Raw genomic sequence first — 71,029 nt, 5'->3', positions numbered from 1 at the left:
CTCCCCACATCCTTGCCAGATTTTACTGTTTTCTGGTTTGTTTGTTTGTTTCTTGTTTGTTTTATCAGTGCCATTTTTGCAGGGGCAAAAGAGTACCTTGTTTTAGTTTTAATTTGCATGTCTCTAATGGCCAATGATTGTGAGCATCTTTTCATGTGTTTGTTGGCTGCTTCAATGTCCTCTTTGTTGAAGTGTCTGTTCATGTCCTTTGCCCATTTTTTAATTTAATTTGTCTTTTTGTTGTTGAGTTGTTGAAGTTTTCTGTGTATTTTAGAGGTTATACCCTTATCAGATATGTCATTCCCAAAGATTTTTTCACAGTCCGTAGGTTGTCTTTTTGCTCTTTTGATAAAGTCTTTTGATGAGGGAAAGTATTTAATTTTTAGGACGTCCCAGCGATCTAATTTGTCTTCTGTTGTTTGTGCATTTGTAGTTGTGAGGTAGTTTGTTTTTATAGCAAGTTTGAAATGAACTATATTCTCTTTTTTCTTGAAGCTTATTATTTCTGGAATATAAGAAAAATACTGATGAACGGCTATAAATACAGATCTTATATATAGTCACATTTACTAAATCCTTATTTTATTGGAAGGAATTTACAATGCACATTCTACTGTGTCACAAGTAGATTAAGGATTTAGAAATAATAATAATATTGTACCCTTGGTGCAATCGTTAAGTGCTCGGATGCTAAACGAAAGGTTGGTGGTCCTAATCCACGCAGCAGCTCTGCAGGAGAAAAGCCTGGCAGTCTGCTCCCGTAAAGATTACAGCCAGGAAAACCTTATGGAGTTCAGTTCTACTCTGTCACGTGGGGTCACTAGGAGTCAAAGTTGACTCGATGGTACCTAACAACACTCTTCTTTTACAACCCACACGAGCGATTCTTTTTCTGCCCCCTGTTTTAGGGCTTGACCTTAACAGTGGAGAGAACAGCCTTCTTGGTTTCTTGCTGACACCTCTCAGGCAAAGGTACTGGTGTTGTTGAGGAAGTTATTACTGATCAGGCTAGTACAGCAGCCCTGACTTACTTCTTACATGGATTAGAAATGCCAGCTACCCGGTGTGCTCTCAAGACGGTGGTTTCAGGGCCTGTGAAATGAGGGAGTTGGATTAAAGGAATGCTGAAGTTCTTTCTGGAGCCAGTAACCAATTCGGCAGACCTCAGAGAGCCACAGGCTAAAATCTCTTCTTCTCACTCTGTGCTTCCGAGCTGTGCATGGCAACTTTTCCTTCAAATTGCTTTTTTCAAGGAAAGTAAACCTTCTCCTGACCACATGGTCTCTGCAGGATCTCCAGGGCTTGGCTCCAAGGCCCCGCTCCTGAGGGAAATGCTTGCCGCTGCAGCTGTTAGGCGGAGAGAGACTTTTCGGAGCAGCTGGACAGCGGGCTAGTGCAGGAAGGACGGCAGATCTGCAATTAGCTGAGACGCAGAGCTCCACAGGTGTGCAGCATTGCTCGGGAGCCACGCTGAGCTGCTCTGGATGGCTCAGTCGGCATGCACGTGCCTGTCCTGCAGTCTCCAGAGTCCCCCGTCTGTCCCCACCTCACGCGGCTGCAGCCTCGGCACGTGAGTGGGGGACGAGGTGGAGCCACAGGTTTGTAGAAGTACAGGGTGCTTCTGGGTTACACACACATTCACAGTACTCACACACACGCACTACTCACACTCACACACACTGAAACACTCTCACACTACTCACACGCTCATACATACAGACACACCCTCACACTACTCACACACATACGCTCACACATTCACACACATACACACGCACTCACACGATCTCACACACACATTCACACATACACACTTTCACATTCATACAAATACCCACACATACTGAGTCTCACACGCTCACATTCTCTCACACAGTCACACTCACACACACTCTCTTACAGTCTCATAAACACTCACACACACACTGCCTCATACACACATTCACACGCTGTCACACACACACACACTTATAGAAGAGACATGGAGGGTGTTTCTGGGAACCACACACTCTCTCACACACACTGTCACACACAGGCTAACGGGTTGGAGAAACGACTCCCTTCTCCCACCCCACACTCTTCCGGGTGCAGGGCCTGCTGCCCACGGGGCAGAGTTCCAAGCCAGGGGACACAGGTTCTCAGGACAGTCACGCACGTGCACATCCGGCTGCCCTTGCCTCTGGTCACGTCACGAGCAGCTGGGGAGCTAATCCTAGGCATCTTCCCCATTTGGAAACATACCAAGAGCCTGATTCTCCCAGGCCCCCCACCCGTAAACTTGCTCCACACCCAGGACCTGACAAAGATATTCCTGCGCCCGAGCAGAGGGCTTCAGTGGAGCCCTTTCCTGAAAACCATGAAAAAAAAGTCTATTGCGTTACAGGGTCAGTCCTGAAAAAGGACATCACACTTGGTAGAGGGTCAGTGAAAAAGGGAAAGACCCTCAGTGAGATTGTCTTAGCCATCTAGTGATGCTATAACAGAAATACCACAAGTGGATGGCTTTAACAAAGAAAAGTTTATTCTCTCACAGTCCAGTAGGCTAGAAGTCCAAAGTCAGGGCACCAGCTCCAGGGGACGGTTTCTTTCTCTGTCAGGTCTGGGGGAAGGTCCTCGTCATCAGTCTTCCCTTGGTCTGGGAGCATCTCAGCACAGGAACCTCAGGTCCCAAAGATATGCTCTGCTCCCGGCACTGCTTTCTTGATGGTATGAGGTCCCCATGTCTCTCTGTTCACCTCTCTCTTATGTCTCGAAAGAGATTGGCTTAAGACACTATCTAATCTTGTAGACCTCATCAATAGAACCGCCGCTAATCGGGGTGGATTACCATCTTATTACGTCACAGTGCTAGGATTTACAACACACAGGGAAATCACATCAGAAAATAAAATGGTAGGCAACCATACAAGGGAATCAGGACCTCGCCACGCTGACAGATTTGGGGGACACAACTTGATCCATGACAGAGATGGATTAACACAGCAGCTGCAACAACGGGATCAAGCACAGCAATGATTGTGAGGATGGCACAGGACCGGGCAGTGTTTCATTCTGTTGTACACAGGGTCGCTATGAGTCGGAACCGACTCAACGGCACCTAGCAACAACATTCCTTTACTTTATTTCAAACAGCAAATTGACACAACGAGGAAAAAAATATGATAAAAACACACACGACCTTTGTCTTTTGATGCTTCCTGAGGGCTCCCACCGCGGGGACCCGCTCTCTTCCTTCCAAGTTGCTGCCACTTGGGATGCAGCCTCCTGAGGTGTCTGGAGTGGTCTGGGCACAGTGGTGAGCTTTTCTTTACAGATTAAAACAGTCAATAGTTTGTCAAACACGAGAGTGCTTTCTACGGCAGGCTTTCGCGCCCCCTACTTACGCCACGACGCAGTGTGGTAATGTCTGAATAATTATGTTAACTACTCGATATTTAGTTTGTTTTGATAATACTTCAGTCAAATCAAGTTTTTGGCACATGTGGAATTTGGCACCCCACCAAGCCTATTGCCCAGCAGCCGGCCAGATACCCCTCATCCGCACCGTCCTTGCTGTCTTCCCATCACAGTCAACGGCTGTCCACGCTGCCAGGGTCCAAGCCACGTACCTGGACTCCTCCTCCCACCCATCAACCCCCTGTCCAGCCCACCAGCGCATCCTGCTGGCTCTGCATCCAGAATCCCCCTGGGGTCCCCCACGTCTTGTGAACCACACAGTAGTGTCCTGAACACCCCTTCGCCTCGTCCCCTCCCCCTGCTGGCTATTCTCCACCAGTAGCCAGAGGGGCCTGTGAAAAGAGAAGCAATTCCCCAACCGTGGGGTAAAGCACTTGTCTCCCCAGCAGCCAGCGAGGCAGTCTGACGCCCTGGACCACTCCGACCCTCCAGCCTCTCCTCCTCACTCCTGGTGCAGCTGCACCAGCCACCTCTCCCGTCAGGACTCTGCACTGGCCTTCCTGCTGTTCCCTTGGATGCTCTTCCCCGTGGCATCCTCGAGGCTGCCCTGCACTTCCTTCCAGCTTCAGGTGAAGCATCACTCTGCAGGGCTTTCGTGACCACCTGTCTCAGGTGAGACCCGCCAGCAGGCCATGCTCTAGGACGAGGCTGGTGCGTGTGCTGCCACATCACTAGGAGCAGGAACTCGGGGACAGAAGGACAGGCAGCCTGGGCCTGTCCCTGAGCTGGTCCCGTCTGGCTTGTCTCATGTGGAAGTCTTCCAAGAGGCCAGGGGAGTGCTTGCCTCCAAGGACAGCCCATCAGGAAGAGGAGTCCCACTGGTCCAGTGCCCCCCATGGCACGTCGAGTCCCCATCACGTCCAGGTCATGTATTCAGGGGGCCTGGCCAGTGTGCAGGGCTGTGCAGATCTGGGGGCTGCAGCTGCTGCTGAGGCTGGACCGAGAGGCCAAAGGCCCCCAAGAGAGGCAAGGTGAGAGCAGGGCTTGCAAACAGGGCCAGGTAGTAAATATTCTCAGCTTTGCAGGCCATACGGCCTCTGTCAGAGCTCCACGATCCTGGTCAAAACACAAATGGGCACGGCTATGTTCCAGTGACCCTTTATTTACAACAGGCCATGGGCCGCATTTGCCTGCGGACGGTAGTTTGCCACTCCGTGGTCTGGAAGGCCCACAGCACGAGGTATCTGAGCCGTTGTCCATGTGAAATAGCAGCCCTGCCAGCAGCCAGGTCTGACCCCTTCCCCCCACCTGAGCACGTCTCCCTGCGATCCTGGCCGGAGGAGAGGGAGGCTGTGGAGCCACCTGAGAAGGAGGAGAGGCCACGTCAGCTCAGGGAACCCGGGAAATATGCTACGCGCTAGCTTACTAGTGCTTGTTGACTGCTCTGTAGTGCACAATTTCACACGGGTTTCACCACACAGCAGGTGAAATTTTTACTACAGTAAACACAAGTAAGGCCGTGGATTTCCTGCTTATTGGGTATGGCCCTGACCGGAGGGCTGCCTGGAAGCAGAGGCATGGGGCTGGGCGTTGGCAGCTGGCAGGGTTGATGTAGCTGTTGTCAAGGAAAGCACATTCCTGCTTCCCCTGTGGCCTCCCTGTGACATTTCCTCTGAGAACGTCCCCCCCAGGCCCAGTCCCTGGCACCTCCCCAGACCCTCCCTGTGGCTTCCCCCTGCTCCTGAGGGAGGCTGCCCAGCCCCTCTGCCCAGCTGCACTCCCCTGCATGTCTGCTGCCCCAGACCTCCGCACGCAGTTTCGCTGACCTCCTGGAAGGACGGCAGGTGTGTGTTTACAGAGCCCGGTGGGAGCAGCCTTCAGTGTTCAGAGGGGTTCCACCTGTGGCTCAGCGACTGTCCAGGATGGCTGCAAACAGGGGGCGTAGGAAGCCGCAGGGCTGGTGAGGGCCGGTGGCAGGGGCCCCAGTGGCCAGCCCTCGCCCCTGTCCCTCCACTCCACCATCTGCAGGAGGAGGTTAATCCTCACGGCCCTGCTGCTGCCTAGAGGAGCCTGGGAGGACACCAACAGCCCTGTAGTGGCCCTGTCTGCATGGTGTGGAGGGGGACAGCCCCACAGTGGCCCTGTCTGCATGGTATGGAGGGGGACAGTCCTGCAGTGGTGCTGTCTGCGTGGTGTGGAGGGGGACAGCCCTGTGGTGGCCCCGTCTGTGTGGTGTGGTGGGGAACACCCTGTGGTGGCCCTGTCTGTGTGGTATGGAGAGGGACAGCCCTGTGGTGGCCCTGTCTGTGTGAGGTGTGGACGGTGACAGCCCCGCGGTGAGCCTGTCTGTGTGGTGTGGAGCGGGACAGCCCCGTGGTGACCCTGTCTGCATGGTGTGGACAGGCCCTGGCAAGATGACTACCCCACTTGGAGAGTCTAAGGAGCCTGGGGCCAGTCTCTTCAGACCCTCTGTCCTTTCAAAATAGTAGAGACACTCTTGGCAGCTGCCCCAGGCAAGACTCCATGGGCCTTTTAAAAGCCCGACAGTCCCCAGTGGGAAAGTCTGGGCTCTGTGCCCATGGGGTGGGCCCAGCCACCCTGGAAACGCCCCTCACACAAGGAGAAGTTCTTCAGGGATGCTGCTGGGTGGGGGCATGCTGGTGAGGAGGTGGGGGCTGCAGTCTGGCTGCTGCCTGGACAGGGGCCAAACCCACAGGCTGTGAGAAGACCAAAAGCTTCTGCAGGGGCGTGGCCTCCTGCTATCCTGGCTCCTTCCACTGGGCCAGTCTACCAGCCAGGGGCAAGGGGCTTCCAGGCAGAGCTCCAGGGCCCAGGGCCAGGAGGAGCCCCAGGGCCAGGAGGAACCCCAGGGCCAAGAGGAACCCCAGGGCCAGGAGGAATGTCAGGGCCAGAAGGAGCCCCAGGGCCAGGAGGAGCACCGGGGCCAGGAGGAGCCTAGGGCCTGGAGGAGCATCAGGGCCAAGAGGAGCACGAGGGCCAGGGGCTCTGCCCTCCCTCTGGGTCTTCATGACCTCCTCACCATGGTGCCAAAGAAAGCCAGCCTCAGAGGGGGCACACAGGTGGGCTAACCCAGGGCCTGCTCCCTAACTTCCAACCCCCAAATCTTGCCAGATCTCCGAGGCCTCCCCAGTCAGTCTCCGACCACCCAGCTGGATCCAGCTGGCCTGGCTGTGACCGTGCTCTTTCTGGCTTCCTCATGCGCCTCTCAGGAGACAACAGACCAGAAGGGACCTCTGCTTGCTCCCCATCTCCCCAGCTGCTGTTCCTGACACCTTCCTTGATGTGCTGGCACGGCTTTTCACCATCCCCCTCCAGGGGCCTGAAGTTGCACAGAAAGTTCCAGCAGCAGCCCAGATGTGACCAGTGTCTCACTGGACCACTCTCTTAGCCAGTCAGGCTCCCTGGAAAGAAAAGGCACACAGCTCTTTCTACCCTCTGTGCTCCAAAGGGCTGCCACGGAACAGGCTGGAGGTCTGGCCAGCACAAGGTGTCCTGAGGAGCTGAGGACCCCGGTCCAGCCACGCTGCCATAAAGGAAGCCACACTTCACCTCTGGGTGGTGACACACTAACTCTCAGCTGCTTGGCCCAGGCTGTGACTCAGGCTCAGCTGTCCCGAGGTTACCATCTGAGTCACAAGCTATGGTCTCGAAGCCCTTTGTCCCCCACACGTGTGTGACCCCACTGCCTCACAGAGTGGCCCCAGAGGCCATCCTCACAGCCCTCCCATCTCACACAGAAGGCAACTCAGGCATCAATAGGGTATTGCTGTCATCTCACTTCATGGGGCCCTGGAACCGCCAGCCTGCTGCCTGGTACATCCAGGTGGGGGTGGCTGGTCACAGAAGGCCAGGCTGTGTTCTACTGGGCCTGACTCACCAGCCTCACAAGTGAGCCCCATCTGTTGGGTAGGGGCGGCTGTGCCCACCCGCCTGGCCTTGGGGCTGGAAGGGGACGAGGTGACTCTGCGAAGTGCACCTTGTAAACTGTGAAGTCCCGCAATCCCCCAGGCTGCAGTGGCAGCACTTCTGTACTGGCAGGGACCAGGACAAGTGTGGTGAGATCAGCCACCAGGTCCCTGTGAAGACCCCTCAGAGGTGGGGACATCTTCCACGCTGACACCCCTCCCAGAGCATCCTAGGTGCTTACACACTCCTGTCTGATGTGAAGGAGGTGAGGAGCTTAGCCTGGTGTCAAGATGGAGGTTTGCTGCAGAATGACTGAGCGAACTTCAGACAGGAAGCAGCGACTGTCCTGGCCTGCCCCCTTCCCACTCCCTGCTCCTATCCCCCAGGATGGTGGGCTGGCTCTAGGGGGCCCCCAAGTGCCCAATGACTGCCCAGGCTGGCCCTCCTGCATGTTCCATGAGGCCTATCAGAGGTCAAGTCCCTTCATCATAATTATTTTAATGAAGAAGATAAGAAACACAGCTTATCGAAGATGCCATTATAATTAGCAGCTAAAGACAACCTGGATGAGTGGATGCCAGTTCACACTTCTCTATACAGAGTGCCTGAGAAATTAGAACGGTCCAGAAAAACTGGGTGGATCGTGGGTTGGTGTGATGAGGAGAGGGGAAAGCATAGCTCTCTGGAACCAGAGAAGGGGGAGTGGTTCCCAAGGTCTCCTTGGACCCTTAGATGGTGCAGTCAGGCCCCTGGCCATCTTCCCCTGAGCACGGAGGGATCTGAGGAGGGATTTGTCCAACCAAGCGTCACCCTGTGCCCACCACACTCACACTCAGGGTGAGGTGTGCTTGTCCAGTTTGGGGCTTTGTGGCCTGCTGGGGTCACAGAGACTCAGGGGCTTAGAGCTCATGACAGTGCCAGGCTCCAAGGGGGCACCCACAATCGGGGTGTGCAGTAGGCCATGCCTGGGGGGCCCAGGGATTGGCCCCATGAGCCATGACTGCAGGGTCACGGGGGTGTCCACCAGGAGCAGCTCTGTGCTGCAGGTAGAAGGCAGACCTTCCACCCGTAGGCCTCCTTTTCCCTCCTTGGATGACACCAGCTGGCGTTTAGGCGGGATGGCCTCACAGTGCCTAGGAGATGGGCACTGAGATGCACACAGAGCTCAAGGGCCTCAGAGATAGGTCTTGAGTCAAATGCACAGCCATGCGATGGGTGACCGGTGGCCAGCTGAGCCCCAGTACACTCATCATGAACCACCACAGAGGGATGCCCAAAGGGTCAGACGAGCCACACGCTCATGTGGGGCCTGTCTGTAGCCCTGAAAACCCATTGCTGTCAAACCGACCCAGACTCATAGCGACCCTTTAGGACAGAGTAGAACTGCCCCGTAGGGTTTCCAAAGACTGGCTGGTGGATTTGAACTGCCGACCTTTTGGTTAGCAGCCTGAGCTCTTACCCACTATGCCACCAGGGCCCCCTAAGTGTAGATAAGAGGGGCTTGCTGGATTCTGGGGTCCCAGGAGAATTATGACTAAGAGTTAGGATAAGCTGGAAGAAGTACACCCAGAATGCTCCTTAGAAGGAAGGATGGCAAGACTTCATCTCACATATTTTGGACACGTTATCAGGAGGGACCAGTCCCTGGAGAAAGACATCATGCTTGGTAAAGTAGAGGGTCAGCGAAAAAGAGGAAGTTCCTCAACGAGGTGTATTGACAGAGTGGCTGCAACAATGGTCTCAAGCACAACAATTGTGAAGACGGCATGGGACCGGGCAGTGTTTTGTCCTGTTGTACATACAGAAGCTATGAGTCGGAACTGACTCGATGGCACCTAACAACGACAGCAGACGGGGGCATCGGTAGTTCAATGGTAGGTTCCTTACCTCCCAGTTTTCAATTCCCAGCCAGTGCACCTCATATGCAGCCACCACCCAACTGTCAGTGCAGGCTTGGGTGTTGCCATGATGCTGAATGGGTTTCAGTGGAGCTCCCAGACCTAGACAGACTAGGAAGAAATGCCTGGTGATCTATTTCAGAAAATCAGCCAATGAAAACCCCATGGATCACAACGGTTCAATCCACCATCAATCGTGGCTATCACGCAGGACTAGGCAGTGTTTCCTTCCATTATACATGGGGTCCCCATGAGTCAGGGGCTGACTCAATGGCAGTTAACAACAACAGATGAGGACGGATTTTGTCTCAATTTAACCAGGGACATTTTAAAGCACAAAGGCCCTCAAGGGGCTGCCCGGGCAGAGAGAGATTGTATGCCTTTGGACCACAGCAGAGGCTACCCCATGCTCTCTGGGTGGGAAGCAGGGCAGGTTCATGTCCAAGGGCCCTTCTGGGTCTCAAATAAAGATGCTCTTGCTTGCCTTCACAGCCATCCAAGCTGAAAGGAGATCAAGAACCTCATGAGCCAAAGACTGAACAGGAATTGACCTTAATTCAAAGCCCTTTGAGTGCTCACTCCTCCAAATGAAAGGAGAGGAGGATGGGCCCTGTCTCCTGATTGCTGGAGAACTAGTCTAATTTTCTGCCACAGGGTACCGCCTCCTGATGAAGTCAAATGTTCCTATTGTCTCAGTGATGGCTGAACTTAACCTCCAAAGGAAACCTAACTTATTCTTCCCTTCAAACCTGTATCTTCTCACACTCTAAAAAATGCCCTCTGAACTGGTAGATGAAGGGTGAACACAAACTCTTAAATCTAGACCAATTCACAGCAAGTTCTGGAATAGACAAAGTGTACCGATCAGGCTGGGTTCTCTAGAGAAGCAAAACCAGTAAAGCGTCTAAATAGATACGGAGATTTGCGTAAAGGAAATGGCTCACACAGTTGTAAAGGCTGGAATGTGCCAAGTCCGTGGGTCAGGCTGAGGCTTCTCCTGATTCACGTAGCTGCAGGGGCTGGCAAACCCGAGACTGGCAGGTCAGACAGCAGGGCTCTTGTTCATAGGCTAAGGCCAACACATCCCAAGATCAACAGGCAAGCCTGCAGGAAAGCCGCTAGCTCATGTCCCAAGGACTAGAGGTTAAATGAACAGGAGCCAGCTGCGGGATCCAGCGTGAGCAAAAGCCCACAGGGCTTGCCAGCAAGTCCACCTATATTGGATGCAGGTCACATCCCTAAGGAAACTCCCTTTCAGTTGATTGGCTACTCACAGCAGATCCCATCACGGAGGTGATCACGTTATATCAAATCTCATCATGGAGGTGATCGCAACTGTCAAACCACTAAGAATCATGGCCCAGCCAAGCTGACACACAACCTTAATGGTCACATGTTATCATTACCCCCTTCTAGCAAGTATGACCCCTGGCTTTCCCCAGCTTCAGGCATCTGGATATCCTATTGGTCCTTTTTCTCTGGAGAACACTGACTGAGACAGATCTTGGAACTAGGAAGTGGGGAGCTGCTGTAACTAAACTGTGGAAGTGGTTTGGAATTGTGTGATGGGTAGGGGCTGGAATACTGTCGAGGCACTTGATAGAAAAATGTTGTACTGCCTTGAAGAGACTGTTGGTAAAATTATGGAAGTCAAAGGCAATTCTAGCGAAGACTCAGAAAGAAGTGAAGAGAGCTGTAGAGAAAGCTTCTATTTATTTAGAGAACACATAAATAGTCATGAACAGAATGTTTTTAGAAACATGAACATGAAAGGTGCTTCTGGTGGGCACAGATATGAGGAACATATTATTGGACCCTGGAGGAAAGGTAATCCTTGTTATAAAGTGGGAGAAAACTTGGCTGAATTGTATTCTGTTTTTGGTGGGAGTCTCTGGGTGGTGCAAATGATTAACACGCTCACTGCTAACGAAAAGGTTGGAAGTTCAAAGCCACTCAGAGGTGCCTGGTGATCTACTTCTGAAAGACCAACCATTGAAAACCCCATGGAGTGCTGCTCTACTCCGATACATGTGGGTTGCCATGCCTGAGAGTCGACTCTATGGCAGGTAGTTTTCGGTTTTGTGGAAGTGAAACCTGAAAGGAGATTTCCAAACAAAACATTGAAGGTGTGGCCTGGTTTCTCCTTGCTGCTTATAGTAAAATGCAAGAGGAAAGAGGTAGATTCAGGAAGAACTAGTAAGAAAAAGTAAACTGAGGAAGGAACCAGTAAGAAAAAGTAAACTGAGGAAGGAACTAGTAAGCAAAAAGTAACCAGAACTTGAAGATTTGGAAACTCCTCAGGCTATCCACATTGCAAAAAGTGAGGAAGGAAGCTGTGGAGAGGACACCAAGGGAGTGGCCCGACGACTGTTGGCTAAAGAGATTAGGTGTGTGGCTTACGCCCCCAGCCAACCGTCTCAGCAGAAATGCCGCCAGCCTGGATTAAAGGAGACAGAGACAGGACAGAACGACGGCAGGGGTCAGACTTCTGGGGTTTTATTTACCAGCAAGAAATGGGCCACTAGACAACTTGAGTGCAGACCCAGGGGGGTGAGGCCAACCCCCCAGGGGCACAGAGGGCAGAGCATCAGGCCACAGAGGGTTATTCTCAAGTGTTGGAATCTAACGGCTGTTGCCTTGCCAGGGTTTTGGGCTTGCATGAAGCCGTGAGCCCTTTTTTCCTTCCAGCTCCTCCCTGTTGGAATGGGAACATCCGTGCTATGTCTGCCCCACCATTGTACTTTGGAAGCAGATAACTTATTTTCTACATGTCCACTGATGGAAGGAGTTTTGCCCAGGATGGATTTCACTCAGACTTCCACCCAGACTGATGCAGATGAGTTAGAAGATGAGAGCTGATCACATTATGCTATTTTTGGACTTAGAGCTGACGGCGGAATGCGCTAAGGCTTTCAGGGATGCAGGGTTAGGGTGACTGCACTTTGCACATGAGAAGGAAGGACATGAATTTGGGGGGCCAGAGGGTGGATTGTTATGGGTTGAATTGTGTTCCCCAAAAAGATATGTTGAAGTCTTAACTCTTGTACCTGTGAATGCGGCCTTATTTGGAAACAGGGCTTTTGCAGATGTAATGAAGTGACCCAGTATGACTGACACCCTTATAAGCAGAGCAGAGACACGGGCAGACACACTCAGAGGGGAGGCGCCACGTGAAGGTGGAGCCAGAGTTTGGAGTGAGGTGTCCACAAGCCAAGGAGAACCACGGGTTGCCAGGAATCCCCAGAAGCTGGAAGAGGCGAGGAAGAATCTTCCCCCAGAGCCTCCAGAGGGAACACAGCCCTGCCGACACCTTGACATCAGGCTTCTGGCCTCCAAAACCCAGAGACAACATATTTCTGTTGCTTTACGCCCCCGGTCTACGGTAACCTGCTGCAGCAGCCCTAGGAGCACGCCTCACGGGGTCAGGGAAGGGGAACAGCGAACAGAGCCACTGGTCCTGTTTTCACCAGGTAACACTCATTCACAGTCCTTTGGTCTGGGCTTGCAGACTCCGTTAAATCACATTCCAGTCAGTATCACCTTTCTTTTAAGTAAGGGGAGCCTGGGGTTGATCGGATTAGCTCAGCTTTTAGAAATGATTATAAAGCGTGTATTCCATTTGATCCAAGAGTTTCAACTGGGCACCTTGTGTCTGGAGCTTTGAACCACGCAGTGTTGTGAGGCCTTCAGGGATGGCCCACACTCTGTGCAATACGAGGGGGCACCGTGGTTGTTATCATAAAAGTCAAACTGGGCCCCGAGGGCTGACAACTTGCCCAAAGACACGGAAGGCTTAGTTGCTGAGCAGGGACTGGGCAGCAGTGCCCCGATCCCCTGGCCCAGCGCTGCCCTGAGACGGTTCTTGTGTCCCCGAATCACAGCCTGGCTCCACGCGGCGCTCCACTTTCTCGTCTTTACAGCGTCCGGATAAGCAAGACAGGTGCAGTGATTGTTGCTGAGTCTCAGACACGACACAAAGAGAAGTGCTTTCGAGAGCATTTGAGTCTCTTCATCGTTGCCTTCTGCAGCCCTGATGAAAGGGCCGATTTCCTCCCGGAGTCGGGGCCTGTACATACCTGGAAGGGCACACATTCCTTTTGATCGTGTTTCTCAGCCAGATCCCGTCTGCGATCAAAGCGGCGAGGTGGCAGGCTGCCTTTTGAAGCCTCGCACAGGCTTTCTGAGGGGCAGGTCCTGGCACAACAGCGTTCTTGCTCCAATTGAGCAGGTTGGTAAGTGAGTCTAATGTCTCGAGCAGGGCTTTTTCATCTTTATAAATACTTTTCCTTCATGGGAGCACTTGCTGGCCCCCTGAAATGGCCAAATATGGTGGACACCGCCTGTTCTGCCCACCCACCGTTCTTTGCCCTCTTTAGTAATGCCCTTTCCTCTGAAAATGACCCTCTCCCGGGGCAGTGACCCTGGAGGGACATAAATGTGGCAGTGGACATGTGACCCAGATTGGTCATCAGCACTGCCCACCCCCTTCAGACAGTGACTGATGAAGGGATAATCACATGACCCAGGATGCCCAATCAGCACTGCCCACCCCCTGTGGACAATGACTTACCCAGGAATGATCACATGACCCAGGCTGGCCAATCAGAGTCCTGTGAGAGGTTTATTTGTTTGCCAAAAGAGAGGGTTGCTGTATGCCTAGAGCTTCTTGTGGTCACCTTTGTCCACCTGGAGACAGCCTACCTGAGGAAAGCTCCAGAGGGAAGTAGCAGAACACAAGAGGGAGAGATGGTTCTGATAACCTCACCTTGCCTCCTGGATCCAGCCATGCCTGAAGCTCCATATACCACTTCCATTTTCCAATTCTATAAACCAATCCTCTAACTTCTTTGAGCAGGGTTTGAGGCAAGTGTCTGTCCCTTGAAGATGAGTGATTACTGACCGCTAGACAATGGCTTCTCCATAGAGTTTGGAGCTGGAGTAGGGGTGCTGGCTTGCTGGTCTGCTGGTGGGGGAGAAGTCCATCGGAAGGGACTATTTCTCTGGGTGGCCAGGAGCTTCCTCTACCACCAGGTGCCTGGGGCTTAGAGGGCTGTACTGTGCCTTCACGTCCACAGGTGGGATCCTGGAGGGGTCCTGGGGCTGCAGGGAGAAGTCATAGCTCAGTTCACAAGAGGCAGGGGCACCCTCCAGGATGGAGCCCCCACTGAAGAGGCCACCTCCCTCAGCATCCATGTTGGCCATAGCCCTGAGTAGCCTCGCTGCAGCCTGCATTGCAAGCCAGGTCTGTGCATGTCGAACCTATAAACAGGTCATGGTGTTCATTGGTATTGTCATCAGGAGCCTCCTTGGGGCCACGGGAGTGCCATTGTATTCAAGGCACAGCTCAGCCACACCAGGGCATGCTGCAGGTGATGGCTGCAGTGGGTGGCCAGCTGGGGACAGGCACAGAGGCCCCCTACAATGCTGGCCAGGCTTTCAGTAACACCCACGTGGGCAAGTGCCAGAAGGCCAACCCATTTCCTTTCACTCACACTGAACACAGGTAATGAGGCCAGTCCCCTCTCTACCCTGCCTTCTCACATACATCTCTCCCACCTCCACACAGTCCTGCACACACCTGGGCCACAGACAGTGCATGTGGCCCTCAGGCCTGAGAGCACCTAGACACAGTGTGTGGTTCACAGGCACGGCGTCCCAGGGCTAGGCAGCAGGGCACCAGGGCCGTGTCCAGAAATACCCGAGGCTCACGCAAGCTGGCCTGTTTTAAAAGCAAATACTCGGTGAACTCATCAGTCCTCCCCTACCCCTGGTGAAATCTATTTTAAAGATCAGCCTTTCCTTTACATCCACCTCCTAGACACACCACAGGAGGTAAGTGGGACATAACAGGCACGGGAGGGGCAGTGAGCGCGAGCGGGGAGGAGCTGGGCTGGTCAAAACCCCAGGTGGAATTGGTCTCTGAATCTCCAATCTCACAGCAGCCACACCCCAGGGGTGAGAGGTACAGACCCAGGGCTCCAGCAGGGCCCCCAGCCCTCTCTCCACCATCACTTCCATGTCCCAGCAGCTTGAGTCAGGGACTGGGCAGGGCTGCAGGGGAGTGACCAGTCCCCTAGACAATGGGAGAAGCTGAGCGTAGTGTTTTTCTGGGGTGCTATTAGGCCCCTGCCAGCACCCCCCCCCCACTCCGCAGAGCACCTGGAGCCTGTCGGGGCGACGAGCATCCTCTCAGCTTTCTGCCCAGCCTGGGGTCCCACCACCTTGTCTGGGACCCTGACTGGTGTGCCTGGACCCCGCCTAGCCACAGCCCCTTGGCCAAGGGGTTCCAGCTCATCACACCTGGGCTTGCAGGGTCCACAGGAGGACACGCCTTGGCAGCTTTGAGCCTGGAGTTAGGAAGGAACTTGTCTGTCCCCCCATCCCTCCAGCTGATGCCCAGGACCAGCCCAGCAAGAAGAGCACCCTGATGTAGCCCTGGACCCGTGGCTAAGACACAGTGCCCGGAATGGGGTATGGGGCCACATGGAGGGGCCATGGGCTGAGCCTGCCACACACCTGGTGCTGGTCACCCCAGCTAATTAGGCTGAGGTCCTTTCCAGGTCAGGGAACCAACCCTGGCCTGAGGCCTCCTCAGAGTCCAGGGGCCACTGGGAAGCCCTTTTAGAGACCCTGTTGCTCCCTTAAAGGAGTCCCGTCTTCCAGGCTAAAGTCATCTGTCCCTGCAGCCTCAGCCATGGAATCCCTGAGCCAGCCCTGTGGGAGGTGAAAGTGCACTAGCAGTTCTGACTTGGGGTGGGGGGGGAGTGGGGGGTGGTGGCGGACGACACTGTTGGAGGGGTGGTGCTGGGGCTGGGAATGTCCCCTGCTGTGTCGCATTCTGGACTCCTGGGGGTCGGAGCCTCAGCACTCCCCCCCGCCCACCACCACATGGCTCAGGCCGCAGACGGTGCCCACTTTCCTGGTTTGCATTTGTGTTTCCCACTGGGAGGGGAGCCTGCCTTGGCCCAGGCTGCTGGCCAGGGCCCCACGGCAGTGTGCCTAAACCCCAGGCTCTGGCTAGGGTCCTGCGAATGGGGGGGGGTCTTCTGCACCGGGGGACCCCATGCCATCCCTGTCACGGCTGCCGCCTCTCAAGGTCAGACCCTCAAGGTCCCTGCTCCTTCTCGCTGTGCCCACCTCTTCCAGGAAGTCCTCCAGGACAATCCACGACTCTATGTCCTCTCTTTTTGAACTCTGAATCCACCACTTGGACTCTCCTTGCAAACTGCACACCACACCCACAACTGTGTAAAGTCTCACAATCACTGTGTGACTCCTCCCTCTCCAGGAGCCACAGACCCAGTGTCAGCCACTCACAGACGCCACAGGGCTCCAGCCAGCCTCTCAGGGCCCCATGCCCCCACCCCTCGAGCTGCCTCCCCTGCCTTCCACAGCACCGCCGGCTGTGTGGGTGCCCTGCATTCCTGGCTGCCGACCCCTCCCAGGTGTCCACCCCTCGGTCCGGGTGAGTCTGGCACAGGCAGGACACCATTACCATTTGGTGAGTGAGCATTATGGTCAGGGCCTCGGAGGAGAACGTGGACACTGGAGGGGGTGCACCGTGAGTGGCACAGAGGCAATGTCTGTGCTGGGGACATGCCCCACAGCCAGGCTGGGGCCACAGCCCAGAGGTGGACAGTGAGCGCCCCTGCTCCCAGGCGCTGCTGCCAGCCCCACTGCTCTGCTTCACTCAGGGAATCCTAGAACATCCTGGGTGCCCCTCCAAGGCCTGCTGGGCTGACAGGGCCGTACGGGAGCAGAGTAGGGGTATCCCCTGTGCTTCAGTCTCAGCCTAGGAGATTCTCCCAGCTTTGGTAAGCAAAGAGCAAGCCTGCGTGGGGAGCCTGGGTCTGTCTGGGACATGGGGCCTGGCTGGTCCTGAGTCCTTCCCGCCCAGGCCTGGTGCTGATGGGGCTGAACCTGGGGCAGGTGTGGGTCTTGGGTGGAGGTGGACTCCTAGGCGTGGATCCTGCCCTTCAGGTTGGGGCCCTCATTCTAAGCTCAGTGGGAGGCTGGGGGTATCCATCAGGGGGCCCAAGAGCCAGCTGTGTGGCTAGCAAGCCTCCAGCACCAGGGAGAAGGGGGGAGGAGGGAGGTGAGGCCAGCGGCAGGTGACTCAGAGGACTTCCGCAGAGTCCAGGAGAGGGCAGGAGCACGGCTGTAGACCGTTCTGGTGACCCACATCCACCCATCCAGTGGCCGAGCCTCCCACCAGCTGCCCAAAGGCCCTCCCAGGGTGTCCTTGTGCCTGGAGAGCCCTGACCCCTGCACTGCAGCTCCAACCTCCCTCCAGGCTCTGGTTCTGGGTTCTGGGTCCTGGGGCCCTTGGCCCCAGCTCTCACAGGACCCCCATCTATGAGGCCCCAAGGTGGGTGTGGGTGGTTCCTGAGATGGCCTGAGCCCACAGGGAAGCATTTGGGGCTGGTGGGGAGGGCCGACCCCTGCCCCAACTGCTGCTGGCATTCTCCCTGTGGACGCCAAGGGCAGACACATCCGCCAGCCCATGAGGGGCCCTTCTGGGAAGCCAAGGCCAGGCTATTTTTGCTCGCTGACTGGATAACAGAAGCCGCTATGACTTATCTCCACCACCACCACCACAAGGATGCCTTTGTGCCCTTCACCCAGCATCCCTCCGCCCCCCAATCCCAACTCAGACAAGAGTGGAGTAGGAGAGGGGCACCAACAAGGCTGCTGATGACCCCTCCCATCCCCTGGGCCATAGCTCTGAGTCAGCGCCTCTCAGAAAGCCACCAGCCCCTGCCAGCTGACCAACTGGCTCAAGCAGGTCCCCACCCTTCAGTAACCATACCGACTCTGCTCAGGGTGCACCCCAGGCCACCCACTGCCTTCCCAAGCACCTAGATGCTCCCTCTACACCAGGCAGGGTCCTGCCCTGGTTGCCACAGCAGGGGACACTTTGAGACCCCCACCTGGAGGAGGTCAGGATGCCTGGGGTCAGGTCTCCTGATTGCTCCTGTGTCAGCCCCCCATGAGGGGAGAAGTACAGCTGGTCCCCCAGGCCCACATGGAAGTAAATTTGCCGCATAATTTTAGCCAAGAAATGAAGACTTGGAGGAGGGGCAGAAACCTGACAGAGCCCAGCAGGAAGTGGGGGCTCCCTGGGGCAGCCCCGTCTCACTGTAGCAGGCAGGGAAACCTCCCCTGTGACCACGAGGTAAGTGCTGAGTGCCCTGGTCTTACACCTGGCACACTAGGGCCCTTACTCTGGGGGTCACAGCAGCCATTTCCTCATGGCCCGACAGGAGAGGTGCCCCAGCCCCCTCACCCCTGCTTTTCCTGCCACTGTCCAGCAAGGAGTGGCCACAGGGCAGCTTGCTGAAGGTAAGCCCTGAGCAGAAATCCTTCTAGCCTCCAGGAAAAATGCTACTTGTCCTGATAACAAGGGGCAACACCCTCCTTTGCCCTTCACCCTTCTCCTTCTTCCTTCCTGGAATGCAGATACAATGCCTGGAGGTACCACAACCACATTGTAGCAATGGGGACACACTCCAATCTCAGGGGAGAAAAAAGAAAAAGAACTCAGGGTCCTTGACGATAGTGTTGGGTCACCCATTGTTATAGATTGAATTATGTCCCCCAAAATGTGTATCAACGTGGCTAGGCCATGATTCCCAATATTGTGATTATCCACTATTTTGTGATCTGATGTGATTATCCTGAGTGTTGTAAATCCCATCTCCATGATGCTGATAAAGTGGGATTAGAGGCAGTTACTTAGTGAGGCAGGACTCAACCCACAAGATTATATTGTGTCTCCAGTCAATCTCTTCTGAGATATAAAAGGGAGAGGCGAGCAGAGAGACAGGGGGACCTCATTATCACCAACCAAGGAGGGCCAGTAGCTCGCATCCTTTGGACCTGGGGTCCCTGCGCTGAGAAGCTCCTAGACAAGGGGAAGGTTGATAACAAGGACCTTCCCCCAAAGCCAACAGAGAGACAGAAACCTTCACCTGGGGCTGGCACTCTGAATGTGGACTTCCAGCCTCCTGAACTGGGAGGGAATAAGCGTCTGTTTGTTAAAGCCACCACTTGTGGTATTTCTGTCACAGCAGCACTAGGTGACTAAGGCACTCATAGGCAGCCTCCCTCCATCCAGACTTTATCTTGCAAGACAAGCACATCCCTTTTGTTTACGCCACTGTTCGCTTTTATGTTGCTTGCGGACAAGTCAGTTCCTGACAATCTTTGATTCAACAAATATTTGTTGAATATGGAATGTTGAATATTTATGGTGAGCGTGGGGTTAGCATTTTAGAGTCTTAAAAGAGGCACAGCAGCACTTGATGAAATCAGTCTTTGGTAAAAGATGTTTATCTCGACCTGATGAGTTAGGTAAATCAGCTTAGCTGTGGGGCAGCTCTGTAGAGATACGGATGAAGTGTTAGTTCTGTAGGGTTAAGGGTGACACGAGAACAACACAACCAAAACCTCCCTCCCTGCTATGTGTTGCTGTGATGCTAGGAGCTATGTCACCTCCAATCCCAGCAGGGTCACCATGGTGGACAGGTTTCAGCAGAGCTTCCAGACTAGGAAGAGAGGCCTGAGGATCTGCTCCTGAAAATTAGCCAATGAATATCTTTGTCTAATATAGTGGTGAGCACCCCAAGTTGGAAGGCACTCAACGCACAGTGGCCTCTGAAGCACACCGATGATTGTGAAGACAGTGCGGGATCAGGCAACATTTCGTTCTGGCGCACAGGAGGTTGCCATGAGTTGGAGCCACCTCTAAAGCAGTGAACAATACCAACGTTCCCCTCCACCGTGACCTCACCTGGGTACAGAAGCGGTGACCAAGGCAATGAACAATACCAACGTTCCCCTCCACTGTGACCTCACCTGGGTACAGAAGCGGTGACCAAGGCAATGAACAATACCAACGTCCCCCTCACACTGTGACCTCACCTGGGTACGGAAGAGGTGACCAAGGCAATGAACAATACCAACGTCCACCTCCACCGTGACCTCACCTGGGTACGGAAGCGGTGACCAAGGCAATGAACAATACCAACGTTCCCCTCACACCGTGACCTCACCTGGGTACAGAAGCGGTGACCAAGGCAAGGCAATGGGACAACGCAGGAAAGGGTGTTGTAAATAGGGGAACTGCCTGCCCTGTTCCAGGGGCTGGTCCTTCACAGCTGACTTTTTCCTCAATATCCCAGGACCTGGCCTGGCGTAACTGTGTCTCCCCTAGCAGCCCTGCAACTCCGAATCCTCCTTGACCTGGGACATGAGTCCAGTCCTGGCTTCTCGGGCCTAAGCTGGAATCCACTCCCCTTCCTGGGTGCTCTGAACAGAGCTGAGCACATGGCAGAGGAGAAAGAGGAAACTCAGCCCAGAAAACACAGACGCAGGTGGCCGGCTGTGTTCTCCCTCCCAGCCCTGGCCTCCTCCCTGGCCGGCTCCTTCCACAGCCATGTCAGCGTCCACCTCCAGCTGGGAAGTGCAGTTTCTGGCTCCTGGGTCCAGCAGTCCCAGCATCCTCAGTCCTGGGGCACCTGGAACTAACGTGCAGGTCCACACCCCACAGACAAGCAGGTGGAGCCAGGCACAGGTGCTCCCTGGAGCCCCAGGTGGTTCTGGTTTGGGTCCAGGGCTGATTCATTTGCAGCTGTGGGATGGAAGGAGGAGCTGGGCTGGATGCGAGGATGCCAGCATTTCCCAAGCCAAGGCACCTGAGAGCAGAAGCAATGGAAAACGGAGTGACGGTGATGTTGGCAGAGGCCAAGGAGCCGTTCTGCTAGGGGCTGGGGATATGTCCTAGCACGGTCGCCATAGCAGCGCCAAGGCAGCTCTGGTTTACAAAGCCAGCCACGGGGACATCACAGCTCCTGACAGCCACAGAGAAGACGCTGATCCACGAGGCACCGCTCCCCCAAGGGCCCACCCACAGCTCGTTGTCCACCAGCTCAGTCCTGTCCCATCTCCCAGAGCCCGCCTCCCTGATTGGGCAGCAGCCCTCAGTCAGCATCATCCAGACACCTGAGCCACAGCAGTCCTTGTTCAGGTCCAAGACTGGTGGGTCACAGCCCCTGGGGAATTTTATCTCCCAGAGCTGGGCTTCCTCCTGCCGTCCCAGGTCAGGATGGCTCTACCCCTCCGCCACCCACACCTCACCTCACGGTGCCCAAGACCACTCTGGGGACACAGGACACCTGGGTGCAAAGCCAGCTTCCCTGCTGCCCAGAAATCCTGGACTTCCTGACATTCAGAAAAGGTTCTCGATGATCCAGCTCCTGTGGTGACTTCCAAACACTGCCATTTGTGTTCATCAAAAGTCACCACAAGAGAGTGGAAAGCAAGCTGCAGGGGAAGCGGGCACCTGGCACAGACGCACACATGGAACAGAAGAGGAATATACTCAGAAATGCAGGAAAAAGCAGGAGAGGTGAGTGGAAATGAGTGGAAGGCTGGTAGAGATGGTTTTGAGAACCAAGATATATAATGGGCTCTCGAGCAAATGAAAAGGCACTTAGCGTCGTCACTCCATGGGGCAAAGCAAATGCAAACCACACGCTCAGTGGGACGGCTAAAATTAAACAAAAAGAGGAAATCGGAATTCTCACGAAGTGTTGATGGCACCATAAAATGTTATAACTACTTTGGAAAAGATTTTGGCAGCCTCCACTTAAAGCTGAACGTTTGCACACTCTGACTCAGCAATTGTGTGTGTGCGTGTGTGCACACGATGAAAAGTGACCATCTTCAGCCAGACACAACGATAAGGATGAGTCTCTCAAGCCCAATACCAAGCAGTCAAAGTTCTACGCAAAAAGGCCCATTCCGGGAGATTCCGTCTGCAGAAGTTTGAAAACAGGCAAGACAAATCTTTGGTGATGGATGTCGGATTAGGGGGGTGACCTTTAGGAGGGCGGACGGCTGGCAGGGCCATGTGGGAGGCTTCCGCAAAGTGGAGGTGTTGTGTACCTTGACCTGGGTTCCGGTTACAAAGGTGTGTTCACTTTATGAAGCTTGTCATGGAGCAGAACGCTTATCCTTTGTGTGCTTTTATGTATTATGTTATACTTCAAAAAAGAATAATAACTCACAAAAAATAGACCAGATTTACTGGCCTGACAGAGACTGGAGAAAGCCCGGGAGTATGGCCCCTGGACAGGCTTTTAGCTCAGTAATGAAGTCACTCCTGATGTTCACCCCTCAGCCAAGGATTAGACAGGCCCATAAAACAAAACAAGACTGAAGGGGCACACCAGCCCAGGGGCGAAGACAAGAAGGCAGGAGGGGACAGGAAACCCAAGGTAACAGGAACCCAAGGTCAAGAAGGGGAGAGCATTGACATGCCGTGGGGCTGTTAACCAATGTCATAAAGCAATATGTGCACTAACTTTTTAATGAGAAGCTAGTTTGTTTTGTAAACCTTCATTTAAAGTACAATTTTTTAAAAAGTGAAAAAATAATAATAAGCTTACCAAAAACTAAAAACTGATTTACACCAAAACCAGGGGAAAGGCTGTTGAATTTCCTTTGGAAAAACAACAGACTAATTCAGCAGCAGCCGCAAACCCTACCGTTTTGCTTGCAGAATGCGCACCTATTTCTGATCTGAGTTAAGATGGAGTCCTCAGCACTCAGTTCAAAGGCAGAGGCACCAACAGAGCCCTCGCAGCTTAGCAGAGAGGGTATAAATCCCTCAGTCTCTACCTCCTGAAGCCTCCCAGGGTGGGAGTGTTTGAGGTCGGGGGTGCAGTTGTTTGTTGGTCACCAGGTCAGTGGAAGGGGACAAGCGGAAGGAAATAGCCAGACTTGAGCTCCTGAAGGATCTGAAGTACTAGTGTCGGCGGAGAAGAGGAGCTCATTCTTGGCCCATTTTTGTGCAACTGAAACATGGGCTTCCAGCCTGTACCTGGACCCCATCCACTTCCCCTGTGCCACGCGGCTGGATGGGGGCTGCAGGGCGCAGCTGCTCAGAAACACGCACCTGCACGGTCCCCGAGCATACAGGCCAGTGGGGGGAGCCGCCTTTGCAGGGCCCCTGTAGTGCGTTGATGGGGTTGGTTGGCAGGCTGACAAGGCCATTATCGAAAAACTCGGTGAAATATTATTCAAGCTTGGCTGCAAGGAACTGATTGAAAACCCTCTTGGCACACCGTCTGGAAGGAAAGAAACTCATCTGAGCAAATGGACTTCAGGCTGGCCGTGCAGAGTGTTCTGGTTAGCTGTCCAGGTCTCCTGAGTGGCTTACACTGAGCCGGAAAGGCCGGCCCCAGGGCCCACAGGCTTTTGGGGAGACGCCCTGCATTGTCAGAGAAACAGACGAGGGTAGCCAAGAACCGCACACGTCCTGTGAGTTGGCATGGTGGGTGGGGGGCAGCCTGGGGCCCTGGGACTGAGGCCACACGAGAGCTGACCAGTCATGTTGGCAAGCCCGTAAAACCACACAGAGACAGCCAGGGGGGGTTCTGTGGCTGGTCCGAGCAGCCGCTTCTAGGGCAGCTGCCTCCTACACACCCAGCCACCCACCAACCGACCAACCAGTTTCCGCCAAGTCAACCCCGACTCATGGCGCCCCCGTGTGTGTCAGAGTGGATCTGTGCTCCACAGGGTTGTCATGACTGATTTTTTTAAAGTAGATCTCCCGGCTTTTCTTCTGAGGTGCCTCTGAGTGGACCCAAACCCCCAACCTTTCAGTTGGCAGCCGAATGCTTTGCAGCAGCTCCCTGGGATGCCCCCTGCACACAGGCACCCACATACAGAGCACCCAGCATCCTGGGGGACCCATCCAAGTGTTACTTATGGAGATGTGCAAGAAACTTACTTTGTGACAATTAAACCTGTGTGATTTAGCTGACTTTTGTTCAGCCCGTGCATAGCATTTTCTTAATTAGATGATCAATCACCTTGCTTTGGCCTCCCAGCATCTGATTCTTCCATAAAGCTTCGTTTTAATTCCCTGAGTGGTTTCGTGGCCAGCGTCCTGGAAGGGAGTCAGGAGATCTGAGTTCCAACTCTGTCTCGGCATAAGTTGTTCGGGGCTGGCAGGTTGGTGGGGATGAGCTGGGGGTGTCGGTGGGGCCTGTACTGGTCTCCTTCTGCTGCTAGAGCAGAAACACCACAAGGAGGGGCTTTAAGGAGCAGGAATTTATCGCCTCCTGCCAGGTCTAGGGAAGGTCCTTCTTTGTCCCTTTCAGCCGCTGGCTGCTGTGGCAATCTTGGGCGTTCCCGGGTTTACAGAAGCTTCTGCCTCTGTCGTCACACGGTGTCTGTCTTTCTGTCTGTGTCTCCTTGTGTATCTTCCTTTTTATCAGACACCACTCTGGGGAGATTAGGTTTAGGACCCACGATACTCTGGTATGACCTCATTAGCTAATTACAAAAGAAAAACTATTTCCCCAAACAGGGTCGCCTTTATAGGTACAGGGGCTGGGACTTCCATATTCCTTTTGGGGGACACAATTCTATCCATAATTGGGTCCCAGCAGAAAACATGGTGATTGCAGAGTCTTCACTCAGGAGTGGTCTGCTCAGGGGAGTGAAAGGCACCCCAGGGAACCCACCTGGGCCTGGTCGGGTGGGGAGCACCAATCCTCTCTCTACACCTGGAGGTGGGAGCAGGGGCTGTTACAAGGCTGTGTGGAGGAGAGGCTGCCGGGCAGGAGCCTGACTGAGCCCGGCCCCCTGTGACCCTTACAGATAAGTCATATGCCCCGGGGTCTAGCCATTCTGAACTTCAGGGCACCGCAGAGCCATAGGAGTGGCCAGGAGCAGCTGTGCTTCCGGAGGGGGACCGAGGGCCTGGTGGGCCAGCACAGGCCCAGCTGCCCCTGCTCCCAGCCCATGGCGGGACAGGCACCCGGCCCAGCCTGGGCTCTACACTCCTGGCCTGGCCTGGAAGCAGACAGTGCGCAGGAGAGGCAGCCGGGCTTGGGTGCCACCGCACAGACACGTGTTCCCGAGGACTTAGCAAATGTTTCTGAGCTGTGTCCTGGGTACAGGGAGCACCGCAGACCCCTGCACACAGCCAATACCCAACACACAGCATGTGCTTACTGCAGGACAGAGGCAACACAGGGCCAGAGCGGGGCAGGGACCCTGTCCAGTGTCCATCCTCTGCCCCTCTGGAGTGAGTGAGAGGGCCTCCCTGGCTCTCTCAGGCTTGAGCTGACCTTCCTCATCTGACCCTTGGCTTCCGGCAGGTGTCGGGGGACGGGCTCCCTCCTGCTCAGCCACCACACCCCAAGGCGTCCGGACTGGTCATGGCTCATCCAGGTCAGAGTCCAGCTCTTCCCAACAGACTTCAGAGCTCGGCCCATCGTCTCCATGGTTGGTTTACCATCTTCACTGCTCGGAGCAGGTCCTGAGTGTAGACCCCTGTTCCTCACCCCAACACACTGTGATGGCCTTGTGCCTGGCATCAGGCTGCCTTGTCTCAAGGTATAAAGACCATGGGCGAGAACACAGCATCAAACAGCTTCACTTGGACACTTGGGGGTGCTCTGTAACTGAAGGCAGAGTGGGTGCTTGACTGGTGGTAAGCTCAGGTCCCCTCACCTGGACCTTCTGAGCCCACCCCTCAATGCTAAGTTGGTCCAGGAGGGGGTGGCTAGAAGGCAACTCTTGCCAGGCTCAAAGCCTCCCACGAGGGCACCAGGAGCCCAGAACACCGGACCACATCCCAGAGGACACAGGGACCCCAGAGCGCAGTGACCATGGCCCAGGAAACACTCTGTCACCACAGGGGAAGGTGCCCTGCTTCCCCACAGATGCTTACTTGGTGGAGAGCAGAGACTTCCAGAGGCTGAAAGATGTCTTCCACAGAGTGAAGGGATGAGTGACACAGAAGGTGAGGGAATATTTGTGACGGACAGAACACTCAGAGGATTACCATCCAGGGTACACGCGCTCCCCACGCCTCTGAGAAAAAGGCTAATGGCACAAAAGAAAAGGTCACAAAGAGCCAGAGGCCAAAGCTCACAGACGAGAAGGATTTCCCACCGCCGGCAGAACACGCTTGGCCTCAGGGCCACCAGAAAGACACACGAGCAGCTTCCCAGCTGTCAGATGGGCAGGAATGTCTGGTAGTGGCCAAAGCGGGCGGTCAATGTCCTGTCAGGAAGACAAAGCTGTCCAGCCTCCAGAAGGCAACCTGACAATTTCTATCCAAATTAGTCCTGTGTATGCCAAGGAGCCCTGGTGGTGCAACGGTTAAGCACTCGGCTGCTAATAGAAAGGTTGGCAGTTCAAACCCACCAAAGGTTCCTCGGAAGAAAGCCCTGGCCATCTGCTTCCATAAAGATCACAGCCTCGGAAACCCTACGAGGCAATCCTACCCCGTCCTATAAGGTCACTGTGAGGCAGGACAGACTCACGGGCATGCAACATCAACAACCACCACATGACTTGCACCCTGGGACTCTGGGTGGGGCAAATGGTCAAGCGCGCAGCTGCTAACCAAAAGGTGGGAAGTTCGAGTCCACCCAGGGGTGCCTCGGAAGAAAAGCCCGATGATCCACTTCTGAAAAACCAACGATTGAAAGCCCTATGGTGTGCAGTTCTGCCCTGACACACGTGTGGTCACCATGAGTCAGTCAACCCCACGGGAACCCTCACAGACAGAGATAGTCGTAAACGAGCTAAGATCTCGTTTTTAAGTAAAAACGTTCAGATGGTAAAAATTCAGTCTGCGTCCAGCAGCAGAATTCTATTCTGTCAAAGTAACCAACCATTCACAACGCTGTTTGTTGTTAAAGCCGCACAAATTCTATGCAAGGACTTATCTGCTGATCAACCCTGCCCACCCCGTCACCCTCATAGGGGGAGTGGGGTGGAGCAGGCTCTGTCGGGCCGACCCTCCCTGCCCAGAGCACCTGTTTGCCCAGCATGTCCTTGGTGGCCCTGGGGACAACCGTGAGGGAGCAGGAAGCCCACCCAGGCAGCAGGGCCTCTCCAGGCGTCACCCACACAGAAGCAGGGAATGGGCACCCAGTACCTCCAGGGGCTTTCCACAGCCAGCTGACCTCTCTCTCTCAAGTTCCGTCTCTCTGTCTCTGTCTCTCTCTGTGTCTCTCTCTATACATCTTTCTCTCTGTCTTTCTCTCTGTATCTCTCATTGCTCTCTGTCTCTCTCTCTCTCTCTCCTCTGTCTTACTGGGTCCCTCCCTGAGGACATAGGGTAAACAGACAGACCAGGCCTCTCAGGGTTCCTGGGCCATTCAGGGAACAGACCAGGACATCCCCTGGCAGCAAGAGGTCTGTGTAAGGAGGGTTGTGGCCCAGGAGGACCAGAGGTTGGGGGAAAGGCATCTAGCAGGAGGGGCCACAGCACCAGGGGCTGGGGGCGAGGTGAAGCCGGAGCTCCAGGTCAGCGGGGACCCCCCCATCAATGTCCGTGGTTTTACTGAACTGACGCACCTTGAGTTGTCATTTAAGCAACATGCAGAAAGTAATCGGTGGTCATGGGAATTGTTTTTAACCAGAAAGCCTAACTTTTAGCAGAGAGTGAGAATTTTGGTCAGCATTTCGGTCCCCTTGGATGTGTGGCTGGGACTAACCGAAGGGAGGGGGCGGAGGCCCTGTGACCCTCTCGGGGAAACTGGGTGGAGAACTCCAAGGTCTCTGGAATTGTTCAAACTTGCAAACTAACGTTTCCTTGAGTTTTCAGGGCTCGATCGAAGGGCCCCCAGAAACTGCATTTCTTTCCAGCATTTTCCATGTATGTAAATGCCACTTATTAGGGATGTTTGATGCCTGGGCCTCACCTCACGCCAGGACCTCACGTAAGATGACATCAGTGTAATTGTAGCCCACCTGCGGAGCGTCACCCTCCCTGCCGTGTGGCTGAGGGCACCCCTCGCTCATCGCCATCACTGTCCCTGGGGTCTGCTTGGTCTGGGGACACTCCTGCTCAGGTGGCCCTTTAGCAGAAGCGCTCAGCAAGGCCGGCCTCTTTGAGGAGGGGCGTGGGCAGGAGGAGTCTGTCCTTTGGATCCCCTGGCATAGCCCGAGTGGGCCCTGCTGGATGACCAGTGACCCCCAGCACCACAGTGCCCAGAGCTGGCTGTGGTCAGCGAGGCTCATGCCCCAGCTGCGTCTCAGTGTCCTGGCTGCCCAACAAGGCAGGGGCCCTCACGGGGGCACCAGCTCCAGGCCCAAGAGGCCAGAGGCAGACCCAGCTGAGCCTACAGTAGCACAGAGCTGTGGGGCCGCTGCCCAGGGAGGCCCTGCTCAGCTCTGTCCTCCTCACCCTGAGTGCGGCTACGTGCCAGGAGCTCAGGGCGGGCGCAGGTGGCCAGGCTGCCTGAGGGTGCAGGGCAATCCCGCCTCTGTTCCGAGGCCTAGCGTGGAAAGGGGTCCTAGGCAGCTGTTGCCCTGTCCAGCGGGGGGCCCTGTCTCCAAGGCCTCAGTCTCCCTTCCCTGGGCCCCACTGCTCTGCTGGGAAAGATCCTCCCTGGCCTGCCTGCAAGGCACACCTGGCAGCAGTGTTGGAAAACCAGGCCCGCCTTGGTCCTGCCACGCTCACCACCCTCCACCCTGTTCGCCAGTGCCTCGTGGTCCTGCCCAGGCCCCTGTCTGCAATCCAGGTGGCAGTAACTCCCACTGCTTGGGAACACGGACTGCCTCAGGCTTCACAGGAAACCTGAGCCTGTGGCAGGTGCAGGCGGGGGCGGGGGGAGGGTGGGTGGTGCGAGAAGCATCTCTGAGTACTAGTGTGCAAGTCTCTGGGGGCCTCCTACCCCAGGGGCTGTGGGAACTTACAGAAGGATCCACAGAGCCACGCTGCCCTGGCCTGCTAGGGCTCTGAGGGGCTGGTGCCATTTACCCCATTCTCACTCTCAAAGCCAGAGTTCTCCCACCCCAGGTGGGTCAGGTTTCTGTCCCCGTGGAGCTGGCCTGCAGCTTGGCCAGATAAGAGTGGGGGGCTGCTGGGAGCCAAGGTCTAGTTTCCTTGGAGATAGAAGCCCATTGTTGGCCAGCTTCCCACTGCACTTCCCAGGGAACATGGAGGCCGGGTGGCACCCCTGCTGGGCTGGGCAAGCCTGGGGGCTTCAGTGGGACAGATTGGGCTTGGTTCAGAGTTGAGAATGCAGAGAGGTGACCCTGAGGCTCTGAAAGCAGAGGGGGCCGAGGCCGCAGATACTGTGTACCCTCGCAGCTCAGGGGCTTTCAGGAAGCCCTGCTGCCCATGGAGCCAAGACCAGTCAGAGGCCACCTGCTAGGCATGCCGCAACGGTTGCCCAGGGGGCTCAGCCCTGCAGCCAGAGGGCAGTTATCCCACTCAGACTGCCATTTCCTCTGTGGCTGGTGGACACACCCATAACCCCTACACACAAATATCCCAACTCACCTGGGGCAGGTGGACCCCACCCTTCACCCCCCACAGCGTCCAGATGTCATGTCCCCAACCCTCAGGGCTGCTGTAGGGAGCTCTGCCAAGGACCTGTGGCAGGTGAGAGGAGGAATGGTCCCGCCGCCTGGGTCCTGGTGCCCCACCCTCTGACAGCTCTTTTCCTGGCTTCTTGGTGACTCGCAGCAGCGCCAAGAACCCACGACCTGCGCGTTCTCACGGTTTGAGTTACAGGCCCGAGCGGCCCGATGATGGGATTAATTAGATGGGTCAGAAACTGGCCTCCTCTGTTTCTCCTTTTACCTTGCTTTCTGGCAGCACCTACTTCAGGATTGTAAGCCCTCTTCCCGCCTCCCCCTAGGGACTGGGTGCATTCTCGATACAGCTGAGCGCCAATTAATTTGTCTCATTTACATGAAAAAGTGCAGAAGATGTCTTTTTCCACAATTAACTACATTTTGCAAGTCATTAAAATTCTGCAGCCCTGCCCACAATAGCACCCCATTCACCACCAGAGATAAGTGCCTGCTTCTGGAGGGTGCCCCCAAGGACGGGGAGGCAGAGACGCAGGCGCAGCATAGCTGATGCATATTCATGAGGGGCTGCCGCCCAGCTGCCGGCTCCCAGGGTCTGCAATGGCCCCACTGCGCCGGGGCTGCAGGGTGCCCTGTCCAAGAGGACAGCAAGAGTTTGGGTGGGCTGCTGTGAACGTCTCAGACTCTCGAGAGTTCTGGTCAGGGTCTCCCTCCCCAGGCCAGCACTGAAGGCATCCCTGCTTTCTGGAAGTTTCCCTGGGTACCCAGTGCTATGCACAGAGCCCTGGGCTCAAGGCTGAGGAGGGGGCTCACTACACCCCTCCCTGACCCATCCTGCCTGAAAGAACAGCATCTGGGATATCTCCCCCAACGGAGATAGTGCCCCTCCAAAAAGAGGGGAGTCCCTGTGTGGCCGACTGTTGGGGGCACTCTGGGACTGGCAGTGGAGATGCCCAGAGGGCCTTGCCTACTTGTCCTCCTAGCCCCTCTCCTTGTCCGCCGTGGCGGCACCATTTCTGGAGAGCATGTGGGCTGAGGGGCACCCAGGAAGGGAGCCCCCTGCCAGCCCAGATGCTCCATCCCTCCCACCGTCCCTGCTTCTTCCCCTGGGAGAAAAGGGGCACCCTCTCCTCAGAGCCAGGAGTAAACAAGGCCATGCCTGTGGGGGTCTCCCCACACTGGCTGTGATGTCCATCCAACAACCCTCCCCATCCTGAGCTGAGCTATCTGTGCCCAGCACCCCCCTCCAGACGCTGCGTGTCCCTTCTGTGGCTGTTTCACGTCTGGCCCTTCACCAGACGCTGTGAACCAACCCCTCAGATGTGTGGGCATTCCTCCACGCACAGACACCACAGAAAGGGGACACACGTTCTCCCATGGGCACGTGGTCCAGCAGGGAGACAGCCAACAGACCCTCCATGCCCAGGACACCACAGAGAAAGGACACTCAGTCCTCCCAGGGGGTGCAGTCCGGCAGGGAGACAGCATCAGCCAACACTCAAAGGCAGGAACGATGCGTAGTGGATTGAGGGCCTGAAGTACAGAGCCAGGATGTGGGGAGGGCCAGCTGAGGGGACTCAGGGTCTGCTCAAGCAGAGGAATAGGAGAGGGGGCTCAAGTCAACAGCACGACAGGGGTGGTCCCTTCGGCCTAGCAGCCATGGGGCCAGGATGGGTGACCATGGGGCTGGATGGGTCATCTCGGGGCTGGCTGAACTTGGGGCTGGGTGACCTCTGGCCTGGGTGACCTCAGGGATGGTGACCTCCAGGGTGGGTGACCTTGGGAATGGGTGACCTTGGGGCTGGCTGACACTGAGGCTGGGCTACCTTGGGATGGTGACCTCAGGGATGGTGACCTTGAGGATGGGTGACCTCGGGGATGTGACTTCAGGGCTGGGTGACCTTGGGGCTGGGTGACCCTCAGAGTTTGTAGCACTCAAATGAGTCATCACACACGACTATATAGCCTGAAAATGGTGGAGGAGGTTGTTGGAGCCCAGCCAGCAAGGGTGGGCGGCACAGAGGGGCTTGGGGGCTCAGGAGTGGCCAGAGCAGAGGTTGGGTGAGGGAGGGTGCCAGGCCCACCCTTGCTATGCCATAGCCCTGGACACATGGCCACTGGGAGGGTGCATGGGGGCTCCATGTGGACGTTTGTGTAGGGATACCCAGGGGGCTGAACCCAGCATCGTGTCAGGCAGTGTCTTCCTGGGGGAAGGTGGTGGGTGCTGAGCCAGGGCTCCAACTCTGCTTCTTAGGGTCCCTGAGAGCAGACACCTGAGGCCTGAGTGAGCCTGTGGAGGCATCAGGGACAGGGGAGCCTCACAGGGGCTTGGTGGCCCAATGGTGACGGGTGGCAGCCAGGGGGCCAGGGCTCTGCTGGGTGGCTCCAAGGAGGGTGTGGGGTTCTCTACTCCCCAGAAAAGAGGGAAGGGTAGTGACAAGGCAGGTCAGAGACCTCGACCCCAGGTCTGGCCCCTGACCTCCACCCCAAATCAGCGAGTGCACCCCTCTGCTCTCCACCCTGGCCAAGACCTTGGGGTGCTCCCATTGACCTCATTCAATGGGCCTGCTCACAGGGAGCTCGCTCTATCCAGAGAAAATGAGAATGGAAGCCCAGCCCAGCAACACATGAAGTGATGCTAGACTTCGCTCAGAATTAAGGAAACACAGCGGTGACCACCCAACCCCGGCAAGGTGGCAGGTGTGGAAGCCTCATGATCTGGCTTCGACCCACTTTAGCAAACCCCATGCCATTTGACCCAGAAACTGAGCCACCAAAACCTCTTATGCAGGAGAGCACCAGGAGATACAGCGTTGAAGGCCATCGTAGCGTCGTTTCTGTTGTGCAAATATGTCCCCGAAAGAGCCCAGTGTCCTCGGAAGGGTTTGGTTTAACTTTAGACCAGCCAGTGCAAATGCAGAAGGTGCCAGAAGCTTTCTCGTGCACAGAAAACACACAGGGAGGTCCAGCATATGTACGTCTACACACTGGTCTTTGATCTTTGTCAGTAAGATCCGACTCGACAGCACCTAACAACAACGACAAAGCAGGTACATCCCCAGGGGGCCCAGAGCTCATTGCTACCCTACTCACAGCTGCTGGTCCTCAGACCGATGCTGGGGCCCACCAGGTGACTGAAAGGGCCTGTTCTCCACCCCGCTGGCCATCATGGCTTCCAGATGACCCCAATCCCCTAGTTCGCCTAGGCTGCAGCCACATGGCCTACAGGGGAGTGGGGTAGGGGTTTCCACGTTGGCCAGGCCTCTGCCTTGAGGGGAGCAGTAGTGTCGACCCAGCGATCGACCCCACCCATCTCAGTGGGACTCCTCAGACTCATTTGGAGCTGGGCATGGCCGTAAGCAGCACCCAGAACACTCTGGGAACCCACCCTGCCACCCCACCCCATGCCATCTCCTGTCTTCATCACCCCTCTCAGGCCCCTCCTGCCCCCGAGAGAAGGCAGCCAGCAGCTCCTCTCTGCGCTCAGCTGCCAGCGTCTCCAGGCCCTGCCAGAGAGCCAAGGAGACTTCCTCCCAGGACAAGAGGCCCATTCCTGTCCCATCATGCTCTCCTCCATGATCCTCAGGGAACCCCATGGGATGTCATGTTGCCCCCACCCACTCTGTCAAAGAGCACTGCCCAGTCCGTCAGCCAGATCTCCGTGGCCAGGCTGGACTCTGAGCCTCCAGTCCATCTCCTAGCATCCCGATGCTGGACAAGTACACAGGTCCCTGGAGCCAGAGGGAGGCAACGGTCCAAATCCAGATTTAGGGAAAGGAGGGAGTCCACAGGCGCTATCTGCCAAAGCCTGGTGATGAAGGGTCTGGGTGGCACCAGCTTCCAGCAGCCCGAGAGCCTCGCCTGCCTTGAGGAGCTGCTGCCAGACACACAGACACATTGCCCCAGGACACACAGAGAAGCCGCCCCAAAGGCAGCCGGCCTTCACCCAAAAGGCTGAAAGCACTGGGGATTGCCAAAGGGAATCTTTTTTTCCAGGTTCAAAATATGCTTCTGAATGTTTTTGGAACTGGGAGCGATATCTACTTTTCTACGTGGAAATGGACATAGACATAGATAAAAATAGCTGCCGTCGATTCAGTTCTGACTCATGGCAACAACAGAACAAAAGGTTGCCCAGTTCCGCATCATCCTCCCAGTCGCAGGCGCGTTCGAGTCCATTGTTGCAGCAACTATGCCAGTCCAGCTCACCGAGGGTCCCTCTCACCCTTGTTGGCCTTCTGCTTCACCAAAATGAGGCCCTCTTGCAGTGATTGGTCCCTTCTGATGACGTGTCCAGAGCAAGTGAACTGGGCAGAGCTCTGTTGCGCTCCACGGGGTTTTCACTGGCTGATTTTTGGAAGCAGATCGCCAGGCCTTTCTTCCTGGTCTGTCTGAGTCTGGAAGCGCCACTGAAACCCATCCACCCAGGGTGACCCTGCTGGTGTTTGAAATACCAGTGGCAGTTTCCAACATCATGGCACCTGTATCTATATCTATCTATAATCTCAAGGTGTAAATGGAAGTGTAAGTGTCTGTGTTGTGTGTGAGAGAGAGAGAGAGAGAAACTGCCAGAGAACATAAAGTGGCCACCGCCTACCCCCACAGGGACACATCTAAATCCCAGCCCCCCTCCTGCTGTCTCCTCAGCCTCCTGGAGACATTGATCTGGTGGCCTACAGCTCACTGCTTTGTAAAAGATCACAGCTGCATGGACCCAGGCCCAGGAAGCTCAGGCTAGGCCCCAGAGCTGGCACGGACTGTGGTCCCTGCCATAGTCAGCACCCAGCCTGCATTCGATGCCCACAGGACTGCGAGAGTACATTGTCCTCTCCCCCACCCCAACACTGCCAGTCCCAGCATCAGAGCAGCCCCCCAAGGCTGAGAGGTGTCTGTCCATGGAACTGGAGCAGCCTCCTTGGTGGCCTCAGGAGGGATAGCCTTCCTGGTGGCCTCAGGAGAGATAGCCTTCCTGGGCTTTCCAGTCCCCTGTGGCCCAGAACCCACCGAGAATTCCCCAAGTCCAGGATGGATGGTGCCTGGGGGTGCGACTCCCAGGAAAAATTCGGGAGAGCCTGTAGGCTGTGCAGGAAGCCAAGGGGTGATGGGAAAGCCAGACGCTTCTTCAGAGCCTCCCCCAACACAGCCGTCTCCCACCCACCCCTGCCCCTTCCTCACAGTTGGAGAGTTTGGACCCCAGGGAGTGACAGACAGAGACAGTGGCCCCGGACACGGGGGTGGGGGGATGTGGAGGGCACAGGAAGGAGTGCATTTCCTGCTGATTAAGACGAGGCCAGAGCCCTCTCGGGAAGGTCTGAGGCTGCCCGGTACTCCTGGGTTAGACCGAGCCCACACTGCTCCAGAACAAGACGTCCACTCTCTGGTCCCATCCCAGGCCACAGGAGGACGGGCAGCCAGTCTGGCTGGATACGGGAAGCTGCTCACAGACCAGAAGAAAGACAGGGCAGCCTTCTGCAGAGGCAGAACCCCGTCAGCCACATCCCATCCTCCTTGTCCAGTGTCTGGAGCTGAAAACGATCTCTCTCATCCTGGTGTCCTCCCCTCAAGGTCCTGTCCATGGCCCACAGGAACCACCTGAATTAACAAGAAGCAGTCCAGTAGCCTGCTTCCTCTATGGATAACCAAAGGTAGCCACCCTGCCTGGGCTCGGCCTCGTCCTCAGCCCCGAGGAGGAGCGGCCCAGGGCCAGGGCACATGAAGCGTATGGGTGCTCAGAGCCAGTCGGAAGAGATGACAGTGGCATCTCTCCCCATCTCTGCCTTCAGAGACCTCGTGTTGCCAACTTGAAACCAGCCGCAGTGGGATATTTACACCACAGACATCGGCCAAAGCAGCAAGTCGAGTGATTTGCTTTGTCCTGAGAGTTCACATTCCCGAGGGTGACCGCCTTCTTGAACTGTGCACCCTAGGCCCCTCCCCAAAGGATCCTCGGTAGTGCAACAGTTAAGCACTCAGCTGCTAACCGGAAGGTTGGCGGTTCAAATCTACGAGCAGTTCTAGGGAGAAAGACCTGGCAATCTGCTCCCATAAAGATTACAGCCTAAAAAACTGTGTGGGGCTGTTTTACTCTCCCACGTGGGGTGGCTCTGAGTCAGAACTGACTGACGGTACCCAACAATAAAGACAATAGGGACCTCCCCTGGTTCTCCCCACCTGACTGTGAGCTCAGGGACAAGGACATGTCTTGGTCGTTTACAGGGCCCCAGCACCCGGCCCAGGGCCAAACACATAAGAAGCACTCAGCCAGTGTTTGCTGACTCGAAGAATAAACGCACCTCCATCATCCTGGAACCTTGCTGTCTTAGTCATCTAGTCCTGCTGTAACAGAAATACCACAAGTGGATGGCTTTAACAAAGAGAAATTCATTCTCTCACAGTCTAGTGGGCTGGAAGTCCAGATTCAGGGCATCAGCTTCAGGGAAAGGCTTTCTCTCTCCCTGCAGGCTCTGGGGAAGGTCCTTGCCATCAGTCTTCCCCTGGTCTAGGAGCTTCTCAGCTCAGAGACCAAAGGACACGCTATTCTCCTGCCACTACTTTCTTAGTGGTATGAGGTCTCCCTGTCTCTCTGCTCACTTCTTTCTTGTATATCTCAAAAGAGATTGATTTAAAACACAACCTAATCTTGTAGATTGAGTCCTGCCTCATTAACACAACTGTCTCTAACCTGCCTCATTAGCATCATAGAGGTAGGATTTATAGCACAGGGGAAAATCTCATCAGATCACAAAATGGTGGAAAATTACAAAATACTGAGAATCACGGCCTAGCCAAGCTGACACATATTTTGGAGGGACACAATTCAATCCATGACACCATCCCATCATTAAAAAAAAAAAATTTTTTTAAAGTTCAGTAAATGTTTGTTACTGAAGTATGTCCTGTCCCTGACATTGTCTGAAAACAGGAGACCTTACTGGGGACCCTTTTCTTCACTTCTTTTCTTGTCTAAACCTCCTTGCAGTGTTCCTGCAACAGAACCCAGCACTGGACCTGCCTCCTTGTTCAGAGGGCTGATGCTGACCTTGTCTTCCATCTGAGGCGTTAGCGATGGGGGGCGGGAACAGAAGCCGGGTCAGGTGTCTGGAACGCACAGCCGCCTCAGCTGGGCCTGGAAGATGTTGCTCAATCTGTCTGCTTTAGGCAGCTCTGGACACGTCCTGTCACCGGCTCACTCCTGTCCGCCTACTCTGGGACTCTCACCCTGGGTGGCCTGAGTGGTCCTCCTTACAGCCTCACCGGCTCAGACTCCAGCCTGGAGGAGCCCATTCACTCAGCCTTCTTCCAGCACCCAAATGGAGGGTTTGTCTCACCTTTGTGAGGGGGTCAAGGATCGGCCAGGACCCCTTGGGAGTGGGGCATGAGCTTGTAGAGACAGTCTTGGGAGTCAGGGGTCAGTGTGTCTCCCTCACCCCTCACCTACCCCGAGTCAGCACATACAGTCCCCACAGGGAGGAAAGAGGAGGTTCCGTGGGCAGAAGTCATCTGGAAAGTTCTCATCAGGGGACAGGTCAGAGCATGCTGGGGGGAGGGTAGGGTGGGCTTAGTGGGAATGGAGGCAAAAAGCGAATTCAAGCGGAAGTCAAGGGTCTGCTGGGGTCAACTTGATAAGTCAAAATCTCCTTCCAGAAACTTCTATGATGTCTTCTCACTCAGGTTCTGACTCAGAGCAAGGACACTGGAGGCATCTTTTCCTCTAGCTCAAGAAAGCCTGTGCCGGCTTGCAAAGCCGGATTGCTTTCCGTGAATGTTCTCGTTGTCTCTGGCTGCCTGGCTCCTGGGGACAGGTCTGTTCCCCTCCCATCCTTGCTGGTCACACTGCAGTGCACCATCTGGTCCACAGTCCCAGCCTACTGACCCGATGATACCCCAACAGCCAACTGAGCCCAGACACCCCCAGCTTGGAAAAGCCCCACCTGGTCCTGGCACCTCACCATCCGTGTCTTCCATTCAAGGCCCTTGCCCACAGAGAGTAACGGGAAATCCAAACATCTTGGGGGTGGTGCTCAGTGCCTGGTCCCCAGCTCCGTCCTTGGTACCCCATCACTGTGGGGGCCACAAGTCAGAAATGACACTAAGTCCCCAGCAATGGAACCCCTTCCTTGGGAACAGACTCTGTCTTGGTCTTGGAGTATAAATAGTGACCACTCTCTGTTATCATATCCCTGGTGGCATAGTGGTTAAAGTGCTCAGCAGCTAACCAAAACGTCGGCAGTTCAAACCTACCAGCCGCTCCTTGGGAGAAAGACCTGGCAATCAGCCTCCATAAAGATTACAGCCTTGGAAACCGTAAGGTGCAGTTCTACTCTGTCCTATAAGGTCACTATGAGTTGGAATTGACTCAACGGCAGTGGGTCTTGTTTTGGTTTTAATCTATTATCAGCCACCATCCTTGTGATGGGATCAGGAGGGACAGGGAGCCCTCGTCCCTGAAGTCAGCGACTGGACCACGTTTTCCTCTATTTGTGGCTCAAGTTCACCCAGAGGTGCCTCGGAAGAAAGGCCTGCCAATCTACTTCCAAAAAGTGAGCCATCGAAAGCCCCGTGGTTCAGCGTCGTGCTCCGACACGCACGGGGTCGCCACGCGTTGGACGCGGCTCCCTGGGAACTGGTTTTGGAGGGCAGAGGTGGAATTCGGGGGGAGACCAGGGTTTGATTCCTGGCCAGTGCACTGATGCTGAACGGGTTTCTGGGGAGCTTCCAGACTCAGACAGACCAGGAAGAAAGGCCTGGTGGTCCAGTTCCAAAAAATCAGCCCCCGAAAACCCTGTGGATCTGCAGCCACTCTCGGGCACGGTACAGGACCGTGGCGCCCTTCCTTCTGTCGTGCGTGGGTTGCCAGAGTTGGGGGTGACCCAGTGGTCTCTAACGATGGCAACAACAACCCTCTATTCAGCAGATTTAGTGTCTGTGCAGAGGATGAGGGCTGGGATAGACGGATGTGGCTTTGACCCAGAAATCCCACATCTAACAATTTCTCCGGCAGACAGACTGTCCCACATGCTGGCGGAAACATGTCTGAAAATGTTTGCTACGGCATTGTCAGTAACCGTGAAAAAATGGAAAGAGCCCAGACGCCCATCAATGCGGGGCAGTTCAGTCAACTGTGGCGCAAGGAAAAACCTCCAAACATGTTGCTAAATGTAAAAAGCAAGGTATAAGCAGCACTTAGAGGGTGATTTTGTTTATGAAACATAAAACCAAACATACACACAGATTTGGACAGGCATGTCCTTGTCTGAAACACAGGCCATCATCTGGAAGGACAGCTACCAAGTGTGAACAGAGGTTGCCCCCAGGGAGGAGAAGGGAGGCAGGCGCTGTATGTTGGCTGTCTTTCCACGCACGTTTTCACAAGGAGGACGCGTGTGTACGTTCCTTGTGCAATGGACAGATATGTCAAAACAGGAGAGAGGGGACCCCATGTGCAGCAAGAAGGCCCCCAACCCAGCTGTCAGTCACCTAGTGCTGCTGTAACAGGAATACCACGAGCAGGTGGCTTTAAGGGACAAGTTGACAGCTGTTGAATTGTTGGTGTATTATTATTTAAACCTCTGTAGATGTGTGTGGAAAGCGTGGTGCTGTAGTGGTTAAGTGCTACAACTGCTAACCTAAAGGTTGGCAGTTCAAATCCGCCAGGCGCTCCTTGGAAACTCCATGGGGCAGTTCTACTCTGTCCTATAGTGTCGCTATGAGTCGGAATCGACTCGATGGCAACGGGTTTGGTTTTTGGTTTTTGGATGTGTATGTCTTTATACTTACATTGTAGAGTAACTCCGAAAGGTGGTTCCTCTACCAGCACCTCAGTCATCTAGGGCTGCTATAACAGAAATAATACAAGTGGATGGGTTTAACAAACAGAAATTTATTCTCTCTCAGTGTGCAAGTCTGAATTCAGGGCAGCAGCTCTAGGGGAAGTTTCTCTGTGTCAGCTCTCGGGGAAGGTCCTTGTCTCTTTGCAGCTTCCGTTTCTCGGTTTCCGGACGGTCTTCATGTGGCATGTGTCTTCCCCTCGTTGCTGCTTACTTCTCTGTACCTACCAAAAACCCAGTGCCGTAGAGTCGATTCCACCGTATAGAGACCCTATAGGGTCTGAGCCTAGTAAGCTCTTTTACAGCTCAGAGGTGATTGGCTTACAACACACCCTACACTGATTCAGCTCATTAACATAACAGAGAAATTCCTGTTCCCAAATGGGATAACATCCACAGGTATAGGGATTAGGATTTACTACACGTATTTTTTGGCAGACAGTTCCATCCATAACACCAAGCCTGCAGAACCCAACCAAAGCCGTGCCATCTCACCAGCGTGGACACCGTCAAGAAAGTGGTAGCACCCTTGCTGCTTTTCTTTTCTTTCGAAGCTCTTACAATTTTGTGTCTGCAGCACCAGGGCTATGTGTTTGTGGAGCAGCAAGCTTGGCAGGTCAGACAGAGCACAGGAAGAGCCCTCAGGAGGGGCAAGTAGAGAGACTTCCCTTTGTGACAACCCACAGGGACCTGAAAGCAGACATCGGGGCTTTGCAAACACCTGCTCCCCGGCCAGGCACCACCAGGAGCAAAACACAACCACAGGGCCCCCAGCCCACACCCTGCAGGAGGTAAGAAGGAAGTAAGGACCCACCTATTTCTGAAGTCTCCTCCCAAATCCACTCAGGCCCGTTCTCAGAGGTCACAAGAATTGCCCTTGAGCCCTTGGGAGAGAAGAGTCCGAATCACTATGGCAACCCTGACCTCGGGGCTATGGGCGGAGCACAGTGGGAGGCTGGGGTGTGGGCACCAGGACAAGCTGAGGCCAGGACTCAGCCCCATGGCCTCGTAGGTTTGTGGATGTGAGCGAGTTGAGGAGACTCTGTGAGCCTCGTTTCCTCGTCAGCAAGGGTGGTGGTGGCTGCTCTGCGTGTTTTCCTGGATGTCAGTGGGGGGTAGGGGGGAGCTCCCCATCAAAGATGAAGACAATCAACTAGGGCTTGGCTGTCCCCTTATTGTAGTTGTTAGGTGCCATCACATTGGCTCCAACTCGTGGTGACCCCACGCACAACAGAACCAAATGTCGCCTGGTCCTGAGCCACCTTCATGGTCGCGGCTTCGTCGCAGCTGCTGTGTATCCTGAGTGCCTTCCAACCTGGGGGCTTGTCTTCCTGCACTACATCAGACAGTGTTCTGTTGTGATCCACAGGGTTTTGATTGGCAGTAGATCGCCAGGCCTTTCTTCCTGGTCTGTCTTAGTCTGGAAGCACCACTGAGGCCTGTCCACCATGGGTGACCCTGCTGGTATTTGAAATACTGGTGACATAGCTTCCAGGGCCACAGCAGCAGGAAACCCCCACAGTACAATGCACTGACAGACAGGGTGTGATCTTCATCTGGAGACCCAGTTAAGAAGGTGGTAAACAGGGTTCTCAAACAAAGCAAGCATATACCCACGAGGAGAAGGGTGGAAGGACCCAAATCTGGGGGATGCCGAATGCTGGTGGGGAGACAGCTGTGGGTGAAGTCACATAAGGAGCCCCAGCCCAGCTGCTGCACTGGAAGGAGGCCAACCACTCAGCCAACCTGGGGCACCCTGACCCCGAAATGTGGCCGAGCCCTGCAGAGGCAGTGTGATGTGGCCCCGGAAGCACGGGGATGGACAAGCGGCCTTCTTCCACCCTTCCCAAAGACCCACATTTGCAGTGCAGGGGGAAGACGACCTTGCACATGAAATCCTGTACCAAGCCAGGCTGCCACCCTGGTGCGAGGACGCCCAGCCACGGCGGCCGCCTACTTGGGAGCCTGCTGCGGGAGGTCCTCGAACACTGCCTTCATCTCTCGAAGCAGCTACATCTTATTGCTCTTAAAACATTTCTCAGCAGCAGATCAGTCCCTCTCTGGTTCCATTAGCCAGTCATCCGGGCATGCCTCCCTCCAGCCTGGCCCAAACCCAGCGATCACAGAGCAGCTGAGAGGCTGCAGCCCACCTGCCACCCTCTCTACATCCTGGCAGCGTCCTGACCCCTGACAATTTGTCACGAGGCCGAAGGAGCAGCCAAGCAGTCTGCTGGGGGGCACAGGTTTCGAGTATGGGATGGCCAACCGTGGCTTCCACAATGGGCACGTGGACACTGAGTTCTGCCTTCGTCATTTGTTTGGCTCCCTGCAGCCTGCTGCTCACCCTCGGCCAGCCATCCCATACTCAAAACCTGGGGACAGAATCCACATGGCTGTGGACTGTCCTCTGTGCCCAGGCACCCTGGGTCGCAGACACAAGGGAGCGGACTCATCACCCCCATGTACACCCCTAGTTGCTCCCCATTTCCTTCCCACCGTGGGCCCTGCAGAGCCCGTGGGTGCTGGCCCCCTGCGTTCAGTGCCTCCCTCACTGCCTGGGGCACAGCATCCTCAGCCAAGTACGGCCTCTGAGAGCTAAGGAGACATCTCCCAGGTCTGCCTGGGGACAAAAGTGTCCTGAGGATGGTGTCTGTGAATATGAGTGATGACCACCCTGGGGGCCGGCGTCTCGTGACCAGGTTCTCCCCCGACCCGGCTGCCTGGCCCCCTCGTTCTCTGGCAGTGTGCTCAGCGGCCCTGCCCCCCTCGCTCAAAAAAACGACACCAATCCTGGCAGCTACAACTGAGCACCAGGCACTTTCCAAACACAGGGCAGCATCCGCACTAACGGGTAGGTATCTCAGAAGAAAGCCTGGCAACCAATTCCAATAAGGTCAGTCATTGGAAACTCTGTGGAGCACAGTTCTACCCTGATACACATGGGTCACCATAAGTCGGAATCTACTTGACCGAAGCTGAATTTTTGGTAGTAAATGTAGATGTAACAAAACATTTGCCATTTGAAATTCTTCACATGTACAATTCAGCGACATTGTGTTCATATTATGCAACCACTGGCCTTATCCATTCCCATATTTTTCCATCACCTCCTTTCTTAGTCATCTAGTGCTGCTACAACAGAAATAACACAAGTGGATGGCTTTAACAAAGAGAAGTTTATTGTCTCACAATTTAGGAGGCTAGAAGTCAGAATTCAGGGTGCCAGCTCCAGGGGAAGGCTTTCTCTCTCTGTCAGCTCTGGAGGAAGGTCCTTCTCATCAATCTTCCCCTGGACTAGGTGCTTCTCCTTGCAGAAACCCTGGGTCCAAAGGACACTCTCCGCTCCCAGTGCCTCTTTCTTGGTGGTAATAGTTCCCCTGTCTCTCTGCTCACTTCTTTATATCTCAGAAGAGATTGACTCAAGACACAATCCAATCTTGTAGATTGAGTCCTGCCTTATTCCCATAACTGCCACCTATCCCACCTCATTAACATCATAGAGGTAGGATTTACAACACATGGGAAAATCACATCAGATGACAAAATGGTGGACAATCGCACAGTACTAGGAATTGTGGCCTAGCCAAATTGATACACGTACTTTGGGGGGATGCAATTCAGTCCATGACATCCCATGCAATGAGTTCCCCTTTCCTCCCTCCTGCCCACCCCTGGCAACCACTCATAACCTAAGGTCTGTATCCACTTGCCTATTCTGATACTTCGTGTAAGCGGAGACATGACTTCACAAACAAACAAGTGTCAGCGAGGACGTGGAGAAACTGAAACCCTTGTGTGTTGCTGGTGGGAGTGTAACAAGGGGCAGCCTCTGTGGAAATCAGCCTGGTGGCTCCTCAAAAAGTTCAACATACAATTATCATCCAATTCAGCAATTCCACTCCTAGGTATCTACCCAAAGGAAGTAAAACAGGGACTCAAATGGACACGTGAACACCAGTGTTCACTGCAGCACTATCCTCAATAAACAAAAAGGGGAAACGTCCCAAGTGTCCATCAACAAATAAATGGATAAACATATGTGGTCTAGCCATACAGTGAAGTATTACTCAACCGTAAGGGACAAGAAGTCCTGACGCAGGCTGCCACGCTGTGGATGGACCTTGGAAACACGATGCTGAGTGAAATGTCAGTCACAAAAGGACACATATTACATGGCCCCACATCTATGTCACGATTTTCAAGCCAATTGCTGAGGGCTTCCGTGACGGCTGACAAGTATCTCCCTGTGATCACCTTTGCTCAAGTCTAGAGCGTGTAATCGAATGCTGGTGTGGAAGGCAGGCCCCAGAGCGCCTCTCAGTCGGCCGGACCCTGCCACCGCTTCTCATGGGGTCCCAGGTGGTCTGCAGCAAGGCTTTCTGTGGTGGGGTTTTCAGGAGACAAGGCTCCTCAAATGACGCCGGCAGAATGCAGCAGCGGATGGGCCCCACATGTCAGAGCAGAGCTGGGTTCTGTAGGGTTTTTGATGGCTGGCTTTTCAGAAGTAGATCACCGAGCTGTCATGGATTGAATAGTGTCCCCAAAAACCATGTGCTGGAATCCTAACATGTGCCTATAATCCTGGTTGGGAATAGGGTTTTCTTTGTTATGTTAATGAGACAGTATCAGTGCAGGGTTGTTTTAAGCCAGTCCTTTTCCAGATGTAAGAAAAGCCGATTAGGGTCAGGGAAGCAAAGGCAAACTGGGAAGACAGAGGCCACTCGTGGTAGACACCACATGGAGATCTCCAGGGACTGCCAAAGAAGCTGAGACAAGGACTTTCCCCCATGGCCAGCAGGGACAGCCTTCCCCTAAAGCCAAAACCAAAACCAAACCCAGTGCCATCGAGTTGATTCAGACTCATAGCGACACCATAGGACAGAGTAGAACTGCCCCATAGAGTTTCCAAGGAGTGCCTGGAGGATTCAAACTGCCGAGCCTTTGGTTAGCAGCCGTAGCGCTTAACCACTACCCAGCCAGGGATTTCCCCCCAGAGCCAGAGCCCTGAATTCAGGCTTCTATCCTCCTAAACTGTGAGAAAATAAATGTCTGTTCCTTAAAGCCACTCGCCTGTGATATTTCCGCTATAGCACCACTAGATAACTAAGATGCAGGCCTTTCTTCAGAGGCACCTCGGGGTGAGTTCAAACCTCCAACCTTTCGGTTGGCAGCCGAGCACTTAACCGTTTGCACCACGAGGGACTCCTTCAGCTGCATTGGAGCAGGGACACCAGCAGGAGAGCATCCCTGATGAGGGACCTGGACTTTGGGAGCTGCCAGGCTGGAGTCCTTATTGTGCGATGTCTCTTTTAAGACACTCTGCTTTGGGTTCATAAGGTAAAAGCAAAGATCTGGGTGTAAATTAAACATGTTTAAAGCCAGCAGAGTGACTGGGTATAGGGAGGGGGTAGAGAGAAGGCTGTTATTAGCAATACGATTAGCCAGGATCCTGGTGGAAGAAAAGTAAATCACTGATTGGCTTCCTCAGAGCTCCTACTGCTCAGTCCTCCTGCTCCGGGAGTTCCCGTCAGTATGATGGCACAAACACAGGGGCAACCGAGCTGGCAGGCATTTTCTATTTTTTCACTTAAAAGTAATGGCTATTGCCATTTTCTCTCTTGAAAGACCATTTTCTTTACAAAAAAATTAGAAAATAGAGATAACACAAAAGAACATTATTTGTGCTCTAGGGGGACCACGTGTCCAGAGAACCCTTGTCCACATCTCAACCGGATCTCGGAAAGAAAAGGCAGCCAAGTGCTCCACTCCACTCGAGGGGCCTCCCCGACCATGCTTGGCTGTCACTGGGGAAGGAGCTAGAAAGTCTTCTGAAGTGGAGCCCTTTCTGTGTGAATTATGAAATAACCACTGTTTGCAAAGTTCTCTGCAGAGCTGACATTAAAATAAGCAATTCTAAAGTAATTTAAGGAGCTCTGGTGGCACAATGTTTGGGTGCTGGCTACTAACCGAAAGACTCGTGGTTGGAACCCACCCAGCAGCTCTGAGGAAGAAAGGCCTGGCAATCTGCTCCCATAAAGATTATAACCTAGGAAACCCTGTGGGGCAGCTCTACTCTGTCACATGGGGTCGCTAGGAATTGAAGTCGACTCTGGCTCCCAACAAGAAGTGCATTTATTACTTTCCTCATTCTGACAGTTTCTTGCTATTTGCAGACAGCATCTTCCCCGTTCCATCTTTAGGAGAGTGTTGATGTGTTTCTCAGGGTGTCTGCAGAGGAGGGTGCAGGCAGCCAGAGCCTCCTCCCAGGCTCGGGAGCATCCAGTCCCAGGTCACAGGCACTCCCAGTCAGCTCAGTGAGGTCCAGGTCCCCCGCCGTCACTCGACAGCATCCAGTCCCAGGTCACAGGCACCCCCAGTCAGCTCAGTGAGGTCCAGGTCCTCCGCCGTCACTCGACATTGCTTGTCCTGGGTGACCTGTGCCCCCTCCCAGGACGTGCCGTGAGCTTGCTGATTCTCTACCTGATGATGTAGTAAGGACCCTCAGATAAAACGCAGGCTGCGGGTGTGGTAGCAAAGGTGGGAACCGGACAGAAGGCAGGCCGGTGGCTTTTTCCTCTAGCTAGTCGCGTTTGCCGAATCGCTGTTTTGGGAGAACTGGTACGGCGATGTTAGCTTAGTAGTGCAGGAGAAGACTGTGGCTCCCTTCTCCCTCCTCGGGGATCCCTCAGCATCTGGGACAACTAAGCCAAGTGCTTCCAGCCATCAAAAAATCTTGCAATACCAAAGTACAGTGTTTCCGAATTCCCTTTTTCTCTTAATACCCTTACACGCAAAACAGAAGAGGAGAAAATTCACTGTCTTCCTAAAATCCCAGCTGTCACTATCTCCAACACTTTGTCTTGGGAGACTTGAGAAGTGGTGGATAAACCAGTAGAGAAGCAGACCTCCTGGGCCCATGGCTGCACTGGCTAACCCCAGTCAGGGCCTCCAGGAGCCCACGCCCAGCCAGAGGGGTAGTGGCCCAGCACTAGCGGTGGGGGTGCCGCCCAGAGCATGGCAGGATGAACAGGGCTTTGTGTGCACAGGGTGGGGACCAGGACTGTCCGCGGCTGCGGAAAGGCCGGCACTCACGGACCCACCCCTCTCCTCATCTCAAAGGTGAAGGCAGCCGTTCAGAGCAGCCAGAACTGGGATAGAGGAGCCCTCCCTCCCCCTACAGGGCTAGCGTGGGGCCACAGTGGGCTGCATCTGCCCCTTCCTTGAGTGGGTCCTCCCAGCAACAGTGAGAGGAGGCAGAGCAAGGCAGGGGCCTGAGTCAGGGAGCCCATATCCACCCCACTGCTCTTGCCTAAGGCTGGTCAGGTCATCCAGAGGGGAGAGAACAGGTCTCAGGGAGAGAGGCCCTCTGCCATCAGAGCAGGGAGCCTGTACTCATTCCTAAAAGCAAAATGCCACAAAATGGGGCCTTCAAACAAAAGAAATAGTTTGTCCTGCAGTCCAGGAGGCCAGGAGTCTGAAATCAAGGTGTCAGCAGGGCCGTGTTCCCTCCAACAGCTCTAGGGGATAGAGGTATAGCAAAGAGGGGCAGAGGGGGGCCTTTCCCCTCAGGCAGAAGCCCAAGAGGGCACCAGATGAGGCAGGGAGTGGCACTCTGAGGTGCCACAAATATGAAAGTCCCCTGACTGAGGCAGCCGGACAAGAAGGGGGGAAGGTGTTTCTATGAACATCTATTCATCTTGAAATTGGAAGGGAGGGTGCAACTTAGAGATTGCCCCTGGGGGCAAAGACTCGGGGAGGGTCCTTCCTTACTATTCCAGCTTTTGGTGCTCACAGGCAACCCTTGGCATCCCTTGGCTCGTGGCTTCTTCCCTCCAATCCCCACCTCCACCTTCACATAGGGTATCCCCTTAGTCTCTGTGTCTGTTCTCCCCTTTTCTAGGACACCACTAAGGTAGGATCAGCACCCACCCTGCTCCAGGATGACCTCACGTTAACTGATAACGTCGCCAAAACCCTATTTCTAAACAAGGCCCGTTCACATGTGCCACAGTCAGGACTTCAACGTATCTTTTTGGGGAACACAATTCAATCCACAACAATGGCCAAACCCAAAGGGCCAGGTCCGCACCCTGTGCCTCCACCCAGCCTTCCACAAGCAAGGGCTCAGCAGGGCAGGGCACTTCAGGGACCACAGAGCGAGGGTTCTCCTCTGCTATCAGAGAGAAAGTGGCCCTGGAGGGGCTGCGGCACCAGACAAAACAAGCACGGGACCCTTCCCACAGCGCGCTGGGATGAGATGACATGCCTTCTGGTGAACAGAGTCGCACACATGTGTGCTGGACGGCAGGGACCCTCCGTGTCATCCCCAGCTGGATGTCCGACGTTCCCTGTGCCCCTGGGCTGACAGCAGCTCTGAATCATTCCTGCAAGAACCCTGGGGTCTGCAGCTGCCTCGGAGCAGCTGGTGACAGCTCGTCTTAGTTCCTGCAGCCACTTTGGCCAAATGCATCAGCGTAGCACTGGGTGGCTCGAAGTGTGGCTTGCAGGGGCGTCCGCACACGCCTGGCTTGTCATCGCCAACCACCGTTTCCAAGACATTCCTGCGGAGCTCACCTCGTTGCCTCCCAGGTGCAGACGGTTCGCATCTTGTTAGAATGCTCTCCTGGCTTCCATTTCTGTCTGCTGGAGGCCGAGATGAAGACAGGCGGCGTCTGTTCTCTGTCAGCTGCTGTCTCTTTGCCAAAATATGTGTCTCCCTGCGAAAACACCTCCCCTCCAGATGGGCATCGCAGCTCCTCCTTTGGGGGCTGGACACAGCAGACCGACCACTGTGTGTGCCGGGGAGGGAGGCACAGGAGCCAGCTGCCCACGGGACAGAGCCACTCTCGCCAGGGGGCTGCCAGGATCAAAGGTGCAGGTGCCCTCCCTGAGGTCTGAGGGGTGAGTCCCAGCTCGGGAAGCCCCCAAGGAGAGGAGGTGTGTGCCTCTGAAGCGCTGAGATGAGAAGGCACCGAGAGGATCCGCACCAGGACACGATCTAAGGCGGCTCCCTGTCTCCAGGCAACGTGGGCTCCGTGACGGCAAACTAGGGGAGATCTGTGTCACTGATGGAAGTCTGGGTTAGCAGGGCTTTGGGGGTTAGCGGGGCTTTGGGGGGTTAGCGGGGCTTTGGGGGGTTAGCGGGGCTTTGGGGGGTTAGCAAGGAGGCACTCCCAGCTCTTGAGCACAGTCTGCTTTACTTCCTGGTCCCCCTCCTTTGAAAGTCTTTGTAGGTCCCTGGGTGGCACAGATAGTTTGAGCTGGACCACCAAGCTAAAGTTGGCAGTTCAAACCCACCCAACAGCTCCACGAAGGAATCGCCTGGTGATCTGCTACCGTAAAGATTACGGCCAGGAAAACCCTGTGGGGCAGATCTACTGTGACACACACAGTGTCTTCACGGGGCAGAATCAGCTCAACAGCAATGTTTTTTTTGTCTGTTTGTTTTATGTAAGTTTGTAAGAAGGGTGTGCAGACTCCGCTGGTGTCCAGCTATCTCCGGAGGACCCCACAGCACCACTGAGAAGTGATTGGGGTGGGGGACTCTTTTGGGTCCACACACAGAGCAGCCACCAGTAGTGGGATTCATTGTTTTGTAAAGTAGTGAGTCAGCTGACAATGGAGGCATGCAAGCCCAGGCTGGATGGTCACATGGATCACATAGCAGGAGCAGTCAGGCCAGAGCTCCACAGCCCATCAGCTTTGAATGATGCACCGGCCCTGCCTCTGGCTTTTAGCTGCTGGCTGTATTCCCCTTTCTAAGGGAACTGCGCCGTGGCTAAGGCGGCGTCTGTCTGCATCTTCCTTCAGGGTCCATGCCATCATCCTGCTTAATATTGCCCCACCAGGCCACAGCCACCCAGACGTCCTAATTCAGTGTGATTTCAGTTAAGAATCTCCATTTCTTATCTGACTTTCGGAAATAACCTCGAGAGCTATATGTGTGTCCTTCCAAACAAATGCACACCCTGGCTTTATGACAACTTGGTCAACTTGTGGCCATTTTCTTCTGTTCTCTCCACACCAGATAGGACTTTTGAAAACTCTGATCAAGCAGAAAGGATGGAGCATTCAAGCCCTCACCTTCATAACTGTGCACCACAGGGGCTGAGAGCACAGCTCATGGGACTCTGCACCCCAGGCGCCCACCTGGGAGAGGAAGAGGAGGCCGAGGTCTGGGAGGACCCAGTGGTTTGACCTGCCCCGTGTGAAGCTTCACTAGGACCAGCCTCCAGCCCTTAGCCCAGCATGCGCTGAACTCAAGGTGTTTGCCCTGGGGGCCCAGCAGAGTGCTGATCAGGTGGACAGTGCTGACTGGATGGACAGACAGGGATGAGTTTGAGGGTCCAAATGGGCACTCTCACAGGAGGGAGAACCAAGCCACCACTCCTGGGAGGCACCCACACCCTGGGCCCCTGCAGGCCTGATAAACCTGTGTTCAGGCCACCCAGAGCTAAGACAGGATAGTGGTGGCTCCACAGACCTGGCTTCATGACCCCATCAGCCAAGAGGCCTGGAGAAGCACTGAATGGCTCCCAACCTCAGTTTCCCCAGCTGAACAGTGAGTTCCCCTTAGGATGTTATGAGCCAACATGGGAAGGACTAGGAGCCAGGCCTAGGGCATGGAGGGCGGGTAGGACAAGTGGCCACTGGCCAGGAACTGTGAATGTGGAAGCCCCAGCCTCTCCCTCACCAGTGGGTGCTGATCTTCACCTGTACCTCTCTCCTGGGTTAGACCCCTTCTCCTGGAGGGTCCTAGTCCTGGAGCCAGCCCGGCCTCGGCCTGCTCAATGGCACCTCAGCCTTAACTTGGCCCATCCCGGAACACAGGCAGACCCCCAAGGTGAAAAGGGAAGGGAGTCCTCTCTGAATAACTCATTACTCAGGGACAAGCAGCATTATCCCTGGGGCCCTGTCCACAGAGAGGTAGCCTCATTGTCCCCACCCCCTTGCAGCTCCTGCTCACAAAGTTTCCAGAGCTGACTGTGGTCATTTCTATCCCAGAGGAAAATGCTGCACTTCCACTGAGGCTCGACTGAGCCAAGCTCCCTCCAGCTCCCAGCCACCAACCCTGGCCCTGCCATGGCCGGGGGTCTGCCTCAGCTGTGCTCTGGATGGGCCAGTACAGATGCTTGCATTCCCTAGAAAACAGGGGCTCCCAGGGCAGGCCTTGAGCACCCCATCTCCCCTAGGGGCCTGGCAGGGCCTTGGCAGGTGCCCGTGGTCCCTGGGGTCTTCTTGTGGCTACCATGGACACCCTTGGGTCATCTCGCCCTGCAGCCAATCAGAAACCGCCTCTGGAGGCTTTCAGGAATGGATGGGGGGCGGTCAGCATGGCTCCTTTGAGACACTGGGACAGAGGTGTGAGAGGGGCTGTAACTCAGCACCCCCACACCCCAGGCTGCACCAGCTGAGTACAACACTGCCATTGTCCATGCCACCACGCTGGATCCAAAACAGGTGTTTGAACTGGGAGTCTGGAACTTTCCACGCTGACTCAGAGGTCAAAGGTGAGAAGATCTAGAAGGACTAAGAAGAATTCATCAGTTGGTTTGGGGTTAAGGTAGAGGAGAGACTCAAAAAAAAGTCCATGAACCTACTTTTGAGTCCAACAAAACGTAACAGAAACTTCCAGATGTTTCCCGTGCCACAGTTGCAGACTTACTTGGGAGTGGACAGATAGAGAGCTCTGGTGGGCCATTTCTGGCCCCAGGGGGCCAGCCCATGGAGGCAGCCTCTGCCCAGGTCACCACACCCACCTGCCTGCCCAGCGCAAGGCTCCAGGATCTCTTCTCTGTGGAAAGGGAGCAGCTACCCCAAGAAAGGGAGGCCTTGCCCAGCACAGAGGACACACAGCTTGTCCTTCAGGTTCCAGGAGTGGCTTCGACCTGCTGGCACTGCACAGTGACCCTCAACCTCCCAGGACCACATCGAACCTGAAACAGGAGAGGCAAAATGGCATCTAAGCAGCCCTGGGTCCCAATCTTCCTTTCAACAAACCTAAACAGCAAAGGTGTGACTTTGATGACCGAGGTGCGCCTGACCCGAGGTATGGTCTTTTCAATCACCTCATATTAATGCGAAAACTGGACAGCGAAAAAGGAAGACCGAAGAAGAATTGATGCATTTGAATCGTGGTATTGGCAAAGAATATTAAATATGCCATGGACTGCCAAAAAATAAGAAATCAGTCTTAAAAGAAATACAACCAGAACACTCCTTAGAAGGGAGGATGACAAGACTTCAGCTTGCTTACTTTGGACATGTCATCAGGAAAGACCAATCGCTGGAGAAGGACATCATTCATGTTTAGTAAAGTGGAGGGTCAGTGGAAATGAGAGACACCCTCAATGAGAAGGACTAACACCATGGTCACAGCAATGGGCTCAAACATACCAATGATCATGAACAAAACATTGTCCAGTCCTAAAGATGGTACAGGACTGGACACTGTTTGGTTCTGTTGTACATAAGGTCACCATGAGTCAGAGCTGACTCGATGGTAACTACCATCAACAATTGTGTTCCCATCTAATACGCCGAGAGTTCCCGGGTGCTAACCCCTGGCATCACACCGGGTCACCCTTGTCAGAGGGGAACCCTAGGTGAAACCAAGGGGCCCCAATGGGTGCAGCCTCGTATGGCTATCTGTTCACCCTGCCTTAATGCTGGGTTGCCATAAAGGCAAGAAGGAAGTCGATGGAGCTGAGAAAACCAGCATAAACCTAAGAAGGTGGCATGTACAGGGCAGAGGTGACCACATCCGAGGGTGAGTGAGAGCAGCGGGCTGGAGGCCACCCACCCAGAGAGAGGAGAGCTGACTACACCTGAGGGAGAAGCGCTTGAGAAAGAGCCGTCCCAAAGGCATAGTGACAGCCAAGGCCCTGGGGACAGGGCTGCCGAAGTGCCAGGTGGGGGTTGGGCAGAGGTCCCAGCCAGGGGCCCCCACAACTGCCCTCTGGCGTGTTTCCCTTATACACATCTTATGTGCTAGGCACAGCCCTGCCCTTGAGGGCCCACTGCCAGCCATGTTTGCTGATGCACACCCCCGAGGGAATACAAATCCACAGAGGAAAACTGACATGGAAAGCCTGACAACAAACTGACAGGCTACACTAAAAAGCCCAGAACTGGTGGGCACGGCAGGGCAGGAATTTTAAAGGTGGTGAAACAAATATCGTCACAGAGGCGAGGAAAGACTTCAGAAACTTGAAGCTAGAACAAGAACCAACTAGAAATGCTGGCTCAGAAAAACACAGTCACTGAAACGAGAAACGTGCTGAACAGGTTTATTAACCGGTAGGCACCCCCGGCAGAGTGGGCGAGCGGGTCAGGAAACCCGCGCAGGCGTCCAGAAGGGTGGGGACGAGGCGGAAAATATAAGGGAAGTTTAAACAAACAATCAAGAAAAAAAGTTGCCTTCAACATATAGCGACCTTGTGTATGTCAGAGTAGACTGTGCTCCATAGGGTTTTCAGTGGCTAATTTTTCAGAAGTAGATAGTCAGGCCTTTCTTCCAAAGTGCTTCTCTGGTGGACTCGAACTTCCAGCCTTTTGATTAGCAGCTGAGCACTTAACCATTTGCACAGCCCTAGGACTGAAAAATAGAAATGGGGGGTCCACACGAGGGCAGAGGGCAACTAACAGCAACGTGTATAAAACTTAAATCCTAGAGGTAGAGAGAAACAAAAGAATTAAATATTTAAAGGACTAGTTAATGAGAACTTCTTCACCTTAAAGGAAGATAAAAGATCTGAGGTTAAAAAGAAATACAGAGAACCAAACATGCACGCAGGCACGCACACATGCGATAGGGAAATTCAAGAACATAAAAAAAAAAGATAAAATGCTCACTGTTCTCAGAAAGAGTTGTTAACCTATAATAGTGCAAGGATCAGATTTTCATATTGCCTGACAAAATTCTGAGTGCCAGAAGAATACAGAGTAATCTTTTCAGAGGACTGAAGGAAATGAAGTTTAAACCTAGAATTTCAAATCCAGCTCGACTAGTATCTAACTAAATGTGGGAGTGAATTTACCATGTCTCAAGCTGACCCCATTAACACCTTCTTTGGAAAGGGTGCCAGGAACAAAAGGGAAAATAGATGTGGGTGGGATGGTGGACTCCGTGAGAAAGACATTCCCGTGAGTGAATGCTCAGCAGAGCGCCCTGCTGTCTACACCCCATGACAACAAGGACAGCACACACAAGCTACCTCAGCACGGTGGGGGGGCAGAGAAGAGAGGGTGTGTGAGCTGCCACGAGGCTCATTCCAAGAACGGCTAGAAACCCCTAAGTACAAGGACAAGACTCCTGCTGGACCTGGGCAGGGCAATAGCAAGCCATACGTTTCTGGAAGGGATGTCTAACCTCTCCAGCCTATTTAAAAATTGAATTAAAGCAACACAAAGCATCTTTTGTTCCCTAACCCAGGCAAAAAGTACGCGGATGGTGGCCACTGTCCTTGAGCTGGTGCTTTTAAAGGGAACTCACTAATTGGTTTGCTTCTATTGGAGAACAGTTTGGCAATGAATTTTAAGTCTCTAAAGTGCACGTACCATTTTGCCCCATGTCTTACATTTTTATTCACCCTTTAACTTTTTTGAATAGTCTTTATTTTTTAGAGTAGTTTTAGGTTTACAGAAAAAATGTGCAGAAAGTTCGGAGTTCTGGGACACCTCTCTCTCCCTGCAGTTTCTCCCATTGTTAACATCTTGCATGGGTTTGTTACATTCCTTACAAGCCATCAATGTATTTTGATACGTTGTTATTAACTGAAGTCTGTAATTTACATTGAAGGATCACTCTTAGCCTTGCACAGCCCTGTGAGTTTTGAGGACTGCCTCATGCCACGTGTTCCCCTTTACAGCATCATACCGCATAGTGTCACTGCCCTAAAAATGCCCTGGGCTCCCCTTGCTCGTCCATCCCCGACCCCGAGCCCCCGGCAATCCCTGATCTTTTCACTGGTCTCTGTAATTTTTCCTTTCACAGATTCCATTTTCAGAAATTTACTGTAAGTGAATAACCCACAAAGGGGAAGCAGATGCAGTCCAAGTGCACCCCTTAGCCCCTTGTTCACAAGGGTGCACTCTTGGAGGTGGCTTAGCATGGCCTCAGGCACTGGTACTAAGTGAGGATTCGAAGGGGTGGCAACATTGGGATGGGCGAAGCACAGCAGGAAGGATTGGCAGGAGAGACACCGCAATATAACGTCAAGCGAAAAATTCAGACCACAAGACAGCGTGTGCAGCCCGGTTCTATTTTTGTGTGAGCGTATCTGGATGCAGCGAGTAGGGACAGAGCTGGAGGGCACCAAGCCAGAAGCTACAGCAGTGAGGAGATGGATGCCAGAGACAGGGTAATGCTTAGTGTCTGCTTCCTAGCGTCTGTATTTTCTGGATTGCTTAAAATGAGCGAGTATTACTTTTGTAAATAGGAAAAAAAAAATAATGCCCACCCTGTGGAAAAAAAGGAAATGAAATAAAAATCGCCTGCATGCTATCCTTGGTGATTTTGCAAAGACGCTAAGGTGATGCACATCCCCCATCCCGCAGGGTGGGTGCTCGAGTGTGCCACAGAGCAGCCCCACGGAGGGCTCCGGCAAGGCTAGCCTGGGCTTTCATCACTTGCGTTGCCAAGTGGGGACACAGAGGCAGAGAACCAGGAGAAGGTGTCCCAACACCACCTAAAGCTAAGGATGAATCTCAATCTCAGCCACAAATGTGCTGACTCCCCAGGTAGGGAACAAAGTCACCCCTCCAGCACCACTGGGTACCTTCAAGGAAGGTCCACCAGCACAAAACCCCTCAGACACCCACGGGGCTTCTGCTGCACCCAGCCATGTCTGGGACATCCTGGGCAGGGGGGCACAGAAGTAAGGAGGCTAGGTAACCCGAGGAGTCCCTGGATGCTGCAAACACCTAATGCTGCCCCTGCTAACTGAAAAGTTGGAGGTTTGAGTCTACCCAGGGATGCCCAGGAAGAAAGGCCTGGCAATCTACTTCCAAAAAGTCAGCCACTGGAAACACCGTGGACCACCGTTCTACTCTGACACATGTAGGGTCCCTGCGAAGTGGAGTCCACTCAACAGCAACAGGTTAGGCAAGGTGAGGAAAGCCCTGCACCCAGGTCTCACCCTCCGCAGCCTGTCCTCCAACACCCATCCTGACCGCCCTCCTTCATCCAGCCCTCTGCCCACCAGGAGCCGAGACAGCCTCAAGACACCCAGGGGCAAGGCCACCCTCTGCCCTGAGCTGGGCTGGGTCAGGGCAGAACCTCAGCCCGGAGCCAGGTTCCTCTGGTCCGACCACTGGGAGTGGCATCGTAGACTGTCCCCCAGACCCCACAACACAGAGGAGGGTAGGGGCCCAGAGAGACCAGCAGCAGCAGCTGGCTGGACTTGGTGGGCCTGGACCGCCTTCGGGCTCTGCTCCCACCAGCATGAGAGAGCTGCCCTTGAGTAGTGACCTCCACTCTGGGCTTTGGGCACCTGTTCCAGGGCCCTCGGGAGCCGCCTGCGTGCGCTGCCCACGAGTACATGGCACCACCGTGCTGGCGTTCAGATTGGGACCGCAGCAGGCAGCAGGACAGTACACATGTGCTGCCCAGCAGCTGAATGGCCGTGCGTAGGGGGAGGCTGTGGGCAGTGAGAAAGAGCGGTATGAATCAGCCGTGTCGGAGAGCGACCTCTCCCAAGATCTAAGGGCCCACACACCCACCCCTCAAGCTCCCAGCCACCCCGACACACAGCTGTGCCACAGCCTCAGCTCACATCAGAAAACAAAAACCGCATCTTAGGGCCAGGCTTGGCTGCTTCTCGTCTGCCTCGTGACCCTGGGGGAAGTGAGGCCAGTCCACCATGGAAGGCAGAGCTGACCACCCTCGGGCAAGACTGGCCACTCCCCCCCAGTAGGGCTGAACCCCCTCAATACCCTCCTTCCCCCTCCCAGCCAACCCCCCAGTCAGTTTCTCCAAGGCCAAGGCCAAGGCGGGAAGGCAGTGGGTGATGGGGCTGAGGTCCCAGAACCAGGAGAACGTCTCACCTGCCACCTGTTCTTCCCCCTCCCTGCCTGCCTATGGAGGGGGCCAGGATGGGACATGGAGCTCCTAGGCGAGGTTCCCAGAATGACAGAGGGCCATACCCTCAACTGGAGGGTCCCATAGTAAGGCAGCTGCCCCAGTAACCTGGGGCCTCCCTCGGGTCCCGGCACCTCCCAGGGTCTCCAAGGAGAGCCATGGGTCTGCCACCTGGGCCTCCGATTGCAACTCCAGGAGAAGGCCTTGGCGGGGTCCCTGTGCCCCCCCAGCACCTGGGCTGTGGTCCAGGGGAGCCACGAGGGCCCCATTTCCCTGGGTTTCCAGCTCAGAGAGGAGCTGTGAGATACGGTGACTGACACACTGTTTTTAAATGCAGATTAGGAAACACTGAGCAAGCTGGCAGTGGGGGGCTGCGGGGGTGGGCTGCTACATCACCCAGGCCCCAGTGCAGTCCCACGGGTGGGCACAGGCCCCGTGGGACTGCCAGCAGCTTGCTTCCTGAGCCCTGCTCAGTGTGTGCGTGGGGTGGGGTCCCCCTGCCACTCAGAGGCTGGGAGCCCAGGCCCCACAGAAGCTCACAGAAAAAGCCCCTGCCTCCCTCCTCAGGGACTGTCCCCTTGGGTTCCGGGAGCCCCTCTGTCTCACACCAACCCACCAAGGCCCCAGTTGGGATGGGTGGTGGGCCTGGGCGGGGCAGGGCAGCTTCTGGAGCATGACCACCCCCTCCCACAGGGGCATCGCAGAAAACAGGGTGCTTTCCCCACGTGTGTTTGTGGGGCGAGGAGGCCTGGCCTGGGCTCCTTCACTCATTCGTTCCTGAGCTCCCTCTCTGTCTGGCTCTTACACAGGAGTGGAGATCTTGCAAGGCTGATAGGCCGGGCCCAGCCCCGCCTTTGGGGCAGTCAGTCAGACTGGAAGACAGACAACAGACAGTCCGACAGACACCTAATGACAAGCTGAGGAATGTGCTTTTATAGCAGAGTGTGTGGTCTGTGGAGTACCCTGTAGTATGACCTACTGCCTTCAAGCCAATTCCAACTCACAGTGACCCTACAGGGCAGAGTAGAACTGCCCCACAGGGTTTCCAAGTGTAGTCTTTACAGAAGCCGACTGCCACATCTTTCTCCCGGGGAGCAGCTGGTGGGTTCGAACCACCAACCTTTTGGTTAGCAGCTGAGTGCTTAACCACTGAGCCACCAGGGCTCCTTCCTCTGTAGTTTATAGGGTGTGTGGCTATAGTATAAACAACAGGAGGCTACACACTGCCAGAGAGCTGGGGAGTAGGAGCTGCAAAAGAGGGTGACCAAGGAGGTGGGAGGAGTTGGGGGAGGACTGGGGGCAGCAAAGGACACGGAGAAGGCCAGCTTGGCCAGAGCAGGTGGGTGCTGGTGGTGAGACGCTTGCTGGGTGGGGCCACTCTCAGCTGGAGCAAAGCCTGGAGGGGACTCCACAAGGGGGCTCAGTCAGAGGGCACGTTGGGGAGGGGGTGAGGTAGGGCCCTTCGTCCAGGCAAAGATGGCGGCAGCCTGGGCCAGGCAGGGTGCTGGAGGGAGAGAAGGGTCAGCTTGGAGAGGCGGACGTGTGCAGTGGCAGCGGACCGCACGCTGGGACCAGCTTCACCCCGATACCTGGAAGGTCCGTTGTGCAGTAGGGGTGCAGGGTGTGGGGATGGGGGGAGGGCAGTACCACCCTCAGCTAAGGCAGCATGGGGCCAGGGGGCTGGGGGGATGGGTGTCTTTGCTCTGTCTCCCTGTTTCTCTGTGTCTCTTCTCTTTTTCAAGGACATCCCTCAGACTGGATCAGGACAAACCCTACACCGGTGTAACCTCATGGCAGCTGATCACTTCTGCAAAGACCCTGTTTCCAAACAAGGTCGTGCTCACAGGTACAGCAGACAGGACTTCAGTGTACCTTTTAGCGGGGGACACAATTTCTTCCACAATAGGCTCTTACCCTCCACCACCACGGAGGTTTTCTGGACCCTAAGCAGGCCTGAAACAGCAGGTCTCTTCCCAGAAGCCAGTTAGTTAGAGCAGGGACTTGGGTCATGAGCTCAGATTTCCACTGGGACTCACGGAGCTATCAGGCCTGCTGGAGATCAAGGTCTGCTGAGTCAGGGGCTTGAGGAGAGCCAAGGCAGAGCCCCCTGCACCCCCCACCCCTTCCCTGACCTCAGATCCAGGCCCGGTGACCATCATGCCACGTTCAGTGAAGCACTGGACTCACAGAGTTGGGGGATAGTGGGGGTAGTAGGCCTTGGCGGTCAGTGGCTCGTCCAGCCCCTCTCTGAGGCCAGCTGGAGTGGGGACCTGGCCAAGGTCACCCCTCAAGGCGCCCAGCCTCAGAGGACGCATTCTCAGCATGGGCACACCAGCAGTGTGACGCTGCTCTCGGGCTGTGCTTTCTGTGTAACCTTGAGTCTTAAAAGTAATTGAAAATTGATTTTCTTTTACTTTGTGGTCTTAGATTTAAAAGGGTCTGACTGACTTTCTGGTTATAGCTAGGGATCTCCCCACCGCCAATCTCCGCAGGGCGGGGCTGCGCCTTGAACCATCCCTAAGCCCTGGCGCGCGGCTGGACACAGGCGGGTCCTCGCTCTCTTATTCCATTGAATCCCCAAACCTCGCGAGATGCCCGTGACCTCTGGTCGTGGGAAATCTCCCCACTGGCTCCCTCCACCTTCTGAAAGGAACCCATCATTGTTAGCTGGGAACTTGAGGTCCAGATGAGACCAGATTAAATAATCCAGGTGATGTGCCCATCACTCACCGGGCAGAGAACACGTTCTCAGCACCCGTCTGCTGCCAGCTTCCTTGCTGTTGTAAGTGGTGTGAGGGGCTGGCTCCCAAGTCCTAACCCACCTGTGAGCAAGACCTTGTTTGGGAACAGGGTCTTTGCAGATGTAATCAGTTCACGTGAGGTCATGCTGGAGTAAAACAAAAAACAAGCAACCCAAACCCATTGCCTTCAAGTCGATACCAACACACAGCAACCCTACAGGAGAAAGCAGAACTGCCCCATAGAGTTTCCAAGGAGCAGCTGGCAGATTTGAAATGCCAACCTTTTGGTTAGCAGCCTAGCTTTTAACCACTTCACCACCAGGGTTCCAGTTATGCCCAGTTTTTCTGAAGACTCTCCTGGTGCCTCAAGGCAGGACACTCATGGTCCCCTTTCCAGGCTTGGCTGATCAGGCCCTCTCCCCCAGACCACCCCCTCTCTGTCATCCACGGCCTGGCTGGGACACAATCAAGTGCAGGAGGGGATCACGGTACGTGCTGCTGGCAGAGGAATCCTCAAGGTCCCCTCTGAGGGGGGATTCACCCCGTTTGCAAAGGAGACCAGGTATGTGCAGCTGGTAGGTGGGGTGGGAGCCTGTCCTGCCACCTGCTTGCAGAGGCCTGGCTCAGAACCTCAGCTGGACCCTAGCCTCTGCCCATAGCTGTCCAGGCTGCTCCAGCCCTGACCATCCACGGCACCCAGGACCTCTGTGGGTGGGTGCCCTCCCTGGCGTACCTGTGCTCACTGGGGCAGGGCAGGGCCAGGGTGCTGCTGGTCCATGGGGACAGGGACCCTGGACCAGCCCGTGCCAGCCCCTTGGCGCACAGAGCCCAGCGAGGGCCTGCCAGAGCTGGCTGTACTCAGAAACAGCAGCAGGCGCTCCGGGCGGCTCCCAGCCATCAGGCTGGCCACAGGGAACTGGAAAGGACATGCTCTCTCGAGGCTCTTGCCAGACCACAAGACCACGAGGGTAACGCTGGAGCTGAGCCCCACCCACAGGGAGCCAGGAAGGGGGAAGAGGGGTCCTCACTCCGCACACCACCTGCACCCCTCATTTCAGGTGGTGGGGGAACATCCTTCACCTCAAAAGGCTGCCAGAAGGGCACTGGCCCTGCCTGGCCCTCGTCCACATCCTCCCAGGAGCTGGATAGGGCCTGTTTGGGAGGACAGAGAGCCAGAGGGGGGCCCTCCAGCACAGTCTTTGCCCCATGGCCTTCGTCCCCACCCGAACCTGAGCTGGGTGCCCCTGCCCCCCTGTGGGGGCTACACGCCTCTCCCCACCCCAACCAGGGGTCAGGAGTCCCCCAGACTCTAGAGGGAAGCCTCAAGTGGCTGCCCCTCTTCCGTGTGGCACACACCATCCCCCCATAGCAGCACACACAGATGTCTGGGTGGGGCCCAGAGGCCTCGGGACAGAGCAGCCTGCCACAGAGCCCCTTCGGGAGAGGCGGCGTCATTGGGCTGTGCTGTGGAATCTGGAGTGCGACCACAGCCCCCCGAAGGTTGCAGGGCTGCGGGCGGCCTGGCCTGAGCAGAGGAGTTTCTTGGCCACCCTCTGTCTCCCGGCTGCCCTCATCTCCACCCTGTGGCTTGGAAAGGCTAGGTGACGGCTCCACTTCAGGGCGGCCCTGGGAAGGCTACCCCCCAATGCTGAGTCTGGGAGGTTGCTGGGGTGGGGAGGGGGCCCTTCCGGAGCACTACCCAGACCTGGGAGGTCTGTGGCCCCACCCCCACTCTGGCCTGCACTACTTCTTGGCCAGCGATTGGGGAGCAGGGCTGAGCTATGCAGAAGCAGACCCACTTTTGGCCTCCAAAGGCTGGTTCAAGCCTAAGGACCCTCCCTCCTATCACCAGGACACCGTCCTCTGCAGGACCACACTGGAGGATGCCTCCTGCCACACAACCAGGCGGCCCACACCCACCCTGAAAGGGGGTCCCCACCTGCAGGCGGCTGCCCCCCACCAGGGGTCTGAGCTCACTCCCCCAGGGGCCTGGAGCTCACTCCACCTGGGGCCTGGAGCTCACCCCCACCCTGAGCTGACCACCCTGGCTGAACCCTGGACCTCCCTCCCCCACCACCCCTAGGGAGGTGCCAAGCAGAGGCCTTGGCAGGCAGATCCCCCAGGACCCCCCACCCGAACGCAGGTGGGTGCACACCACCCACTGGAACACGTGCTGGCAGGCAGAGCTGCTGAGCAGAATACAGGCCCCAGAAACCCCACGCTGCAAAGAAGGCCGACCAGGCCTGCAGTCCCCACTCACCCTCAGCCTGGCTTACAAAGAAGACCCAGGCCCCTGTGAAACCCCAGGCTCCTTCACCTTCACCCCAGGAAAGGAAGGGGAGGGGCACCATGGGGCCGGGGAAGCTTGGCTTCAGACGGTGAGTGAGGCCTCCCTGCCAGGGTTGAAGGATGCCAGAGAGGACCCAGTCCCAAGGGGCCGTTCACCTGGAAAGGTGGGCCCCCGGGGGGTTAGGGTACCCAATGGTCAGGACAATGCTGTGGCAGACATAGAGGCCACCCCAGGCTCCTCCCGACTCCGGCCCCCTTGGCACCAGGCCGCTTATCCTGGCTGGGCCAGCTGTGTTGGTGGGGCGGGGGGGAGGCCTGGTAGAGGAGGTCCAGGGGGAGTAGATTTGGGACAAGAAGGGCCTTGTCCACACTCCTGACCGGACCTCCAAGGGAGGGAGTGCAGGGCAGGCTCCGAGCTCCAGGCTCCCAAAATAGCCCTGGTCGCAGGCAGGCGGCAGGACCGGCAGCTGACTTCAGGCCACAGGCATCCCAGGGCCCAGCTGTCTGCGGGCACCTGCTCCTCCCTCCTTCTCCCCTCCCCTCCTCCTCTCCCCTTCTCCCCTCCCCTCCTCCTCTCCCCCTCCTTCCCTTTCCTCTCCTCCCCTTCCTCCTTTCCCTCTATCCCCTTTCCCTTCCCCCCTCCTCCCCCCTCCTCCACCCTTCCTCTCTCTATTCCCTCTCCTTCCTTCTTTTCAGAAAAGAGGAAGACCCTCAAGAAGGTGGACTCACACGGTAGCTGCAAAAATGAGCTCAAGCGTAACAAGGATTGTGAGGATGGCGCAGGACCAGGCAGTGTTTCGTTCTGTTGTGCAGAGGGTCACTATGAGTCGGAACCGACTTGAAGGCACCTAACAACAACACCTCCTTCCCTTCCTCCCTCTCCCCTCCTTCCCCTCCTCCTCCCGTTCCTTGCCCCCTCCTCTCCCTCCCCTTCCCCCCTTCCCTTCCTCCTACTCCTCCTCCCTCCTCCTTTCACCTCCCTCACCTCCTTTCTCTCCTCCCCCTCCCCCCTCCTGAGCTTACCACCCCTCTCTGTCCTCCTCCTTCTCCTCTGAGCCAGATCCAGGCCTTCTGTGGAACAGCCCAGAACCCAGTACCCCCTGAGGTCCAGGAAGGGCCCAAGGGGTTCCCCCCTGCCAGCCCTAGGCCGCTTGTCTGAAGGGAAACCCAGGCCAGCACTGGTGGAGGGGGCAGGTGAGGGGGTCACCTCCTTGAGGAACAGGAGGTGGGGCTGCTGAGACCTGCTCCAGGAGAACCAGGTGAGACTGCGGTGGTGTGACCCCCACGGCCTGAGCCTTGGAGAACCACCTCATTACTGAACCTCGAGCCGCTGGATGACAGCGTACCCGGGAGGGTCCTGACCACTGGAGAAGAGCAATGAGCATCCAGCCTTCATGGCACCCCAGCCAGGGGTGGATTATCCAATAGGCAAGGTAGGCAGGTGCTTACCAGATCCTCTGTAGTGAGCAATTCCACATTTTTTCACCACATCAAAGATTCTGCTTCTAGGTATGGCTGGCATCTGTCTCCCTCCCAACCCCACAGCACCTTCCTACAGAATCAAAGCCTCTTTTCAAATGTACAGTCCCTGACAGGGATGGGTGACCCTGCCAGCAAGGTAAGCACAGGCTGCCTTGTGCTTACTTCCTAATCAGTAATGCACCATTTCACATGTTTTTCCCCGCATCACAGATGTGAAATGGTTCACTACAGATTACAAAGTAAACACAAGTCAGCCTGTGCTTACCCTGTTTATTGGGTCTTCCACCCCTGCCCCCAACTACAGGGGAGGTTTCCCCAAAAAAGGCCTCAGAGCCCTGGCTGCCTGCCAACCTCGCGCCCAGGGGAGCTGGAAGGCAGGAGTGCCGGGTACACCCTGCACGTCCCAAGCACTGTCTTCCCCTTTTGGGCTCTCTGGACACACCCCAGAGGAGCAGGTGAGGGAGTTCTGAAGGAGCAGATGAGGGGCTCTGGGGCTTGCAGCTTCCTCCGGGGTGTACTTTAGCAGTGCTCTTACTGGAAGGCTTGGAGTGGGTACTGACAATCCGTATCACCCAGGGGTCAGCCTGCAGCCCCAGGCCAGGCTTCCCAAGGATGAAGGCCAGGGTATAGGACCAGGTTCAGGGATACAGCCACAAACAGTAGAGATGCCACACTGCCCCCAGGGGTCTGCAGCCAGTCAGGCAGACAAACAACAACCTCTACAGGTTGGCTAATGTGAGTGGGGGTGTGGTGGCAAGAAGGCTAGTGCAGACCAGGGGTGCCTCCCCTGGGGGACGTATGAGCAGAGACCAGGGAGGTGAAGGAGCCGCCACAGGGCCAGAGGAGGTGATCCAGAGGATGGGGGGGCTGGGCAAAGGCCCGGGCACAGCAGCTTGCTGGGATGCTCAGGGACAGCAAGGAGGCGGGCGTGGCTGCAGCTGAGGGGCCAGGCCTGTGCTGGCTGCAAGGTGGGGGACCAGCGGGGAGCCGACGCCCTATCTGTAGAGGTGGCAGGGGAAGCAAGCCAGTCTGCTGTAAGGGACTTCACTGGTGGTGAGGGCCTGGGGATGGCGGGCAGAGAGACCAGTGAGGGCCAACTTGCAGCAGTCTGGTGACCATGATGGGACCTGACATGGTGGGTGGGGAGGTGCAGGAGGTGGAGGCCATGTTCAAGAAATGTGTTGATAATAAAACTGGAGGACGCACTGAAGGGCCGAAAGTGGGGGGCAGGGCAGGGCTGAAAGTGCTGTTTCTGAGAGGCAAGGAGGGGAAGGGCCAGGCATCTGACATGGCATTGCATCCCCACAATGACCACTGGGACAGCTCAACACCATCGTGGGGAGCGAGCTGCAGGGCACCCCACTGGCCTGTCTGCACTCGGTTTTTGGGCAAGCCTACCCACCACCTCTCTCTGTCTTCAGCATGTGGTCTCTGCAGAAGCATCCGGAGCCCAGCGCAGCAGCTGCCATCACCGGGAGGAAGGGGTCCCTCTTTGCTGCCTTCCACCTGCACTTGGACACTGGCCCAGGGTAAGCATGAGGCCAGGGTGCAGCAGAGGGATTCCTGGTCAGTCCAGGCACAGGACTTCGAGAGGCCCAGGGGACAGTCCCAGGAGACGGGCCCAGGGTCCCAGCACCTGGCGAACCCCAGGGTGTCCTCCTGACTGCTGCATAGGGGCTGTGGAGGGTCTGGGACCAGCAGGGACACAAAGCTGCTCTGTGCTCTGAGGCCTGGGGGAAGGGGACAGTGGGATAGAGGCCTTTGAAGTCCTGGGCCAGGCCACCCAGAGGCTTGAGAGGGACAGATATGGGGGTTAGGGGGAGCCTCACGAAGCTTCTGGGAGGGGCAGTGGGGAAATGAGGGGTGGGAAGCAGGGCAGTTAGGGTAGGGGAAGTGGTGGAGAAGGGACTGAGGATCTGTGAAACCTCCGGATTCACTCTCATCCGGAGCCTGGCCCCACCTCTGAGGCCCCAGGGCCTTCCTCCAGGAAGCCCCCAGGACTGCCTGGCCAGGCCACGTCTCTGGTACCTGGTGTCTACCCTCTCGGGAGTGGACAGGTCCCACTCAGGGCTCCGGCCTGGGTTCGCGCGGGATCAGGACCAAGGCCAGGCCTCCAAGCTTCAAACACAGTGACAATTGTATATGCTGGAGTCTGCCCCTGGTCAAGTATGCGACTCTGAACCCCAAAGCTCTTCAGCTTCGGGTGATGACAGCAAGGCCATTGCTCACACACCTCATAGGTGATGGTGTGGTCTCATGAGGGAGCGGCCCCCAAGCCCAGGAACCCCACCCTGGCTGCCTGTGCAAGGACAGCAACCAAGGCCTGCAAGACCCTCACGTAGAAGCCCCTTCCCCGCTCAAGGGGGAGGGGAAGAGAAGGAGATGGGGCCAGAGGTCCAGGGCTGGCCCAGGGAGACTCAGATTCCTGAGAAGTGACACTTTGCTGTGGTTTCTTCATCTCAGACTGTCATTTGGGGAAGACGGCACAGTCGGGGAGGCTTCCCAGCCAAGACGAAACTGTTCACCAGGCACATCTGCCCTCGGGCATGCATGCAACCCTGGGCCAGCACACGCAGGGTCACAGCAGAGGAAGCGCTCAGGCTCTGGACACCCAGTACCAAGGAGGCCACACCAGGCCCCAGACAGGCGTCCAGGCTCATGCAGGGCTCAGTGGACTGAGGGGCTGAGGCCTTGCCCCCAGTACTGTGGGGTCTGAACTCCTCACTGAGTCCCAGCAACCCCCACAGTATGCCCAAGAGCCACCAACCAACTTTCTAGACCTGACCCCACCTCCATCCCACCAAGCAAAGCTCTAGACAGCTTCCGTGGATCTCCAGGGTCAACTAAGGTCAGTATATGACAGTATTTAAGAGTATAAAAATATAAAACCAGGTGTTGCAAGTTAAATACAAACAACCACCCGCAGCTAATGGAGCTCACATTAACAATGTCAGCCCACAGGGCCAGTGACACTGTCCTGCTAAAGCTCGTTCTCACTGGTCATCAGGCCTGGGTCTCCCAGGTCCCACATGCCTATGCACTTGGCTGCTGCATGATAACTCAGTTTTCCCAAAGCTCGTCTTGACTCAAGCTGCTGTACAGCCCTCCTCTAGGAAAGGAAGCTGTCTGCACCCACCTGAAAATCTGAGGCGAGATGTGTACAGGGCCGCGTCCTGGCAACTTTCACTCCCCTCTGGGAATGTCTGCCCCTGTGAGCAGTCAACCAGCTATGCCAAAAAAAAAAAAAAAAAAATCCCCCTGTTACGAATTGAATTGTGTCCTCCAAAATGTGTGTCAACTTGGCCATGATTCCTAGTATTGTGTGATTTCCACCATTTTATCATCTGATGTGATTTTCCTACATGTTGTAAATCCTGCCCTCTATGATGTTAATGAGGCAGGACTCAATCTACAGGATTAGGTTGTATCTTTTTTTCTTTTTTAAATAATTTTTATTGTGCTTTAAGTGAAAGTTTACAAGTCAAGTCCGTCTGTCACATATAAGCTTATATACACCTTACTCCATACTCCCACTTACTCTCCCCCTAATCAGTCAGCCCGCTCCCTCCTTTCGGTCTCTCCTTTCCTGATGATTTTGCCAATTTCTAACCCTCTCTACCCTCCCATCTCCTCTCCAGACAGGAGATGCCCACACAGTCTCAAGTGTCCACCTGATACACATAGCTCACTCTTCATCAACATCTCTCTCCAACCCATTGTCCAGTCCCTTCCATGTCTGATGAGTTGTCTTCAGGAATGGTTCCTGTCCTGGGCCAACAGAAGATTTGGGGACCATGACCCACCAGGATTCCTCTAGTCTCAGTCAGACCATTAAGTCTGGTCTTTTTATGAGAATTTGGGGTCTGCATCCCACTGATCTCCTGCGCCCTCAGGGGTTCTCTACTGTGCTGCCTGTCAGGGCAGTCATCGGTTGTGGCCGGGCACCATCTAGTTCTTCTGGTCTCAGGATGATGTAAGTCTCTGGTTCCTGTGGCCCTTTCTGTCTCTTGGGCTCTTAGTTATCGTGTGACCTTGGTGTTCTTCATTCTCCTTTGATCCAGGTGGGTTGAGACAAATTGATGCATTTTAGATGGCCGCTTGTTAGCATTTAAGACCCCAGACGCCACATTTCAAAGTGGGATGCAGAATGTTTTCACAATAGAATTATTTTGCCAATTGACTTAGAAGTCCCCTTAAGCCATAGTCCCCAAACCCCTGCCCTTGCTCTGCTGACCTTTGAAGCATTCAGTTTATCCCAGAAACTTCTTTGCTTTTGGTCCAGTCCAGTTGAGCCGACCTTCCATGTATTGAGTATTGTCCTTCTCTTCACCTAAAGTAGTTCTAATCTACTAACTAATCAGTAAATAACCCTCTCCCACCCTCCTTCACTTCCCCCCTTACAACCACAAAAGTATGTGTTCTTCTCAGTTTATACTGTTTCTCAAGATCTTATAATAGTGGTCTTATACAATATTTGTCCTTTTGCATCTGACTAATTTTGCTCAGCATAATGTCTTCCAGGTTCCTCCATGTTATGAAATGTTTCACAGATTCGTCACTGTTCTTTATCGATGCGTAGTATTCCATTGTGTGAATATACCACAATTTATTTACCCATTCATCCGTAGATGGACACCTTGGTTGCTTCCAGCTTTTTGCTATTGTAAACAGAGCTGCAATAAACATGGGAGTGCATATATCTGTTTGTGTGAAGGCTCTTGTTTCTCTAGGGTATATTCCGAGGAGTGGGATTTCTGGGCTGTATGGTAGTTCTATTTCTAACTTATTAAGAAAACGCCAGATAGATTTCCAAAGTGGTTGTACCATTTTACATTCCTATCAGCAGTGTATAAGAGTTCCAATCTCTCCACAGCCTCTCCAACATTTACTATTTTGTGTTTTTTGGATTAATGCCAGCCTTGTTGGAGTGAGATGGAATCTCATCGTACTTTTAATTTGCATTTCTCTAATGGCTAATGATCAAGAGCATTTTCTCATGTATCTGTTAGCTGCCTGAATATCTTCTTTAGTGAAGTGCGTGTTCAGATCCTTTGCCCACTTCTTGATTGGGTTGTTTGTCTTTTTGTGGTTGAGTTTTAACAGAATCATATGGATTTTAGAGATCAGGCGCTGGTCGGAGATGTCATAGCTGAAAATTCTTTCCCAGTCTGTAGGTGGTCTTTTTACTCTTTTGGTGAAGTCTTTAGATGAGCATAGGTATTTGATTTTTAGGAGCTCCTAGTTATCTGGTTTCTCTTTGTCATTTTTGGTAATGTTTTGTATTCTATTTATGCCTGTATTAGGGCTCCTAATGTTGTCCCTATTTTTTCTTCCATGGTCTTTATCGTTTTAGCCTTTATGTTTAGGTCTTTGATCCACTTGGAGTTAGTTTTTGTCCATGGTATGAGGTATGGGTCCTGTTTCATTTTTTTTGCAAATGGATATCCAGTTATGCCAGCACCATTTGTTAAAAAGACTATCTTTTCCCCAATTAACTGACACTGGGCCTTTGTCAAATATCAGCTGCTCATATATGGATGGATTTATATCTGGGTTCTCAATTCTGTTCCATTGGTCTATGTGCCTGTTGTTGTACCAGTACCAGGCTATTTTGACTACTGTGGCTGTATAATATATTCTAAAATCAGGTAGAGTGAGGCCTCCCACTTTCTTCTTTTTAAGTAATGTTTTACTTATCCAGGGCTTCTTTCCCTTCCATATGAAGTTGATGATTTGTTTCTCCATCACATTAAAAAATGCCATTGGAATTTGGATCAGAAGTGCATTGTATGTATGGGTGGCTTTTGGTAGAATAGACATTTTTACTATGTTAAGTCTTCCTATCCATGAGCAAGGTATGTTTTTCCACTTATGTAGGTCCTTTTTAGTTTCTTGCACTAGTACTTTTCTTTGTATAGGTCTTTTACATCTTTGGTAAGATTTATTCCTAAGTATTTTATCTTCTTGGGGGCTACTGTGAATGGTATTGATTTGGTGATTTCCTCTTTGAAGTTCTTTTTGTTGATGTAGAGGAATCCAAGTGATTTTTGTATGTCTATCTTATAACCTGAAACTCTGCCAAACTCTTCTACTAGTTTCAGTAGTTTTCTGGAGGATTCCTTAGGGTTTTCTGTGTATAAGATCATGTCATCTGCAAATAGAGATAATTTTACTTCTTCCTTGCCAATCCGGATGCCCTTTATTTCTTTGTCTAGCCTAATTGCTCTGGCTAGGACCTCTAGCACAATGTTGAATAAGAGCGGTGATAAAGGGCATCCTTGTCTGGTTCCCGTTCTCAAGGGAAATGCTTTCAGGCTCTCTCCATTAAGAGTGATGTTGGCTGTTGGCTTTGTATAGAAGCCCTTTATTATGTTGAGGAATTTTCCTTCAATTCCTATTTTGCTGAGAGTTTTTATCATGAATGGGTGTTGGACTTTGTCAAATGCCTTTTCTGCATCAATTGATAAGATCATGTGGTTTTTGTCTTTCGTTTTATTTATATGGTGGATTACATTAATGGTTTTTCTAATATTAAACCAGCCTTGCATACCTGGTATAAATCCCACTTGGTCATGGTGGATTATTTTTTTAATATGTTGTTGAATTCTATTGGCTAGAATTGTGTTGAGGATTTTTGCATCTATGTTCATGAGGGATATAGGTCTGTAATTTTCTTTTTTTGTGGTGTCTTTACCTGGTTTTGGTATCAGGGATAAGGTGGCTTCATAGAATGAGTTAGGTAGTATTCCGTCATTTCTATGCTTTGAAATACCTTTAGTAGTAGTGGTGTTAACTCTTCTCTGAAAGTTTGATAGAACTCTGCAGTGAAGCCGTCCGGGCCAGGGCTTTTTTTTGTTGGGAGTTTTTTGATTACCGTTTCAATCTCTTTTTTTGTTATGTGTCTATTTAGTTGTTCTACTTCTGATTGTGTTAGTTTAGGTAGGTAGTGTTTTTCTAGGAATTCATCCATTTCTTCCAGATTTTCAAATTTGTTAGAGTACAATTTTTTGTAATAATCTGATATGATTCTTTTAATTTCATTTGGGTCTGTTGTGATATGGCCCATCTTGTTTCTTATTTGGGTTATTTGTTTCCTTTCCTGTATTTCTTTAGTCAGTCTGGCCAACGGTTTATCAATTTTGTTAATTTTTTCAAAGAACCAGCTTTTGGCTTTGTTAATTCTTTCAATTGTTTTTCTGTTCTCTAATTCATTTAGTTCAGCTCTAATTTTTATTATTTGTTTTCTTCTGGTGCCTGACGGATTCTTTTGCTGCTCCCTTTCTATTTGTTCAAGTTGTAGGGAGAGTTCTCTGATTTTGAGTCTTTCTTCTTTTTGTATGTGTGCATTTATCGATATAAATTGACCTCTGAGCACTGCTTTTGCTGTGTCCCAGAGGTTTTGATAGGAAGTGTTTTCATTCTCGTTGCATTCTATGAATTTCTTTATTCCCTCCTTAATGTCTTCTATAACCCAGTCTTTTTTGAGTAGGGTATTGTTCATTTTCCAAGTATTTGATTTCTTTTCCCTGATTTTTCTGTTATTGATTTCCGCTTTTATGGCCTTGTGGTCTGAGAAGATGCTTTGTAATATTTCAATGTTTTGGATTCTGCAAAGGTTTGTTCTATGACCTAGTATGTGGTCTATTCTGGAGAATGTTCCATGTGCGCTAGAAAAAAAGTGTACTTTGCAGCTGTTGGGTGGAGGGTTCTGTATAAGTCTATGAGGTCAAGTTGGTTGACTGTAGCAATTAGGTCTTCCATGTCTCTGTTGAGTTTCTTACGGGAAGTCCTGTCCTTCTCCGAAAGTGGTGTGTTGAAGTCTCCTACTATATATGTGGAGGTGTCTATCTCACTTTTCAGTTCTGTTAAAGTTTGTTTTATGTATCTTGCAGCCCTGTCATTGGATGCATAAATATTTAATATGGTTATATCTTCCCAGTCTATTGTCCCTTTAATCATTATGTAGTGTCCTTCTTTATCTTTTGTGGTGGATTTAACTTTAAAGTCTATTTTGTCAGAAATTGATATTGC

The 71,029-nt window shown here is 54.2% G+C and overlaps 1 long non-coding RNA gene across 1 annotated transcript; it reads left to right on the top strand.

The window, feature by feature from the left end:
- The first annotated feature begins 62,870 nt into the window (after nt 1-62,870).
- LOC135231568 (uncharacterized) lies at nt 62,871-65,873 on the top strand. The gene is made up of 3 exons (XR_010322353.1): nt 62,871-62,949; nt 64,420-64,527; nt 65,462-65,873. It is a non-coding gene; the product is annotated as an uncharacterized LOC135231568 (long non-coding RNA).
- Nucleotides 65,874-71,029: the final 5,156 nt, after the last annotated feature.

Source organism: Loxodonta africana, chromosome 6 (genome assembly GCF_030014295.1).
Source record: "Loxodonta africana isolate mLoxAfr1 chromosome 6, mLoxAfr1.hap2, whole genome shotgun sequence".
NCBI classification, from domain to species: Eukaryota; Metazoa; Chordata; class Mammalia; order Proboscidea; family Elephantidae; genus Loxodonta; species Loxodonta africana.
The sequence above is the reverse complement of the archived record's forward strand: the minus strand, read 5'-3'. Positions and strand labels throughout refer to the sequence as shown.